General features: G+C 35.7%; 2 protein-coding genes and 1 non-coding gene across 3 annotated transcripts; 2 read left to right on the forward strand and 1 right to left on the reverse strand.

Annotated features, from left to right (window-relative positions):
• Window positions 1-4,287: 4,287 nt before the first annotated feature.
• Window positions 4,288-6,593, forward strand: LOC145047245 (ras-related protein Rab7). Its single transcript, XM_078995487.1, has 7 exons — window positions 4,288-4,550; window positions 5,058-5,084; window positions 5,450-5,549; window positions 5,653-5,799; window positions 5,897-5,977; window positions 6,042-6,187; window positions 6,307-6,593. The coding sequence occupies exons 1-7, from the start codon at window positions 4,498-4,500 to the stop codon at window positions 6,371-6,373; spliced, it is 621 nt and encodes a 206-aa protein (XP_078851613.1). The 5' UTR covers window positions 4,288-4,497; the 3' UTR covers window positions 6,374-6,593.
• Window positions 6,594-26,850: 20,257 nt separating this feature from the next.
• On the reverse strand, window positions 26,851-27,047 carry LOC144999378 (U2 spliceosomal RNA). The gene has a single exon (XR_013660852.1). It is a non-coding gene; the product is annotated as a U2 spliceosomal RNA (small nuclear RNA).
• A 31,180-nt stretch (window positions 27,048-58,227) lies between these two features.
• CLPP6 (CLP protease proteolytic subunit 6) lies at window positions 58,228-60,499 on the forward strand. Its single transcript, XM_078995488.1, has 9 exons — window positions 58,228-58,403; window positions 58,524-58,588; window positions 58,940-59,012; window positions 59,119-59,320; window positions 59,418-59,483; window positions 59,589-59,729; window positions 59,842-59,895; window positions 59,999-60,091; window positions 60,177-60,499. Exons 1-9 carry the CDS (start codon window positions 58,333-58,335, stop codon window positions 60,222-60,224), a joined length of 813 nt encoding a protein of 270 aa, XP_078851614.1. The 5' UTR covers window positions 58,228-58,332; the 3' UTR covers window positions 60,225-60,499.
• The last annotated feature ends 449 nt before the right edge of the window (window positions 60,500-60,948 follow it).

Consider the following 60,948-nt stretch of genomic DNA (forward strand, 5'->3'; position numbering starts at 1 on the left):
TAAATTTTAAAGCTTTTATATTCATAATTATAGACCTATTCGATGAGTTAGATGCCCCAACTCGTCGTGCAGAAACTGATAAAGCCGCGTTGATTTTAGAACCTACTCGACAAGTTGGAGGACCCAACTCAACGAGTTGAAGCTGGTCATGAAAACCCTAATTTTTAGGGTTTGCACCCTATTTAAAGGACCTTAAGTCCTCCCTCCATCCTCATTACCACCTTTCACGTACAGAAACAAACCCTAATCGAGCTAACCTCCTATTTTGAGTGTGAGTGAGGCTAAAAGTGTGTATTTAGTGCATTCCTTGAAGAAACTTAAAGATTGAGAAGTTTGGAACGAGAAGGAGAGTGTAGATCCAACATCGACTTCGTTTTGACATTCATTAAAAAGTCATTACCTTGATCGTGCACCTCCTCACATTTTATGTTTTTGATTTATGGGATACTCTGATATGAAACTATTTTGAAAACATTTTGTAATAAATAATGGTTTTTGGATGTGTGAAAAAGTTTTAAATTTTCATGATTTTTATGGATGCTACACCTTTAGTGCTTATTTGAGTTAAGCACTTAAAGGATTAAGAAGTACTTTATACAAGAAGAAACTAGCATTCCAAGTGCCTTACTCTTGATGGAGGATACATATAGAGAAATTCTATTCTTGAACTTTTGTCATCTTCATCAACACCCTAAAACCAAGTGGGTTTAAAGGCTTCAAAGGTTTTCATTCTAAAAACTATTTGGTTATTTTTATTTCATTGTAACCTCTATGAATGGAACCTTGATGGTTTGATTTTGTTAGAAACTAAAAGTAAACTTGTTATTATAAAGACTTACATTGCCGGTTATATGAAAAACTAATTATATTTTGTATTAAAACCCATTAAAGGGGGCGTGAAAGAGCGTTGTTGCGAGTATAAGCATGTCCAAGTGATCTGAATCATCTTCCAAAATTTATCCTTTGAAGCTTTTAACCCATAGCCTTTAACCATTTTCTTGAAATTTTCAAATATTTTGAATTAATTACAAAATATTCCATTTTGAAATTAAAAGAAAAAAGAAAATAAATGATTAACCATAGCCATCCAATTTTGCAAATTAAATGGCAAGATTAGTCCTCGTGGTTCATACCAATTTTGAAGTTCTTACACGATCCTACTTATATATATATATATATATATATATATATATATATATATATATATATATATATATATATATATATATATATATATATATATAATGCTAGGTTCAAATATAGATAAACATCTATTGTGCGGTTGTGTGGACAATGCTATTATAGTGCTATTTTGTGAGAATGACTAAAAAAATATGTTGTTTGGTAATCTGAATATGTTCAACCTCACATAACTATTGTCATTATCACAAATTCTCACTAATTAAATAGTCTATAAGGGTATTATAGATTTTTTTTTATTATTTTAATTTTTTTTTTTTATGATTCTGTTATGTTAGAATGTGTTATTGATAATCATATTTTGTAAGAATGAAAATGTGTGAAAAACAATGCATATGAACAAAAATGAATAAGAATTACTGAGAATGCATGATAACGACGATAGTTGTGTGAGGTTGATGTATTTACATTACCAAACAACATATTCTCTTAGTCATTCTCACGAATAAACATTGTCAACACAGGTTCGCACAATAGATGTTCATTCACATTATAACGTAGCCCTATATATATATATATATATATATATATATATATATATATATATATATATATGGTTTTAGATGTACAAATATATCTTTTAGAAATATTAATATGTATTTTAGAAGTGCACGTATTTATTTTTATGTTTTCATAAGTATATACATATATTTTTAGAAGTGTAAATCTTTATTTTTATATTTTATTTAAATATATTTTTAGAAGTATATATACATATTAATACTTCTAAAAATGTAAAAATATTTATTTATACTTCTGAAAACTATATCTATCAAATACGTATTCATAATTCTAAAAATGTATTTTTTACATTTTAAATTGTATAACCATGCAAAAAAACATTATATATATATATATATATATATATATATATATATATATATATATATATATATATATATATATATAAGATCGTAAATATAATATTTAATTAAACATTTTTTTCGTATATAAATATGATTTTTCTACATGAATACATATAATATGAAAAAAAATACTTAGGTTAAAAGCGTAAAAAGTTTATAAACTTAAGAGTAAATTTTTTTTTTTTTTGTGAAGTTAACATAATGGTAACTTGGAAAAATCTGTTATTACGTGTAAAAAGGTAAAAACAAATATAAAATTTAACTTTAGACAAAACCAATAAAAATCTTAAAACTTAAAGGTTTTTATAGCATTTGCCCAAAAGCAAATAACATATTACGCAATTAAAATATTGAAACTAAGGTTGCACAAATCTTTTTCTCTCTAAATATCAAAATATTAGCAAGATATTTTGAAAATGTATATCCCAATGAGTTTTTGACATAAAAGCCCCCAATTTTCACACAATGTTCGATCATAAGTGTATTTTTTTTGGTTCGTTAATATCCAAACATACCGGAAAATTGGTTTATTTTTGCCCTTTAGCTAACTTTTATCGGGCAAATCACCATTGTCATAGAAACCCTCATATTTACATATCATCTCCACCACCATAATTTGCCACTACCATCTACCATACACAAACCACCAACACCACCGCCATCATCTACCACCACCTAACGCCACCCTTATCCCTCCATTACATAAATCCTTCATCACCTCCATAATCAGCCATCGTCTTCTTTACCCTCACACCCACCATTACAGCCTAACCTTTACCATTCGTAAATCACTATTAACATCCCTACATCCGATACCTTCCAACACCCTCTTAAAAACCACAACCCAATACCAGAAGCCACCACACAAACACCTTGACACCACCCTTAACATCCATTACAACCACCGTTTACCCATTTCCATAATCTTCAATAATCGACATTCCAACTACCACCATCTTCTTCCTGCCCTGTTCATGCACACAAACATTTATCGCTATCACCACAAACCCTTTAATATGAATCGAAGAGAGTGTGGTACAATTCGAATAATAAAGAAAAGATGAAGGGTGTGAAACGAAAAAGGCAAGAAGTGGGTGCACTCCACTAGTTTGTTACATACCTGAGAAAGAAACACAAACAAATACCAAAATTCTTCTTTCAATGGATTTATTCTTCCAATAGAGGCGGCTAGGGGTTCATTCGAGGGGATGGTAGTGAAAGCAGAGAGGGTGATGAAGATGGTGACCGTCGGAGACGGCTGCTAATGGTGGTGGTGACCGGCTACACACATGTGATGGTGATTGCTTTATATTAAGAAGAAGATCAGGTGGGCTACCAATCATAAAAGGTAAAATTATGGTAAATGGCAAAATCGAACAAAGTATTCGGTATTTGAGGCATCTGTAGCAAAAAAAAAAAAAAAAAAAAAAAAACGACTTTGGGCCTAACTTCTTTTTTTTTTTTTTGTAAAATTGGGAGTTTTATGTCAAAAATCCTATCCCAATTGCTGAAAACTTCAAAACCGAGTTTTGAACTGTGGCAGACCTTAGTGGTGCCCGGGGAGTCCCGGGCCACTGTTCCGATTCCGACATGTAGTGTTTTTAAAAATATTTTTTCTATTAGGTGTATTGGTTTAAAAATACGAGTGCCACTATTAATTTAAATTTTTTTCGGAAATTTTTTTTTAGTACCACTCCTACTAAAACCTTTTGTGTCCGCCACTGGTTTTGAAGTTTTTTTTGTTAGTAAAATTGTCCACAACTATTTATGTATTTTGCAGTTACCTAAGGTTATTTTATGATAAAATGGTTATTTGGGTAAGAACATTTATAGACATAAAAAATAAGAAATAAGAATCATTTTAAAGTTATCGTTTGTCTTTTTATTATATTCATAAAGAATTAAATGCCTTTATCAACAAAATACATCATTAACTCGACACAAATATCGCCGATAAATATCGTCTAAACTTTAGTCTTTAGCTTTTGAACAAACTTATTTATAAGGAATGAATTTTCATTAAATAAAATTAATAAAAATATAATATTACAAGACCAAAAAATTAAATGACTTGAATATGTGAACGTATATTTAATTTGTAATAATTGATTTAAAAGTTACACTTAAAAAGGTTTTTTTTTTTTTTTTTTTGAACCGGAAAAAAGGTAATTTTCTAGCCCAAAGACTAGAAAGGTCCGTCCACTAATTCATAAATTAAAGAAAGCAAGGACTTGGGTTGATCGATCGATCCGTACACCAGAGTCCAGACGGCCAAAAAGATCAAGAACCTTCACGTTGCCAACTGGGTTCTTGACTACCAGAATTAGCTCAAGATTCTTCTTACAATTTGCTTCTGATTTTATTTCAATCACAAGTTTCACTTCAATTCGATTTATACATCCTTTCCCCCATCCGGGTCGATCCTATTACGATGCCTTCAAGAAGAAGAACGCTTCTCAAAGTCATCATCCTCGGGGACAGCGGGTCAGTTGTTGTTTTTGTTAAATCTGGGTTTATTTTGGGGTTTTGTACTTGTTTCGAGCTGGAAATCTTTCTCACTTGAAGCTGATCTCGATTATTATGTTGTCAAATGGAAAAGTTCGATTTGATCCTTGTGTTGTTCGAATTGGTTATTGACTGTTTGATGAACAATTTTTGTATGGTTTAGTTCTAAATCACGAAGTTCGAATTTCGAATTGAAATAATCGATTTAGGTTTAGGGAGTATTCGGATCCAATTTCATATGAGTGGATGTATTATCGATTACTATAGGAGAAACAACTTGATATAAATCGCGATCTCCAAGTGTAAACTATCATAAAATCTGTGTTTTTGACAATTCGTTTCTGATCTAACTTCTCAGCTTCCTAAATATTGGTATTCAGATTGCGTATGCTGATGCACTCATCTCTTTTCATGTATATCCGTGTAAAATTTGCATAGATTTAATCCCCTGACTTGCTTCCCAATTTGTTGTTTTATGTGATGCAGGGTAGGCAAGACATCGTTGATGAATCAGTATCCTGTATAACTTAAATTTGTTAGGGTTTATTCTTTTTCACCATTCACCCACATTTATCCTAGTCTTCGGGTGTAACAATCAAATAGGATCCACAATCACATCTTTCATGTCTCTAAAACTCCAACAAGTTGAAATTTTAGAATACATGAAGCTCATGTGATATGTGGCATGCAAGAAAATGTATTTTAAATTTGATTATTGCAACTCGAAGTATTGTAATCTAACAATTATATAATCAATTAAAATGTTTTATAGAGATAATTGGGTAACTTTACATTTACATCAACCTTATATGATCATTGAAGATCACCCAAGCCATTATTAGGGATTATTATTGTGTGCCCTTAATGTTTAACTTTAGATATGTGAACAAGAAGTTTAGCAATCAATACAAGGCAACAATAGGAGCCGATTTCTTGACAAAAGAAGTTGAATTTGAGGATAGGCTCTTCACTCTACAGGTTGGTTGTTACTGATGCTCATTTACCAAAGGGTGCTAAGAATGTCCATAAACCACAAGTCGGAGGACCAAATCTGTAATTTGATATGTAGTGATTGTTGCAGATCTGGGATACAGCTGGACAGGAAAGATTTCAGAGCCTTGGAGTTGCTTTTTATCGTGGTGCAGATTGCTGTGTTCTTGTGTATGATGTGAATGTTCAGAAGTCATTTGATGATCTCAACAACTGGAGGGAGGAATTCCTTATTCAGGTATTCTAACATGAATATTATTTAGTTATGATTATTATAGTAATAATAATAATAATAATAATAATAATAATAGTTGATTGGATAAAATGGGTTGCAGGCTAGCCCTTCGGATCCTGAAAATTTCCCGTTTGTAGTTCTTGGAAACAAAGTTGATGTGGATGGTGGCAACAGCAGAGTGGTATGTTTTTTCAGTGGGAAAAAAAAATTAAAAAAATCTGAAATTTAAAATAATGGTTATGCAGGTTTCAGAGAAAAAGGCACGGGCTTGGTGTGCCTCAAAAGGAAACATTCCATATTTTGAGACATCGGCCAAGGAAGGGATCAATGTTGAAGAGGCCTTTCAAGTCATTGCTAAGAATGCATTGAAGAGTGGAGAAGAGGAAGAAATGTAAGTTTTCACTTTTAAAATCATCCATCTCTTTTACTTTACCCATTTAAACGTAAATGGGTTAAATATTATATTATGTATTCTGTTCTAAGTTTGGGTGGGTGTTTTTGTGAATGAAGATACTTGCCGGATACGATTGATGTAGGAAGCAGCAATCAACAGAGGGCATCAGGATGCGACTGCTAGAAATCAATTTCAATTCTTTAAGGACTTTGTGTTGCTATCATCTTGTACTACTACTACTACAAAACGTGTTTTACTTTTTACTGTATTTTGCTCACTTTGTTTGCTGCTGTGTGGATGGTTGGACTGTAAATGTGGTTTGAAGTTGTTTCATGGAGCCTGTGTGTTTGTGTGTGTTTAAGTTTAATCTTCATATTAATGGCATTGCACTCTGTTTCTTTGAGTTGTGGTATTAGTTGCTTAGTTTTATTGATGAATCATTTTGTTTTGTGGGTTCGGTCGAATTGATTAAAATGTCCTTTTACTGTTTTGCCAAGGTTATTTGCAAGAAAACACACAACACTTTGACCACTTTTTTGAAATACACTTCATCGGTTTTTTACCATTTAAATCTGAAGTCTAGTGCTTTGTGTTTTGGCATGATTGGTGGGTTGGGATGTTATCGCACAAACATTACAGACTTATTTTATACTTTTTATACGACTATTTGATAGTTGTTTCTTGAGGCACAACTTGATTGAGTTTAATATCAATAAGAGGGTATTAGACTAAGGGTATGTTTGGCACGGAGCTTTTTAACTTTTAGCTTCTGATAAAAACGCTCTAGTTTAAAGAAAAAACATCGTTTGGTAGTACGAGCGTTTAACTTTTAGTTTAAACAAAACACTTCAAATCTAAAAGCTATTTCATGTAGCGTTTAACAAAAAGCTACTGAGCTTTTGAAATCAATTTCAATAATTATCCTTAAAAATATATTTATATATTTATTTATTTTTAATTGACTGTCATTTTATGTAATTTTATATATTTCAAATCAAAGTTATAGTTTTTCGCTACCCGCTTCCAGATAACAGCTACTTTTACCAAACACATCCTAAATCAAAGGCATCTAATTATGATATCAAATTGTCGAGATCTACCAGATTCATTATTTTACAAACTTAATTTTTATAGAAGTTTATAGAACGTTTATATAACAGAATTTTGGGAAAAAAATGTTAAAACTATAAAATACTTTTTTTCCTCATTAAACTTAAACTTTACTATATATTAAAGGCTTGTATTTTTTTTTCCGAAAAAACAATCTAACTTCTCATTTTTTTGGGAAGAAAACCTAGACCTTTCTTTCCAAAATAACTCTTTTTTCCCCAAAAAGAACCTTCACATTTTTTTATTCTTATTTTTTTTAAAAAAAATTCCTTCAGAAAAAGTGCCAAAAATTGCCAAAGTAAAAAAATATAAGGTAATTTAAAAAAAGGTTTAAGTTATTTTGGTCACTTAACTTTTGGTTTTGTACTCATTTGGTCACTTAACTATTTTTAAGTTTTAAAAGGTCATCAAACTTTTGACTTTGTGCTCATTTAATCACTTAAATTTTGGTTTGATCACACGTAGTCACCTAACTTTTAAAACTTTGCTCATTTAGTCACTAAACTTTTAAATTTTTTCAAAAAGTTTAGTGACTAAATGAGTACAATTTTAAAAGTTAGATGACTAAATGAGTACAAATCTAAAAGTTAAGTGACCAAACTAAAACTTAAGTGACTAAATGAGCACCAAGCCAAAAGTTTGACGACCTTTTAAAACTTAAAAAGAGTTAAGTGACCAAATGAGTACAAAACCAAAAGTTAAGTGACCAAAAATGACCTAAACCCTAAAAAAAGTTAAGATTTAATCTGAAAAAGAAAAAAACACAATATGTAATGTCTTTTATTATATTAACCCTTAAAAAACATGTTAAATATGTCTTGTGGAGAGAAGAGGTCAGGGGGTTTAAATCCTTCCCCATAATATCCTTTCATTTATCTTAAGTTGTTATATCGATGTCATGGAAAAATAATTGTAAAACGTACTATCTAAAAGTCACATCGATATGAAGCAACCTATGTGAAAGGTTAAATGCATAACACTAGCTGTATTTTAAATGTATCTCAGCCAAAAAAGTATATCTGACACATAAAATGTAAAACTATAAGACATTGTTTGGTATGTGTAATCGAAGAAATAAAATAAATCATTATTGTAGAATAATAATAATACTAAAATGTTTGGTTGCCACGAAGGAATGAAATTTAGCATTCCTCACGAAATATAATTCCTATTCCCGGGATGATTTTCATTCTATTAGGGAGGGGTATTCTCTTTTCCATTCAATCAGGAATGAAATGATATATATGTTATAACTAGTTTATAACCCGTGAGAACCACGGTTATATAATTAATTAAACTTTTAAAATAAAAACCAAAAATTATTAATCAATTACTTTAAATAAATTATTAATTAAGAGATTTTTTTTAGTTTAAATAAATATGTAAAATTATATCACTTTATAATTTATATTAAGTTTATTTTTATTTTTATTCTAATGTTATTAATTTAATGCAATTAGAGTGGGAAATTTAAAATTTAAAATTTGAAATGAAAAATCAATAGGTTTACAAATGTTACGTATTAATTAGGAGATATAATATGATGACACATGGCAAAATGAGAACAAAATATGCATTAATTAAGAGGCTTAATAAGATGGCACATGTCAAGAGGAGAATAAAACTATTCTTTTATTAGATAGGGAGATTATAAATTGCTTATATTCATATAATTTTCAATAAATATTAATCTTTTTTAATTTTTCAAAGCATCATATAAATTATTGTTTTTATTTTGAAAAAATAAACAAGAGTTTTCCTTGTTATATCTTAAAATTGTATGGTATCTAGTTTTTTATTTTGTAACATTTTTTTATATCATTGACAATTATTTTTTTAAACTATTTTTAATATATATAATATGTATTTTTAACAAAATTTAATATTTTTATGTAAATTATTTAACAATTTTATTTATATAATTAAATTTATTTTTATAAAATAACATTCTTATCTTTTATTTATCAAATTTTATTTAATTTAGTTTCTTTTATTAATAATAAACAATATATTTGAATGATTTGATCAAAAAGAATTTGTCAATGGAATGTAATGATTCATTCCATTAGGCTTATTGACATAAAAATCCTTAATTTTTTTTAATTTTATGCGGGTAACATCCTGTTTTGGATCGTCTGTGATTTAGGGTTCGTGGGTTGCAACTCGAGCATGAGAAAGCCTTGAGGCTGCGACGAGTTACTAGAAGCGTAGGGCTTCTCGCCATCTCTCCGTGGATGTGAGGATTCGTTGGAAACGGACTTATAACGAAGAAGCTATGATAGTTTGAAGTTTTGGCAAGTTTGGTCCCTTATTTGAGGAAAGGTGGCAGCTGAGTACGCGGGGCGTATGCGTGTGTACGCTCAGCGTACTCATGTGTGTGATTTGGACGCGGAGGCTACCTAGTACATTGGGCGTACTAGGCTCAGGGTGAAAACCCTATTTAAGGGGTGTGTCCCTATTTAAGGAGCATGATGGCCTCATTTCTGGCCACCATTTCCAGTCTTCAACCCTCTCAAAACCCTAATTTCCGTTCCTTTAGCTTGAGTGTCCATTTGTGAGCTTCTAAGTGTTCTTGTGGGATACTTTGAGTGAAGAAGGAGCATTGAAGAGAATAGAGTTGGAGTCCAGGCTTTGGATCTGAGCTTTTCTATGGTTGGAGCATCATTTGAAGGTATAAAACTTAGAGCTTTCTCATCCTTTTTGATTTGTGCATAATATGGTCCATTTTAGGGTTTTTGGTCCCAAAGCTTGAAGCTTTATGAGTTGTTGAACTCCAGAGCCTTATATCTGTCCCTTTAAGCGTTTCTAGTGGAGTGGACTCATAAAAAAAGGATATTGGACGTCAAAACCACCCCATGCATGGGATATGAGCATTTCTGGGAGTAAAGAGTGAGAGTATTTGGGTTTGGGACTTTCTCAGCCATGTAAAGGCTTAAATTCACGAACTTTATGGAGTATGAGACTTAAAGGAGTCTAGAACTGAGAGTATAACTATGGTCTTAACGAGTTAAGACCAAGAGAGTGGAAAAAACAAGCATGAGACGTACGCCCAGCGTAATCCTAGTACGCCCTGCGTACTGATCTAGTGTCCCCGATCAGGAGTCGTGTGTACGCTGAGCGTACCAAGGGAGGTACGCCCCGCGTAATCTCGCTGTGGGCTTTTTGGGCTAAATCTCATATTGGGCTTGGATGTTAGGCTTGTTGTACTAGAGATTTTGGATAAGAGGAATATATATATATATATATATATATATATATATATATATATATATATATATATATATATATATATATATATATATATCTTGGGCCCTTGTGTTGGGCTTGCTATTTGGACTTAAGTTTAAGGATTGGGCCTTGGTAGGGGTGAGCATATTAACCGAAAAACCGAACCATAACCAAATTAACCAATATAATTGAACCATTTTAACCAAACCATTACTAAAATCTATGGTGCGGTTTTTAATTTTGATTAATCGAATACATATGGTTCGGTTATGGTTTTCATCTAAAACCGAACCACTATTAACCGAACCGAACCGAATCAACCAGCAATATTAATAAATATTTTTATTATAATATAATATTAAATACCCCCTCTCTCCATCTCATTTTTATGGTCCACTTTTTACTTTTGAAGTTTTTATATTTCAACTTTAATCTTAGTTATTTTTGTTTTTTATATATAATACTTGATGCAAAATATATGCATGAATTGTGTTTTAAATGTCTTTTCATTTTTATAAGTTTTATCAAGTAATTTATAACATGAATATAAATATTTAAGGTTAAAGTTGAACAATAAATAATTTAAAAGTCAAAAGTGAATAATAAATATCATGCGTAAGGAGTATATTATATGTAATTATATTAAGAATTAAAAATTCAAAGGGTAATTATCTAGAATTAGATATGATAAGTAATCTTCTACAATACAATTATATATACATAATCATTCACTTTTTATAACAATGGACTTTATATTTTTTAATTTTTATAGAAAAGTATTTTTAATTTTATGTCATCTTTGACCATTATGGTTAACCAATATTAACCATTAACTATAACCATTAATCGACTAAAACCGTTATCCAAAACCAATATTAACCGCTACCCAATGGTTATTGAAAGACATTAACCAATTGTAATGGTTATGTGTAACGTCCCAATTTTCACGTTCGAAAATTTTGTTGTAAACATTACTTTAGAAAACATTAACAATTAAAAACATTGTTTGATCACATAATAACAAAAAGCCAAGCCATACAATCCATCAGAATATCAGAGTACAAATCCCAGTGAATCTCGTAAATGCGGAAACCAGAGTGTGTGCATGATGTGCCGCTACCGCGCCAGCTCCTTCCCCTTCGAAGAAGAGGTGCCTGAAACCAAAACTGTAAAATGTAAGCACAAAGCTTAGTGAGTTCCCCCATCGTACCACATACCATACAAACACATAACATATATACTGCCAGGCTATTCTGGGGTGCCTGACTACCTGGTACGGCCATTCTGGGGTGCCGACCTACCCATACGGCCATTCTGGGGTGCCGTCCTACCCATGTCAAGCCATTATGGGGTGCTGACTACCCATCGGTCCTAACAACCGATCCTCGGGGACTGGTCCCCTCCTACTACCTCTATCGCATAACATAACAGGCCAACATACAAACATATCATCACATACTGTCAGAAATTTCTGGGGTGTCTGACTACCCTTCGGTCCTAACAACCAAACTCTACTACTATCACATATAACGTATCATGCTAGCATATAACATATCAGGTAGTAGCAACCTAGATGATATCACAAAGACAATCATCTATCATGCGTCTCCTACTGGTGGGCCGGCATTATGGCCTTAGACCCACCACTACTGGAAGGTAACTCACCTGATACTGCTGAACTGTTGCTGCTAATCCCTTTGACCGCTACCTGACCTCTGTCTTGGAATTGCTACTCCACTAGCTCCTCGAGCTACCAATATCAATAAAACACTTAGTCTAACTGACCTCCAATGGTCAACTAAGTCAACTATTACCAATGCCAAAGTCCTGGTCACAGTCAACCTTCCAGGCCAACCCTACTGCCGAGTCACCATACTGACTCGCCGAGTTCATATACTTAGAGTTATTCCTGTTTGCGACTCGACTCGCCGAGTCAACCACTGACTCGCCGAGTCTACTGATTCCGAGTCTTGTCCTGTCCAACTCACTGAGTCCTGGCTCGACTCGCTGACTCGAGTCTTAACTCGAAGGGTTTGGGACCACGCGACCTGACTCGTCGAGTCCAAGAACAGACTCGTCGAGCACAAGGCAATCTCCAACCAACTCGTCGAGTTGTTCATCCAACTCGCCGAGTTCCTGCCCATCTTCATCCGACTCGTCGAGCTGTTCATCCCACTCGTCGAGTTCCTCCTCATCTTCAAGCTACTCACCGAGTCCACTCCAAGGACTCGCCGAGTCCATTCGGTTCTACATACATGCAGAGGACTTTTGAGTCATGCATGGACTCCATACTGTAGATCCACTCTTCTAAGGTCTATTCCTTACGTAAAGTGACAAACTTTACGTGTGGCTGAGGAGATCTAGGCTCAAAACACTATAAACTAGGGTTTAAGACAAAGGGGCTCAACAATCAACCCAACAACTGATGCTTTATGAGTCTCTAGGCCAAGATACACTTAGATCTGAAGTAACAACTTCAGATATGAGCTTCCAACTCGAACTGGGTCTTAATCAACCATAAAACCCCCAAAACTCATAACAAAATAGATCTAGATGCAAGGAAGGGAAAATGGCAGCTTAATACCTCCAAGAAGAACACCAACTGAAGTAGATCTCGGATCTACACCTCTCCTTTGAAGCCACCTTCCTGATCTTCAAGTCCCTTCCAAGATTTCCTTCCCCCAAAGCTATTTCTCTCAAATGATGGAGGCTCCCACGAATCTTAGGGTTTACAGTTTCTCTAGGATGATATGGAGGCTGAGGGAGGGACATAACTCCCTTTTATATAGGATACAACTCCCAGAATTAGGGTTTTCCTTGCACTGACCAGACTCACCGAGTCTCCTTGGTCGACTCGCCGAGTCGGTCACTTACTCCCCGACCCGGATCCCGCTTGGACTCGCCGAGTCGACCCCTAAACTTAGGGTTTTCTTTCCTTTCTTGGTCTTTGAAACTTTGGGTGTTACAACTCTCCCCAACTTAAACTAAACTTCGTCCTCGAAGTTTGCTATGGCCCACTGCCTGCGAGCTGCCTCTAAAACCCAACCAACTATTCCAACACCAGTTGCCTACCCTTGCTGGCTTTTCGCTTGATCCTTCCGACTAACCTTAATCCTTGCTGATAACATCTCGGGTCAACCCTGACCCTAAACATCCTGGAGACACAACTTACTCAACCGACAATCCTTCTAGTACTCACCGAGTACTGAACTGAACCTATAGGGGTTCACCCCTTCCTGTCCTTGCGCAAATCCCTTGCCTTCCCAAGGCAAGGTTCTATAACCTACTATTTCTTTGTAACTGTGAAGGTCCTATACTTCACCAACTCCATCACCTCTGCCAATTCCAGTACGGGTCAATACCGCCAGCAACCACCGATGCCCCTATCTGACATAACTTGGTGCCGAGCACCCCTCAATTTCGACTAACTGAAAACCACCATAGACTGCTTACCTGCACTACTACTGACCGAAAGTTTCTGCTATTCCTCATCCGCCTTCCGGATGAACCGAGCCACCCTAGTCCTTACTGACGTCTCCATGTTTGGGTTACCGAACCCTACCGGTTACTACACTCCCTCGCAATCTCCCAGTTGCTTCCAGCGACTTCTATAGATACCTCGACTATCTATAATTGTTCTATCCACTCTGCCACTCATACTGAAACTATCCGAGACACTGAACTGGCTGAAACGCTGAACTGACTGAAACATTGAACTGACTGAATCACTGAACTGGCTGAATGGTTGCTTCCCATAACTTCTGAATGAAATCTTCCTCTGGAACTAGTTTCCACCAGTCATCCTGGCACTACAACTCTAACAATCACATCCTGACATCGTCAATTCCACGTCACATCACATCCTGGCACTGCAACTCTAACTGACTGATCCAACCGACCGGGTCCATACGTCACATCCTGACATCGTCAATTCCACGACTAACAATCATGATGGCTCCCAAACTGACGGTAGCCCTTAACATACACGAACCCAAACGGTCCACTGCTACTCTGATCTCATAACTGAGGTGACGATCTACTGACAAATCGCCGACTTAACTAAAACTGAACCATTTGGGAAATCCGAAATCTAACCCGTGGATTCCCATATCCTCACTACTGCACCCGAACTGGTGGGTACTACTGCTTCCCCCGCGCCCAACAATGCGCTCATGCTGCCTACCAACATGATAAAGGCCATGGCTGCTCCCGCGGACTTACAACACTCTACTACTATCCGGAGGACATCCTGACTATCCCTAGTCCTGCTAGTGATTCCTCACACTGGTTTCCTGAAACCAGCCCTTATATATCGAATGCTACATCAACCTCGGCATCTTATATCCTTGACACACTTAGTGATCCGCCGAGGAATTCTTTTACTTGGTTCCCAACCCAACCGTCTACTAATCCGGATACATGAAACTATCGTTGGGAAGTTTCCAAATTCCTAACTCCTTAATCCACACAACACAGCATGTTGTCTCTGCCACTAACTACTAACACGGAGGCATCTCTTGCTAACCATTCTCAGATCCTCATTCTGACTCAAAAGAGTCCTACCGGCGGTCCTCCATCCTGGATTCCCAACCCAGCTACTAACCATCTTGATTACATGCACTAACTGTTGGGAGGTTCCTCAGTCTCCCTATCCTAAACTTCTCAATCCATATATTGCTGCTCTACTTCTTTTCCTTCTCAGAATCACGTACTCGTCCTAGATTTGCGTGCTCTTTCCCTTGTACACTCAGAGAATTCTTCCCCACTTCGATCCTGCTTACACCTCAATGCTCAGTAAAGATAAATCCCAATCCTTACCACCATTCCAAAATCAATCCGCTGATGAATCCCAAGCTTACCATAGCTAGAAATCTAACCTGTCCATTCTAAAACTTATACGGCTCCGAACTAGCGAGACATACCGAGTCCCTCCAAGGCATGCTACACTTACTGCACCCTAAGTAACCTTTCTCGATAAAACCCATCCCTTGACTACTAACCAAAAATCCAAGGTATGCAGATGGCATAAAACTCGATCACAAGCAGGTAATATGATACCCCAAAACATACGCTTATAAATGTCGTTGCAGCGACATAACAATAATATCCTGAATAATAGTTGACAAGAAGGCAAAAGATACATACCTCCAACACCCGGCGCTGCCCGGACCCTGGCTGCAATCAACCGGTACAATCTGCTTCGAGCCGTAGGCGCCCTAGCCCAGCCCCGACAACCGCTGGTGGTACTCGAAGAGATAGACGCATGAGCTATCACCTGCTCTGCTGCAAACACACCTGGACAGTGGACCTTCTTGTGACCTCCTTGACCGCAATGGAAACATATCGGGTCAATCCCCAGGGCGATGATAGTAGTACAATCCCTGTTGAAATGACCCATTCGGCCGCATCTGAAGCAGCCCAAAACACCACCACTACCACTCCTGCACGCACCCAAGTGCGACCTACCACACTTCCCGCATCGACTGCGGCTCTGATAGTACCTCGATCTCCAATCCGACCCTTTGGGCCTCTTGCCCGAACCTGTGGCTACCTGTGACCCATATGTTTTCCTCTTCCTTTCCGACTTCCTGCTCGGCTCTCACTCCTGAGCTACCCTATCAACCCCATCCATCATCCGAACAACTGATGTCTGATCATGGAGCTTCGTAGTCAACCTATCAATAATCCTCGCGACCATGCCGGGCAACCCCTCGCGAATGGCTCGCAAAACCTCCTAAACTATCCAATCATGCAGAGATCTCTCTTGAAGACAGGGTACCTGACTCACTCTTGTCCCTTGATGGCGAAAGATGGAAATGGGATCTCCCTGAACCTCATACGAATCGGGCTCTAGACGAGCCCCAGTCTGCCCTAAAACCACCTCGGCCCTAAAGGCCTCAAGATGACTGTCCATAAGTTCCATAATGGCCTCCTTAACTGAACCGAAAATCACTGGAGTCTGATCGATAATGTTGCACATAATCTCTGCAGAAATGAAATTCTTCATCTGATCGTCAAGCTGCCCGGCTCCAGAGCCCGAGCCATATCCCTCCCTGGTACCTGAACTGCTAGCTGGTATCTCGCGCAAAGTCACCATGCTGAAAATATAACACACTATTGATCAATATACACACCGCTGCTGAGGGATCTCTCACACACTCTACTAGTTCCCTGGTTTTGTCTCGACCCCTCTTGAATCGAGTACGGATCCTCTGCTTTCAGTAGTACGGGCCCATACTACCTTCCACATCTATCCGTACTTTCCTCAATAGTTACCTCAACTCCACCAAGTCACTCTACTGCTACTGATCTCTGCTATTCTCATCCTAGGCTTGCCCTAGGGAACCTCTAACTCCGATCAAGCCAGTCCTCACCTGTTGAAGGCCTCCTTGTAATACTAATTAGTCATCACCTGAATACCATCACATGTGATGAGGCTCAGATAATCCTTCGAGTAAAAGAGTCATCCCTACAACGGTTAGACTCAAACAAGAGTTGTGCAATAAGTCCAAATCCAACATTCTGAGATTATTCAATCCTGATCACATATGATGTGACGTATTCACCTAATGGCTAACTCCCATCACTCGGAGCCCCATAAAGCACAAAGCAAGCAACATTCGGATACAGGAAACTACTCAAGCAAATCTATTCTCATAATAAGAAACTGTACTAGCATACAATGCTAAGCTCATACTATCAGGCATAACCTACACATGTTATCCTACTACTGTCTACTCAATACTAGCATGAAATTCTTATCAAGCTGAACACATAAGGTAGGCACATAAGGCATCCTCCTAGATCCTTAGTCCTATTCTACCATTTTTTTCTACTAAAACTGAAACTGATATTCATAACATAAACTTGTATGGGTACTTTGGGGAATACTTACTTGAGCTCGGTCGGTCGCGCACATCATACACTTTTGTTCTTTCTTAAACTCTTTTCTCCATTTTAGAAAACATTCTCTTTTTTTAAAAAAAAAAATCTTTTAATCCCTCGATTTGAGTTCAGACACCCCCGAGGGTGAGTCCGAATCCCTCAAACCAGGGCTCTGATACCAATTTGTAACGTCCCAATTTTCACGTCCGAAAATTTCGTTGTAAACATTACTTTAGAAAACATTAACAATTAAAAACATTGTTTGATCACACAATAACAAAAAGCCAAGCCATACAATCCATCAGAATATCAGAGTACAAATCCCAGTGAATCTCGTAAATGCGGAAACCAGAGTGTGTGCATGATGTGTCGCTACCGCGCAAGCTCCTTCCCCTTCGAAGAAGAGGTACCTGAAACCAAAATTGTAAAACGTAAGCATAAAGCTTAGTGAGTTCCCCCATCGTACCACATACCATACAAACACATAACATATATACTGCTAGGCTATTCTGGGGTGCCTGACTACCCGGTACGGCCATTCTGGGGTGCCGACCTACCCATACGACCATTCTGGGGTGCCATCCTACCCATGTCAAGCCATTCTGGGGTGCTGACTACCCATGTCAAGCCATTCTGGGGTGCTGACTACCCATCGGTCCTAACAACCGATCCTCGGGGACTGGTCCCCTCCTACTACCTCTATCGCATAACATAACAGGCCAACATACAAACATATCATCACATACTGTCAGACATTTCTGGGGTGTCTGACTACCCTTCGGTCCTAACAACCGAACTCTACTACTATCACATATAACGTATCATGCTAGTATATAACATATCAGGTAGTAGCAACCTAGATGATATCACAAAGACAATCATCTATCATACGTCTCCTACTGGTGGGCCAACATTGTGGCCTTAGACCCACCACTACTGGAAGGTAACTCACCTGATACTGCTGAACTGCTGCTGCTAATCCTTTTGACCGCTACCTGACCTCTGTCTTGGAACTGCTGCTCCACTAGCTTCTCGAGCTACCAATATCAATATAACACTTAGTCTAACTGACCTCCAATGGTCAACTAAGTCAACTATTACCAATGCCAAAGTCTTGGTCACAGTCAACCTTCCAGGCCAACCCTACTCGGCGAGTCACGATACTGACTCGCCGAGTTCATATACTTAGAGTTATTCCTGTTCGCGACTCGACTCGCCGAGTCAGCCACTGACTCGCCGAGTCTACTGATTCCGAGTCTTGTCCTGTCCAACTCACTAAGTCCTGGATCTACTCGCTGACTCGAGTCTTAACTCGATGGGTTTGGGACCACGCGACCTGACTCGTCGAGTCCAAGAACAGACTCGTCGAGCACAAGGCAATCTCCAACCAACTCGTCGAGTTGTTCATCCAACTCGCCGAGTTCCTGCCCATCTTCATCCGACTCGTCGAGCTGTTCATCCCACTCGTCGAGTTCCTCCTCATCTTCAAGTTACTCGCCGATTCCATTCCAAGGACTCGCCGAGTCCATTCGGTTCTACATACATGCAGAGGACTTTTGAGTCATGCATGGACTCCAAACTATAGATCCACTCTTCTAAGGTATATTCCTTACGTAAAGTGACAACTTTACGTGTGGCTGAGGAGATCTAGGCTCAAAACACTATAAACTAGGGTTTAAGACAAAGGGGCTCAACAATCAACCCAACAACTGATGCTTTATGAGTCTCTAGGCCAAGATACACTTAGATCTGAAGTAGCAACTTCAGATATGAGCTTCCAACTCGAAATGGGTCTTAATCAACCATAAAACCCCCAAAACTCATAACAAAATAGATCTAGATGTAAGGAAGGGAAAATGGCAGCTTAATACCTCCAAGAAGAACACCAACTGAAGTAGATCTCGGATCTACACCTCTCCTTTGAAGCCACCTTCCTGATCTTCAAGTCCCTTCCAAGATTTCCTTCCCCCAAAGCTATTTCTCTCAAATGATGGAGGCTCCCACGAATCTTAGGGTTTACAGTTTTTCTAGGATAATATGGAGGCTGAGGGAGGGACATAACTCCCTTTTATATAGGATACAACTCCCAGAATTAGGGTTTTCCTCGCACAGACCAGACTCGCCGAGTCTCCTTGGTCGACTCGCCGAGTCGGTCACTTACTCCCCGACCTAGATCCCGCTCGGACTCGCCGATTCGACCCCTAAACTTAGGGTATTCTTTCCTTTCTTGGTCTTCGAAACTTTGGGTGTTACATTATGGTTCAGTTTTGGCCAATAACCGAACCAAACCGCCCCATACACACCCCTAGGCCTTGGGAGAGCCCATTTAGTATTGGGCCTTGGTGGGCCCAATGGGCTTGGGTTATTTATGGGCCATGTAGTGAACTATCTTTAGACTTAATGAGTGAGGGTTTGGTCTTAGATCCTAATTGGGTTAATTGTGGGTTTTGGCTCAGTGTTAAAGGCCGATGTGCAGCAGTAGCATCTATAGGAGCTGTTCATCATCCGAGGTGAGTCTTCTCATTATACTTACCATGAGTGGTAACCTTGTGTGACCGAAGGGTCTTGTATATTTATATTGAGTATTGTGATATCCTTCATTATGCTTTGTGATTTATATTGTGCATTATTCTAAGCTTTACTGAGTTATGACAGGAGGGTCCACCTGAGTTGTGGGACAGGAGGGTTCCACTATGACACATTGACCAGAGGGTCTTATTCGAGATATAGCCATGAGAGGCTAATGAGATATGTGTGGTATTTTGGAGAACTCACTAAGCTTTGTGCTTACCGTGTTATGTGATATGTGTTTCAGATACTTCTCAGGATCACGGGAAGACGTCGACTTGATTGTACACATGAAATGGAGTCATGTTTTTGAACCATGTTATCTCCTCTTAACCTTCTACGAATTAGGGTACTCGAACCATGTTCCATCTTCTCATTCCATCTCACATCATGGCATTCGAACCATGACATCACCTCTTAACCCGCTACTCATCATGGTACTCAAACCATGTTCCATCTTCTCATTCCATCTCACATCATGGCATTCGAACCATGACATCCCCTCTTAACCCGCTACTCATCATGGTACTCAAACCATGTTCCATCTTCTCAATCCTGCTACTTAAATCCTCCAGATTAGCCTTCCGGATCCTCGCAATCATCTCGTCACAAATCATACGGCGAATCTCATCATCGCTAACACCGCTGCTCTCTGGTGTGTGGTGTACCAACCACAATGCCTCTGAAACACAACACAAAGATACCAGAGACTCGATTGAGTATACTCGCACTCGATCACCCAACCCTACTTGTTCCTTGGTACCCTAAGGATTCTTACTTGGATTGCCCATTGATCCGGTGTGTCCAGTAGTACGGGCCCTATACTACCTTTCACACTGCATCAATATTCATCCCAAGTTCTCCTCCTAGGATCCCAGCTCACAAGTGCTCTACACCCTGCTAAACATAGGTTACCCTTCGGTAGACCTCTCATAAGCTCCTCACAACTACTTACTCACTCTTGAAGCATCGCATAGCAACAGAAATCTCCTAGGCTAAGGCATCACAAATCAGGCTACTCTAGTCCTAATATGAATACCTAGCCTACTATCATGCATATCATATTATATCATATCATATCTCATAATACATAATGTAAGGGTATTTTGGGAAATCACCGCTCAGGCGCTTGCTGATCGTACACACTGCTCCTTTCTGCTTTTCTCAAAGTCTTTACTCTTTTAGAAAAATTGTTCCTTTTTATGAAAAACTTTCTCAAATCAGTTTGAGTTCAGATACGCCCGAAGGTACATCTGAATCCCTCAAACCAAGGCTCTGATACCAACTTGTAACGACATGAAATTTCAAAAAAAAAAAATTTCATTTTTATAACATACTTTTAATCAATAAGTAATTCAAATCATGAGGTGTCCACTGTTATTACATCAAAACATTTCCCAAGATCTCATAACATAAACTTCATAAGTGTGTATGAATCATGTCGGCGCCTTCCGACGATCATCACTGGTACTTGAAACACATACACAAACACTGTAAGCATAAATGCTTAGTGAGTTCCCCAAAATACCACATACAGCACATACGCCTTTCCAGGCCATAACTCTATAGGATCTTCCGATCCAAGTGTCTCAGGGGATTTCCATCCCATAACTCTGTTGACCTTCCGGTCCATATCATCCTGACCTTCCGGCCCACATCATCATAATCATATCATAACATATCACATATACAACATGCATCACATATTCATCATACACATAAGACCTTCCGGTCACACATAATTACCCCATCGGGTAAGGCATAGTGAGGAGACTCACCTCAAAGATATCGGATAAACACTCGTGCTCAGTATTTCAACCTAGCTTCCTCCTATAACATAAATACATCTCTAATTATTACTTCCCTGACTTAGTTTGACTAATACCCTTAAATCAACACAAGTCAACTCTGGTCAACGGTCAACTCTTGACCCAACTCGTCAAGTCATGCACCGACTCGGCAAGTTCAGACATGAACTCCAATTCCTTAAATCCCATCTGACTCACCGAGTCACTCACCCAACTCAGCTGGTCACCAACTGACATGAGTCACGGATCAACCCAGTCCGACTCATCGAGTCTACTCATGGACTCGGCGAGTCCATTCCATACTCAAACAAAAATGACCTTATGAGGTCAGATTTGTTCCTCTAATCCATAGATCTGTCCTTCCTAAGCTCAATAACCAAGTAAAGTCCGAACCTTGACACTTATGCAACGTCCATATGACTCTATTTGATGAAATATGTTATGAAATGGCATTCTAGGTTCATTTCCTCCATGGAATAACATAAAGCATGATAAATAATGCTCTCTGGACCTCTAAAGGTCCAAATCTAGAGTCTAACACCCAAAGGGAAAACTTATATATCATTACAAGCAAATAAAGGGGTTTGGGAGAACCCTAGATTCAAGGTAATTAACAATTACACAAGATTAAGCACAGATTGATACCCCTATCAGCTCCATCTGACCAAAAGATAGAAGATCTAAGCTCCTCAATCCTCCTAGCATGCCCTCCTTCCTTCTCTATTGCTAAAACACTCAAGAATGATGAATTAGCCTTCCTCTTGCTCCACAAACAATTTCTTTACCCTCTAGGGTTTCTTAGGGGTGAAGTGGCCGCAAATGACGACCATAAGGGCCCTTAAATAGGGCCCAGACCCTAAGATTTAGGGTTTCACATAACAGCGCGGACTCGTCGAGTCCCTTCATTAATCCAGTCAACCAATCGCGATCCTAATCGACGAGTCTAGGCATCGACTCGGTTAGTCCCTCCACATGACTTCAAAAGAAATACTCAAATTAACATGCCTGGAAATCTGGATGTTACATAAAAATAGGGTGTTTATTAAGAATAAACACTCTCACATGTTTCTCGAATTGATTTCCTCAGGATCATAATGGCCTTAGTATTTCATTTGGATTTAGAGCTACATCCAATAAATTTTAAACAATTTTCTTAAACTAAGAGTTGCACAATGATGTTTAAACCACCCATTCAAATTTTTTTGTCTATATGGGTTAAGAACATCTGATGTGTAAACTCAAGGAATAAATATACATGTTGAATCAAGCTTCATGTCAGTGGTATCTAATGTTCGACAAAGTGATGAATAATTGATAGCTTCAGTAAGAACCAAGAAGATCAGTGTATATGCCTCAACATCAGTGGGGGAACTTTATCATACTTGTACTATGTGGAGATGACATTCTCTTGGTGACTAATAAAATTGATATGTTGCACAAATCGAAACACTTATTTCCATAACACCTTGACATGAAGGATTTTGGTGAAGTCTAATATGAAATAGGCAATTCAATATGTCGAGAAATCCAAAGGGTTTTAGACTTATCCCAAAAGACATATATTTACTGTGTAGTAAGTCGATATAAAATTGCAACAATACTTCTCTTCAGTTCCTTCCATAGTTAAGGTATGCATTTTCTGTGGCATGCTTAGTTGTTATCAATTAAAACATGGTCTTGATCACTAGGAAAGCCAATAAAGTTTTCTAATATTTTCAGGGGACTAATAATAACAAATGTTTTAGTGAGAAATAACGTATAAGTGATAGGTTTTTTTTTTACTATGACTTTGCAAAATGTTAGGATACATATTTATGCTATCAATCGGCCAATATCATGGTGGAGTCATAAATAAACGTTGAGGACTATGTCGAATATAATGGTGAATTTGTTTTCATAGATAATGAAACTTTCCATTGAATGTTGTTGAGAAATAAATCACATGACTCATGATCATAAAATCCATTTCCAGACCATTAGAATAAAACTTATTGCTATAATGTTGCCTCTATAAGTTTTCAATTAGCAATAATTATAGTGGAATGGGGTTTACCTTGATACAAAATACTTGTTCGTTTAAGAGCAATTGGGGGAAATAATATTTGTATCGAACACATGAACACTTATAATATGCTAGCGGATCCGATAAGAAAGGTCTACCACCAAATTATTTGAACATGTCATCAATATGGGTTTAAGGCTACAACTATTATTATGTAATTCTAGCATAGTGCTTTAATGGAACTTTTAATTTTATTTTTATTTATTCAAGTATTTGATTATTATTCCTCCATAAAATGCAATTTGTCTATATTCATAACTTGTTCACAATTAATTTTTATATCGACAAATATAATGCATGACCACTTAAATCTAAATTCATATGGCTTACAATAATCGTAAGCTTCATATGAAGTACCATAGTATGATCGGTGGGGGTCCCGTATCGAAAATGATGCTTCCGGCTGTACTTTTCTACTTTTGGTATTAATATGAAACATGATGAACTTATCTTGGCCAAATAATGAAACATGTATACAAATAGTCACTCGGCCAAGTGGGAGAATGTTGGAAAATAACACATTAATGTGGCCTTAGGACTATTTTGTAATTCTTATTACACGTAAGGTACATCTATATTGTGTACCATAACGTTTGCCATATTGATGTATCAGGTCCCTAGACTTTAATATTTGTAGTATGATGGATATGACAATTATCTACAACTTGAGGGACTAAATTTGTGTGGTTGCAATCTCTTTCCCATAAGGTGCAACTAATGAATTTAATGCCTAAGTATATGGAAGATCTGGAGGAATTTGAAGAGATCTCATACTATGATATGACTCCTTATAAACACCAAGATAAGGTATGTTAGGGTATTCCATCTCTCCATCAGAAAATTAGCAAGGCACCATTACGGGAAGAAAAGGAATCAAGAACATGGCATCATCTTCCTCAAAGCTAATGCATCCAAGTATGTACCACTGATTTCTTATGAAGTTTATGTTGATTGATCTTGATTCATACCTGTTAAATATAATATAACATGCAAAAATATTGTATTTATGCCCCAAAGGTTATTGCAGTACTTATGTAGCGAAATATATTTTTTGGACCCCATAATATTTAATTGTTGGTATAGCAAAAGCGAAACTAACAGTTGAATAAGGAGTCTTTAGACCTATTATTTTGGTGTTAATAATAGGTTATACTGATATGCTTTAATCATTTTAATCCCATTAGATCAGATTATTCTCTTCTTTACATATATTTAATTACGATACATGAATAACTTAAAAAAAAAGGAATGAAAATATTCATTCATTGAGAAATAAAATTGAGTAAAGGTCCTAAATTCAAATGTATGTACCATCAAGCCTAACAATACATTATTTTGAATTATGTCATAAGAAACAACATATTCAACAGAAACCGTCTTATATTTCATGAAATTGCTTGCGAAGAAATGTGACATGAATATTTTATGATTTATAAGCCCTTTAATTTTAATGCCCCTATAAATACATGATGGATTGATTGTGACTCCATGGTACATGTGTCTTTTCATTACACATTTTACATAAAATCCCAAACCTTGATTGAAACAAGAACGTACAAGGAAGCCCTCCTCGTAACCCTCAACATGAGCTTCTATCCTCCTAGAATCCCTAACACTACAAGGTACTATGAAATTATAATGGCAACCAACAGCTGGGACCAAAAGAAAGAAAGTTCCTGCTCAGATAACGAACACGACACATATATCTGAATATCGAGCGCGCGCACGCGAACTTCATAAACCTAAATATTAGGTTTACTTCAATTAGCTTGTTTTGGGTAAACAAATAAGCGAATGAAAAAAAATACTAGAGTTTTTTAATGTTTTCAAGTATCAACTTAGATGAAATTAACTCGATATCATTTCATGATTGAATTGCATAATTAAACTTGTCGAACATGATAGTAGAACTTTATCTTTTATGAATTTATTTTCAATATATTTGCATTTCATGTCTTTTTACATTTCATTTTATATATAAAAAACAAAAAATCCCATTTGACTCCATTGTACCTTGTGCAAAGAGGCATTATCATTGATGTTTCTATAATGATCCACCCTAATTGTCTTGTATTACATCTAAGTGCATTGTAGCATTGATTTTGTATTTATTTAAGTGACCTCGTTATTTGTTGGATTGGCATCGTGACATGCGGTTTACTGTTTCAAAGTGTATCCCTTTTTCATTTACACCTTACACTTGAAAATATATATCCACCATTTCCTTCAATATGTTTAGCGTCACCGATTTGACTTGCCCGTTCCAAGTCGAGAGTTGGTTCAAGTGGCTTGAGCGAAGGCTTTGGGTCTCTTGGAACCTAGAGAAGGGGGCACTGTGTTAGGCTGGCTTCACAGAGCTGCGACAACCCCTCGCTTCTGATGGTGGAAGGATTACAAGTCTTGGCTATTCGGGCCTGTATTGCCGACTAGTCCGACTCAGATGGACACCCGCTTTTTAAAAATTTTCACACAAACATTTATTGTCCTTGTTTTGTTTCATCTCATGACGAACATATATATCATTAAAAGCAACCGGTTTTTGAGTCTCTTGTTACTTACCATATTTGTAACATGAAAGAAATCCAACAAAAGCCAGGTCCATGGTGGAAATTATGGGAGTGGGTTCACATGAAAACACCAACAGCAAAGACTTTGAACTCTGTAAGCTTTTTAAAGTCTAAAAGTTAAGTCAAATCTATGAACATTGAACTGGGCATTGGAGGAAATCCAGCTTGTGGGGTAGCAGGATGTAGTTATACAAATTCATAATAAGTACATGAGCAGAAGTTCAATTACAGTAAGTTGGTTTAATTGTTAGTTAAAAATAAAATTTTAGTTAGTTTCTGTATATATTATATTAGTGTGTTCCCATATTGGTGTGTGAAGAATTCCCAAGACGATGTTATCAAACTTATCTAGTATTGTTTCCATAGTTGACTAATAACTGGTTTCTGGCCTGGTTCGACACTTACAGGTCAAAAAAGTTGAACTGAATATTGGAGGGGTGCGCCGGGCCCTGGCAGTAGTGTAAGACCAAAGCGACGCGTGAAGAACCCCAGCAGCAAGCTACTGTAACGGGCCTTCCCCCATAAAAAATAAGATTAATATCGAGTGGGCCGATGGCCCACATATCAGATATTAAACTGATAAGAACAGATACTACACTTGATCTTAGCCAAAAGGCCGAGAAAGGTATGCTTCTTACAGCCCTGGGCTTCCCCTTTTCTACTCGCCTCCCTCTTGCCTGTTTCCTTCATTCACCCGATGTGGGAATTGGGATGCTGAATCTTTCACTTTCACTGCCAGCTCCCTTCCTCGTTCCTTCCTTCAATACTTAAATATTACTATTCTTTTGCTTCTTTACTTTCTTTATATATTCAAATCAAACTTACACTACTACTGCATTTGCATATATGTGTTTATGATTGCATTGCTTTTTCTGTCCTTTAAATTCACTCAATGCCAACAAACAAAACAACTTCATTTCATGTTGTGATGTTGATAACTACTGAATTATAAATGACTCCTTCCACTCATGTACCTACTGTCCATTCAGTTTTATATCACATATCATCTATTAAGTAGATTAATAGCTAAACACAATAACTAATGGACACACTCAAACTAATCAGATAAGTCCAACTTGTTAAAATCCCTTCTACATATATACAAAAATATGTGCTTTTAATCAACATAATCCTTTTAACTTGTTTTGCTGATAAAAACCATATTATATCTTCAAACCATCTAATTGTATAATCATATGATATCTAACACATTTCTTACTCGTTTAAAAAGCTGGCAGAAATTATTTTCCGGGCAACCGTTTCTTCTATGTTACGTCATCCCGTTCCCAGGTAACCTTAAACCTTACATTATGCTTCCCGTAAGTCTTCACTGTTCCTTTCCAAGATGCTATCCGCTTTTTCAACCTTACAATCACTTCCGATTCCATTCTAGCATTTATGGGGATGACTTTTACTGAACAAATATATTTAGAAAAAATAAAAATGCTCAATAATAACATTATATTCCAATTTTGTTAATGGATGAAAAGGAAAAATACATATTCAACAATCGAAACTTAATGCTCGCTCTTGTTTTACCATCTGTGATCTTTATTTTTCGACTGAATGTACATAAGGTGCTATAATCCATGTTCTAACATCATCACAGCATCGTTTAAGCCATTGATTTCAAGTAGTGGATATCAAGAGGTGAGTCTCAATTAATGCTACTCAAAACTCAATACAAGCTTCTGAAAATAAAGGAATTTTAACTCAAGTGATTGCTTGGATGTACTTGACTACTATCAACCCTGTTTGCTTCAAACTCCAAATTACATCCATCAGTTCAATCTTCTCCTCTCATTCTCTTTAGGTATATCTTGCTCTTTACTAAACAATAGGGATAATCTTAAGTGCTTACGTTATCATAAGAATTGATCCTCTTACTCATAACTAAAATATTCTCACCAATTTTCGGATCCTCCTGCTAATCACAAACTGTTTTTTTCTTCTAATTTCTTTTGTTGAAGCCTTGGTAATCAACTGATGGAGGGAAATGCAGAGACACGCAGAAGGAAATGGCAAACTCCCTCCCCGCACACCATCACGGTTCTTCAATTTTAAAGAGTCGCATTTGTCATTCCTGCTTTCGCTAAATCATTCTCATCATGGTTGGGGGTATTTTACTTTTAATGGAGATGTACTCCTTAAATATCTCAACTTTTCTTAACGACAAGGTGAGAGTAAATGAGAGGATGAAAAAGAAACACACACATACAATGTGTGTGTTGGGTTTCATCGATTTTGAGTTTGTGTAGGAATGGAGAAGTGAATTCTTAAATTATTGTAACTTAATTTCTTGAATTGATTAAATGAGAGGATGAAAAACGGAAACATACACATACACTCTCTGAGTGTGTTTTCATCACCTTTACAACACAAATCATTTTAACCACCGAATCAATTTGAGAGAACATTCCATCGCAAATCATCCAAACACATAATCAAATGAAATCGGAAACTTGAATGCTTTATTAATGGCGATGGAAGTGGGAAGAGGTGGACGGTGGTGATTTTCGATTGATGCAAACCTTGGAAGATTGTGAGGGGAAATTAGGGCTCCTTTACTGCAAAAAAAAAGTGAGAAAAGGGAAAAAAGAAGGGATCGAATGGGTGGACGTCTGGACGATGGTGATTTTCGATTGATGCAAACCTTGGAAGATTGCGTGAGGAAATTAGAGCTCCTTTACGCCTCGTTTCCCAGTTTAACAAAAGAAAAGAAGAGAAGATAAAAGGAAGCCACGAGAGAAAATAAGAGAAAGAAAAGGAAAACAAAATTTTCTTTTGTGTTCCCGAGTTGGAGAAAAGTAGAAGGAAAATGAATCATTTTATTTTTTCTTTCCAAAACCTCCTAAATCGGAAGGAAAGTTAGGAGAGAAAGTGATCCACCCATTTCCCTCCACTTCCTTTCACTTTCCTCCTTTAATGAAACTCGGGAACACCAATTTCTTTTATTTTCTTCTTAATTCCATCCATTTACTTTCCTTTCTCTTGTTAAGTTGAACTCGGGAACGGGGTGTTACCACAGAAAAGAGAAAAAGGTGGAAATATAAGGGATCAAATGGGTGGACACTGGACACAATAGTGGTGGGGAGGCTTTAGCTATTAGAAGTCAACGTACATTTAACAACTATGATCGAGAAACTAGTAATTTTAAGCAAAATAGTGTTTTGGACGGGTAAATTTTCGAGTTTGATGATCTAAGGGGTAAAAAAAGAGGGTAAAGGATCATTTAAAACCAAAAGTGAAACTTTAATGTGTTTTTATTTCAATAAACCTTCATTTTGTCAAACAACATTTGTTTGTTTGTGTTAACCGAATCTAAGGGATGATTCTAAGTCTTTATAATAGCATCGTCAAAATCATCCCATTTCATCTAATAATTATACAACTTGAAAGGAATGGTAATCTCCACCACATGTTCGAAAAGAATGGACCCACTACCTGATCTCTCCAAGGCCATTGACATAAAACCCGAAACATTTACAAGATTCTCGAACACTAAAAAACATTCCAATTAGCTCACTTTTCGTAATTATCACTAATTTGGGTAAATTTATAGCTACTCATAGGAACATCAAGTGACTTGTATTATGAATAAAATCATCAAATGAATTATCATGGCCTAATAAAAAATCAAACCTGCCCTCTCGAATAGGTCTCCGACTCCATTAAAGTCTCCAATAATAATAAAATATTCTCGGTCTCGATTCATGAAAGACCATATGAGCTCCCAAAGTGCCTTCTTTGACTTTTCATCCCGAGGATTCTACACACTGATCATCAAGAATCATAACTTATGAAACACTCACTCCACCTCGATAATGATAATTTGTTCCTTACAAGTAACTATATTCTTTATAACCACCAAAGGATCCCAAATCCATAGTAATACCCGTTTCCCTAAATACTCTTTAATTTTACAACATCTAACGAACCATACATGTTTATGAATCCCCTAATACATAACATAACAGTATGCTTTCTACACAACTTCATGTATTTATTCCATTTTAATATGCTCTTAATCCCACAAACATTTAAGAGAAAGAATATTCTTGTATCCACCATGTTCTCCCTCGATAATTTACGAATGTATGATTTACACCATTTCGAGTACATCCGGTCGTCGCTGAGTAGAAGGAGGAATTAACTGGCTTATCAAACGAATCCTCAACACAAAATCATGTTCCTCGATTGTGGGTTGCTTCCGGAACCCCTCGACAAAAACACAATGAAATAGACCAGATCAAATCCTTGTGGTTTCGACATGAATTTAGACGACCTTCCATCTTCATTGATATTATTTGACTTTGTTTATCCTTTCTTACCGTTAGTTATGTCTTTCACAATGACCATGTCTTTCTAAGATATTTGCTAGTCCGCATTAGTACTATCACCCTCAAAACACATGGCATCCCTCTCATGTATACCTTTTATTCTCTACTTGTTTTGATCGACCTCCATGAATTTTATCCACATTGTTAGTGTGTGCTTAAATGTAGGTTGAAAAAACTCGACAAAAACATCCTCATCCTTATTCTCACTCGCATCCTCATCATCAACTGGGTTGACTTCGTTTTCTCTTTCCTTATAAAATTGCGTACGAAGGAAATAAAAAAAATATCGCATTCGATACAATGCAAAATCAGACATTACTTGCTAGGTGAATATCTGTGTGTTGTACAAAATAAACTTACATAGTTAAAATTTGGAAAATCCATTTTAAAAATAATTATGTTATTGATATTAACAATGAAACAATATTTTTTTCACCGAGTTGTTATAAAAAAATTTATAACAATTTTAAGTCATATTATAACATTTAATAAATCATATTATTTAATTGCCCCTACTCGCGGTTTACTTGTAAACAAAAGTAAATATGAAGCTAGATTTAGTGTTGCTTTTGAACGTTATCATAATTTAATTTAGATATTAGTTTTTGACCTTTTTGTAAGGTAATGTAATGTAATTAATAACTTTATGTTATAACTATTATTATTGTAAAGTAATACAAAAAATACTTATTAGGGAAAAATACTATTTTAAATAATAATTTTAAATATTTTTAGGTAATTTGACATGTCAATTTAGGTTTTACATTTAGAAAATTTAATCTAATTTTAAAAAAAAAATAGTCTTTGAATATTTTTAAGTTATTTTCAAATTTTTGATTTATATTTTGGATTTGATATGATATTTAAATGATATTTTGTTTATATTTTGGATTTAACATTTTAAGTATATTATATTGATAATTCAAAAAAATCTACCATTACTATGATCATATTTCACATTTATTAATATATTTAAGCTAATATATTAGATATATTAGGTTGAAATTAGTAGAGTTTTGGATGGTTCAAATACATGTGGTGCTTGGAAATATGCATATATATTATTATAAAAATTGTAGCAAAATTAATGAAAGGCAAATTGCCCAACTTCTTTAAATTAGGATTCTTGTTTGATTCTGTTTTCTTTCTAAACAACCATTGGCAATCTACACGTCTACCTAATGGGGTATGGGCGTAAGCCCAAGTAATACCAGGTCAACTCTAGCAATATCAGGTCAGCCGAAAAATCCGACCTCGTAAAAAACCACGAAAACGATATTCAACCTATCAACGAATACCGACCACGTACACTAAGAACTCATATATGCGCTCCTTTCCTTTAGATTATGTAAGCCTTTTTCCCAAGTTGCAAGAACAATTCCCGCATGTGCACGTAGGTGAAGGCGAGACAGATTCGATTTCATCCCATACGCCTCTCATCATTGTGAAGTAGGACGAGACTAAATGTGCTTCTTGTCGCATGTTGGTTAGGGGTCATTTAAGCTTGTATGCCCTCGGAGCACTTTCTTTTCCGAATCTTTCTTGAAGATCTTCCCAAATCTGTAACGCCCACGAATTTAGGGTATACATTTTAATGATTATAAAATTATAAATATTTGTTTTAACGAATAGTTGAATCCTCAAATAGGACAATCGTAAATAAATAAGAATCATTCATACGCAATATGAGTTATATAAATGATATTTATATATTTAATACATGTGTCTACGGGAAAATATTATGTGCTTATAATATTTGTATAAAACATTATTATAAATTTAACGAATTGCGATAAAAACATTAAAAATAAAAGACTATTTTGGATAAATAGTCTTGATGAAAGTTGTAGTGGTCGTGATGACAATTATATGGGTATGAAGAACGCTTAAATCTGATTTCGTATGAAGAAGTTATGATTTTTCGAAGTGTCATTTTTAACCCTATACGACAGAGTGGGTCATAAAAGATGAATTGGAGATATTTTTCTTATTAGTCTAAGTAACCTAAATGATAGCCATAGTAGTCTAAATAACGAAAGTGTGTATATAAATAATGCCTAAATGTTAAGTACGAGGAAGTTATGAATTTTCAAATGTTTTGATGCGACACAGTATAATAGTGTGTCACATAGAAATCAAAATTAAAATTGGTTGATTGTTATCCAAAACAATGTAAACAAGAGTTGAAGATCTCGCAAATACGAATTTATCGATATATAGACAGTCGAGAACGGAGTTCATATGAAGGAGTTATGATTTTCACATAAAATTTAACTGTTTAATCTCTATAAAAAATATGAATTTAAATAGATAAGAATTATATGTTGATATCTAAAGGAAAGGATGGTACTCAGAAATACATACACGTCTGGCGATGAAGGGATGGCAGGGTACTACCATAGATTCATACATGATTTCTCCAAGATTGTGGTACCCCTCGCTCGTCTGACGAGGAAGGGGTGGATTTCCAGTGGGGCCTTGAACAGCAGACTGTATTTGACACTCTGCGACAGCGACTCTGCAAGGCGCTGATTTTGACACTCCATGAGGTGTTGGATTAAGGGTCTAAGCTCATAACTATAATTGGTATGTATTTGACCCGATAGTAGCATGGTCCATTTTGGGTTGCCTTCACCATAACAATTTGATAAATTGATATTTGAGTAAGATGTTATTAGTGATTTACTAATATATTATAAGTATAATATATTAATTGAGAAATCATATTATTTAATTAGTATTGATCAAGAATTAATTTTTAATCAATTTAGTGATCAAAATAGACTAATTGAATTAATAGGGACTAATTATGTAAATCAAGTAATACATATGGATTGGGCTAGTGATCCATGGTTGATTTGTGATGGGCTATGCTTATTGGTTAATCCATGAAGTGATAATCCAAATCAAATGCATGGATCATAAGCTTAAGTGTAAGATTAGGGTTACATATGACTATTGGAATTCTACACTATAAATATGTAATCATATGCACTAAAATCGGTGACCACCATGCATTTCAACAAGAGAATCTGATTTTTAGTCTCATAAATATCTCTCATATTCATCTAGTTCTTTATTGGTGTTTGTGACTTGTTTGAGGCACAACACTTCGGATGTTAAGCTCACTTAAGGTCAAAGTCCTATTAGCTACATCAAGAGGTAATCTTCTAACTTGTTTTATGATCCATATGTCAAATTTTGTATGCCAGTTTAGGCTTCATTCTTTGGAAACGAATGTTGCATGTAGAATTAGAGAAAACTTAGATCCAAAGAATTAGGGTTGTATGTGCACCATAGGGATGTTAGGGTACATAAAACCCAACAGTGGTATCAGAGCCATGATTGTTTTCTATTATATGGATGCAAATGTGCGATTTTCAAAATCTGAAAAATGACAATTCCAAATTCTGCCATGGCCTATTCAATCAGTCCATCTATGAACTCGATGAGTAGGTGCCTTATTGTAACGCCCGCAGATACGGGCTAGTCAATTTAGAGACAATAAGCATCAAAAATGAGTTTTTGATGGAAGATTATTTAGAAGGGTTAATCTTAACCAAGTTGTAGTATATGTTACAAGGGTTCGGTACATATAAAGAACGCCGAAATCCGAGTTATAACGAAGAAGTTATGACCCGTCGAAGTTTTTCAGCAAAACTGGCACGGCACTGGGAGATGTAAATAGTGAATTTACAATAGATGACTTTTTAGCCTTAGTAATCTAAACAAAATTCGTAGAATATGTTAATTTGAGAGCATCCATAAAAAGAACGCCCAAATCTAACTTCGTATGAGGAAGTTATGAATTTTCTAACATTTGACATAGTAGTGCACGACCCGAAACTCGAACTTTAGTTCGAGCAGTTAGGAACTCAATGGTAAAAAGACATACGAAAACGGAGTCCGTATGTAGAAGTTATGAGTTTTACGCGAACATTTAACGGTATAATCTCCTCCTACTGTTAAAATTAAGATCGGTTGAGAATTAGCCGACGGAGTCTAAATGAAAGTTTTAGATCTTGTTTTTACCTACGTGCGGATATAAATAATGTCGAGAGTAGAGTTCGTATGTTAAAGATATGGATGAAACTTGGTCCCTACTCTTCGAGCGCGATAAATTCGATACAGTTTTGTAAATTTGAGATAGAATGAGAATTAACTGACAACGTCTAAATGAAAGTTGTAGTACTCGTAAATACAAACGCGTGGATATAAAGAACATCAAAAATGGAGTTCGTATGAACGAGTTACAAATTATAATAGCATATTTATGTATTAAAATAAAGTATAAATCATATATACGTACACATATATATACAAATGTCTATATCATTAGAAAGGTATCAATGATGCGGTTATATAAGATTAGTGTTAAGTACTTTTGACATTAGTTTAGTATAAATATCGTTAAATCTATTTAAAATAGTATTATGAAGGGGTGTTTAGTCGTTTATATAACTATAAGGTCATTAAGTAATTATGGAGGGTAGTTTTTGTAAATTCAATTACTATAAATAAGAGGTTTGGTCTCTCATATTTATTGCACTATTCTCTTGATTCAAGAGTCTTTCTCTTCTTATCCCCCGAGCATTTCGGTCCCTCGTGATTCAACTTCTCTTTCTATAGTTTTAGTATAGTAAGGTGAGCGTTGAAGCGCTGCACGAATCTTTCTTAGAAATATTCAGAGACGAAGTTCTGCCCCTGCAGAGCCCGACTCCTAGCTAAAACCCCCTTGTAAGTAAGTTATGCTTACCCTATTTTAATATAGCTTATATTTAAAATTAGTATTGTTATTATGAACTTATAATAAATATTTGAGCTATTATTATATAAGTGTCGTTATAATATATTTTTAACTACTCGCGGTACGGGGAATCTAGTTTAAAGGGCCGCATAGGGTTGTTGGATTTCATAAGTGCTATATGCCAAAATGGTCCTGTCCTCCAATGTTTTATGTTTGTCCCTTGTCTGAACATAGTGGTTGGAAAGTATTGTTTAAACGCTTATATGATAATAATAAGACTAATAATTAGTCATGGTAAATATAGACTAAAATATAGTGGTAATAATATTTAGTTTCATCGAAGGAAATTATTTTAAAGTAAATGAAGCGTTGTCCGAGTACCGAGTCACTACCTTATCAAGTGAGTGCATAGTCCCTTTCATCTTACACATAGATATGAAGTATTTAATATAAATTATGTGTTGTGAGTGCATAGTTACTTTCATCTTACATATAGATATGAAATATTTTATATAAATTACGTGCTATGTGTGCATATTATTTGAATACTTGTTGTCTATGTTGGATGAACGATTTTATACATGTTTTAAAAGATTTAAACGATATATTTATTTTATATCTACAAATATGTTGTGGATGAAACATGGGTAGATGAAATAGTTGGCGTGTGATGAAATAAAATGATGAGAGATAGGTGATGATAGAAAGGTGATGATAATTAGGTAAATAGATGATGATGAATAGGTGATGTAGGATGAAAGGAGATATCATAACCTTAACCAACAATGTGGCAATATAGTCATCTACCAGAGTATAGATGGAGATCACAGACTATTCTATACAACCCCGTGGAAACACCAACAAGCCCATAACCTGTAGGTAATGAATTACGAGTTCAGGCGATGTTGTAACTACATATTCATACGATGATACTCTAACCCTTAATATGAATTACGATTTCAGGCGATGTTGTAACTACATATTCATGCGATGATACCCTAACCCTTGTTAGGCACGTATTTAGGGAGTAATCCCTGAATCAATATTATTTATGTGATGTAGGCGATGATCCTTAGGGAGAGACCTTAGGAATAAACATATAAGGAAATGTGATGTAAGGAGTTGAGATGTAAATATGATGTAGGAGACGACCCTTAGGATAAATCTTTATGGAAAGTACTTAGGAATAAAGAAGATAATGGGGATGGATAATTAGGTTAATTGTTTGATGATTAAACATAATAATTATATTATTGTGGGTTGAAAACCCTATGTACTCACAAAGTTTCCCAACCTGACCCACTCAGTTTACGTGTATCACAGGTGACGATGTGAAGTTACATTACACTGAGAGATTAAGGAGATATAGATCACTAGTGTAAATAAATGTAAGTTCTGTTTATGCTTATGTTTCTGTATTGACGATGACACCCCAAATGTTTTAAAAGGAATAAAAATACATTTATTCGGAAATGTTTGATAATGAAATTATCATTTATTTATGGGAACAAATTCCGCAACATTTTTATTAAAAGATGTACTCTGATTTTTATAAAGCATAAACAAAATCGGTATTTTTCTGGCAGTGAAAATGGGGATGTCACACTTATGAAGATGAACTCGTCGGGTTCATTAGTGCACTCGACGAGTTGGTTCATCGGAAGACAGAATTTTCGAGTTTTTGACCTGTTTTGGATTAAGTAGACATACTCATATCTATATGTTTCTTGAAAAAATTCCATAAATTATCTTCAAGTTATGGAATATTAAAAGTCATTATTCATGAAACTATTAACTCTTGTAAGTTATAGAATTCAAGAGATCTTGAAAGGTTTCATAACTTGTCCTTAGGTTTGGATTTTGAAAGGTCTCATTTATGGAACTTTAAAATCCATAAGTTATAGAAATCAAAAGTTTTGACAAGTTACAAAACTTGCCCTCAAGTTTTGGAACTTGAAGAGTCTCATTTATGAAACTTTAATTCCAAACCCTAGAATTTTAAAAGTTTAAAATTCAACCTTTATACTATTATAATATTAAGAGTTATATATATATATATATATATATATATATATGTGTGTGTGTGTGTATATATATATATATATATATATATATATATATAAAAGACAAGTTAGTCTTACTGTTAGTAGACATCATTCACGAAACCGGTCTATAAGGGTGTATAAGGTTACTCCCTATAAAATGGTGTTTTAATGGGTGTCCACTCTCACCCACCGTTTCCTTGACTAGTGGAGGGTTGTGAGCCGAACGGGTAGGATATGACATTAATTCTCATTAATAAGTATAATGAAAATTATTAAAGTAACTAAAATTTTATAAATTCCCAAACTTAGTTACTTTAGGAAAAATATGAAATGGTGCTATCCCATGGAAATTTCACTTTGCACCTTGCTAAGTTGTTAGTGGAGCGTGTGGGGTTAACCGACATAGCAACGAGCGAAGCGTCGAAGGAGGCAATATGGTTGAATAACTTCATTGGAAACCTTTGAGTTGTACCAACCATAAAAGAGCCTATGGAGATTTTCTATGATAACGAAGAAGCAGTTGCATTAACCAAGTAACCAAGGGATCATGGTAGATTCAAACGTATCGACAAAAAATATCACTTCATCAGACATCGGGTAGAAGAGGGACTCATTGTAGTCAAGAGGGTATCGTCAGAGGAGAACCCAGCAGACCCCCTCACAAAAGGTCTGAGCATGGTTAAGTACTTGCAGCATGCGAGGAACATTGGTCTGAAGGACGATATTAGTTTTAATAATTAGATAGATGTTTAGAAACTTGTAATATTTAAATGCATTTGACATTTTACGATTAATTAATGGAGAATTATTTATGATTAAAGTTTACTATATTGTGTCAAATATTTACTATTGTTTCACTTTTGCATGTTTTTCTTCCAGAATAATTAGATTGTTCAATTTATCCATAGTCGATAATACTTTAGGAGTAAGTTGTGAGGTTAGATCGTCATGAATTGGTTTGTAGATTGTCTAAGTGTTTAGACATAACAAAGGTTTGCCGCGACGTTCATGAGTACTCTTGAAATAAGATATGAGTACTGGATTAAACCCACGCTGATGTGAAGCACTTCATGGAATTAATTGTTGGATTGAGTGTCTAAGCCCATAACTATTTTGATATGTACATGACCCGATTATAAGCATGGTCCTTTTGGGTTACCTTCACCATAGCAACTGATATGATAAATTATGGAGAAAGAGGATTAATTACGATTTATTAATATGTTATAAGAATGATATATTAAAAGAGAAATCATATTGTTTAATTAATATTGATCAAGAATTAATTTAGAAATAATTTTGTGGTTAAAAGAGATTAATTAAATAAAGGGTATTGATACTGTAATTATAAGATAGTTACAAAGCTTGGCTTAGGATCCATAAAGAAGCAATGGATGAATTCTATATGAAAGTCCATATAGATATCGTCCAAGGGGCCTTCTGGAAGGATCTTTGGGCTGCTTAAGGACTAAGCAACTGGATTAGGGTTTCCAAGTTGATAATCCTAGAAGCGTTAACTATATAAGGAACCCCAAGACTCCCAAAAACATGTCTAAGCATTCTTTAGAAGATCTTGGATGTTTTTATGCCTCTTTTTTTCTTTCTTTCTTTCTTTCTTTCTTTCTCTCTCTCTCTCTCTCTCTCTCTTGTTCATCCTTGTTGCTAGTGGTGTTTGTGACTTCATTAGAGGTGCAACACTTGGGGCACTAGGCTTTCAGAAGTCAATATCAAGAAGGATTGTGATTTTTATTGCTACATAACAATCAAGGCAAGATCTAAACTCTAATCATATGTAAATTTCGATTATATTATGCTAGATTTATGGTTTATGAACTTTAGATGATTATTGCATGTACAATTAGACAGACTAGATCTAAAGCTTTAAGGTTTGCATGTGCACCATAGGATTGATGTAATGCTCAAAACTCATCAGTGGTATCAGAGTCTAGGTTGTTTATCTATTGTATTTGATGCTATGTTTAATTGTTCAAGACTGAAAATCACGAAAACCCATTATGGTGCATGGACTCACCGAGTCCATATGTGAACTCGCCGAGTTCACTAGCAACTCGACAAGTCCATTGTTAGCTCGACGAGTCGGAGGGTCAGATGAAAGATTTTTCGGGATTTTGACCTATTTTAGCTTAGGATAATTACCAAAACCGTTTTTGATTCATAAAATCTGAATTTTATTAATATGATGTGATTATCCTTGTCAAAATAGAAGATAATTGTCATTTAATTAGATAATCATTGTCTTATATGATAAAACTTTAATTATTTGAATTATTTGATTGAATTATCTTACCATGAAATTGAATTAGGCCAAATTTAGATAATCACTAATTAATTTTTTAATTAAATTATTTGTAATTTGATCTAGTATGTTTTGAAAAGTTTAAAAACTTGCCCTCAAGTTTTGGAATTTAAAATTTTGATTATAAGTTTAATTTTGAAACATTAAATTCTAAAACCCTAGTATTTTGAAAAGTTCAAATTACACCCTTATGGTTTTATTAAACTAATTAAGTGTATAATTAAAAGAGAGTTAATAAATCCATAATAATATGGTGTATATTTAATTAAATTAAAAGTATAATTTATTAAGTTAGACCATCTAGTATTTTAATAGTAAAATACACCCTTATACTATATAAAATTAAAAGTCTAATATATTATATATGTATAAGTAAATGTCAGTCTTACCGTTAGTAGGTCTCATTCATGAAGCTGGTCTATAAGGGATGTTTAAGGAAGCGGCCTGGAAAATGACCACCATTGGGTATCCACTATTACCCACCGCATTATTGACTAGTGGATGGTCGTTAGCCGAACGGGTAGGATAGGACACAACCTTCCATTACATGTATAATGAAATACGAAGTAACTAAACACTTTTACAAATTCCCATATCTTAGTTACTTTAGGAGAAATGTGGAATTGGTGTTAATCCATTAAATTACACATTGCACCTTGTTGGTCATAGTGGAGCGTGTGTGGTTAATCGACATACTAATATGGGACCAATGAAGGATGGCAATGGGTTTCTCGTAAGATTATAATTAATCGATGGAGTATGCGTGGTTAATCAACATATTGACTGGGTGGTGATCGACATCGAGAGTACCAAACTAATTTGCATGGTTATCCACACCCTGTTTGTGATCCTCGACATCCTAGTCACAAACTTGAAGGTCATAATCGAGATTATACATGTCATTGAAAAGTTCAATGAATCTCAAAAGATCTATGAGTTTCAAAACATTTAAAACCTAATTTTCTTTTTCGTTTTTCTTAGTGTAAATTGGTAATTTGTCATTTACTTACCTTCAAATATTTTGCAATTGGATTACGACACCCCCCCCCCCTTCCTAATTGTAGAATATTGTGTTGGATCCTAGCCTTGATATGTCATTTGGGTGTTATATCAAGGATTCTTATCAACTAACCTGATTTTTCTCCCGGTTTTAAGATGCCAAAATCTAACAACTATGGTCTTCTCGGATCCTTTGGAAAAAGCTTTCCACATGAAGATGATGTTCTGCGAGTGAATCATGGAAAAAGAAGTCATCCTTCATTTCCTCCACCTCCTCCAATAATTCTCCCTGACCCATGTGTTTGAAGACTTGAAAAGTTCAATGTCACTCAAACCTTATTGGTAAGTAAACATGAAAATGGAAAGTTTGTGTGTGCACGCGTCTTGGAGATGAAGTCACACATTGACAAGTTGGAAATGTTGGGTGTAACATCCCATTTTAAAGAGATTAATTAAATAATAAATCAGAAACCCTAAGAAGTAATTATTATTATTTTATATTGTTAAAGCTCTGAAATTAAATAATAATTAGTGGGGTGTTGGTTTTGGGAAGTCAAATGACAAGATTTGAACTCCAGGGGTTAAAGTGTAGTTATGGGACTCAATTTGTAAAGATTTTTATAAGTAAAGGATGTGTTTGGTAAATATTGTACCTATATTGTAATGAATTATGAAAGATGGGGGTTAATTGGTAAATATTGGATCAAAGTTGAAAGGATTTTGAAAATGGAGGGTTGTTAGGTAAATTTCGGACTTGATCTAAAAGGAAATTCAGAAAGTAGGGTATAAAACATAAATATTGGACTTTTTTTTTGAAGAGATTGGGAATGGAAGGGACCGGTTCTGCCATTTTCGTTATAAGTTGCATGGAGCGGGTATACAAGCCTAATACCGTTAGTTAACCCTAACCCTACTGCTCTCCCTTCAACCACCATCTTTCTCTCTCCATTGCCCATCCGACCTACTTGCGGTTCCGATCAGCCAGCCACCACGGTGACCACCGAAGCCAACCACCTCATGCCAGAAGACGACCTTGCGGGTGCTACCACTTTGTTGCCGATGAAATCGGGAGCCATCGAGCACCACCACTGTCGAGAACGTAACCAAAACCCGTGAGATCCATTGACAATCAAAGTCGGAGCAAGGAACGACAAAGTGAGGGTTGTGGAGCCTCTTTAGTAGCTGCGCAGCCGATATCGTCCTTCGCTGCCACATTTTTCTTTTGTATAGATGTTGTTGCTGCCTCCTTTTGTGGCATGAACGCCGCCACTGACGACGGAGAACCGCTAGTTGGCACCATCACGTTACGGAGGCCGGGGAGCAACATCGTGGCTGTCATGGTGGTTGTTCACGGTTGAAGAATCATATACCTCTTGCCTCTCCTCTTTGTTCTGTTCATTGCTACGTCGCCGCCACCGCTCCCTAGTGGCCGAAGGGTTGCTGTCATCGTTGTTAGGTGTATGTGTATGTTTCAGCTAATGTATTGCAAGCAGAAGACGTGTGGGTGTGTTCTTATGTTAGTGTGTTGTGTTGTGTGCGGCTAGTAGACCAGATTTCACAAAAGGGCCACCACCACCTATCGATGCGGTGTGGTTGTGTGTGTAATTAGTATGTGTTATTAGTATTTGTGTGTGTTAAGAGGATAATATTGTAATTTGTAACCAAAGTGTAATAATGAAAGAAAATTCTAAACCACCACCGTAGGGTGGTGGCTGCCGCCTCCTGCCATCACCGGCCGCTGTGTCGGGTGGCAGTGTGCTTTGATTGTGTTTGGACCTCGTTTGGGGGATGTTTGGACAATGTGGGATCAATGAAACCCAAATGGGCCCAAAGAAAACCTAGTGGACCCAATGAACCCTAATGGGCCCAATAAGGCCCAATGTGACCTAAAAGCCCAACCAATAGACTAACGGGCTAATATTGGGTTGGAAAACGTTAATTAGGGTTTGGAAAACCCTAATGGCATAAGATCCTAATTTTGAGAATTAATCGGGACACACACGAGATTATTTAAGAACTTGAAATATTAAATAATAATCATTGGCAAACTAACTTAAGGCAATAATGGACTTAATGAATAAGTCCTTAATGAATTAAGTCCTTAATGGGTTAAGTAAGAAACACTTAATCCTAATCATCATTTCGTGTGAAAGCCCTATGTGACATCCCCATTTTCACGGCCAGAAAAGACCGATTTGTTTATGCTTTGTTTTATAAAATCAGAGTAATCTTTTAAAGAAAACAGTTGCGGAATTTGTTCCCAAAACAAAATATGATATAAATTATCAAAGCATTTCTCGAAGAGAATGTATTTTCATTTAATAATAAAACATCGGGATGTCATGTTCTGATACAGACATATAAGCATAAACAGAACTTACATTTAATTACACAATTGATTTATATCTCCTTTAAATCTCTCTGTGAAATATGTCTTCGTATTAATACCTATGATACAAAGAAAACTGAGTGGGTCAGGCTTGGGAGCCTGGTGAGCATATAGGGTTTTCAACCCACAATAATATAATTATTATATTCAACCATCAAACAATCAACTCAATTACCCATCCCTATTATCTTCTTTATTTCTTAGGATTTTACCCTAGGAATTCAACTACCCGTCATTCATTCATTCCTGAGTATTGACCTAAGGAATTAGCACAAACTTCCATTGCTACATAAGGCGCATCTGCCAACATTATCCTTTAAGCGCCTCTGTCAGGATTACATCATACACTATGAGGCGCGACTGCCAGGTTTATGACATTCTCTTTTAGGCGCATCTGCTGACATTATCCTATAAGCGCATCTGCCAGGATCATCCTATAAGCGCATCTGCCAGGATTATGACATTCACTACTTGGTGCATCTACCGATATTATTCTTAAACGTATCTGCTAGTATTATGATATTCTCTAATTGGCGCATCTGCCAATATCATTCTTAATCATCTTTCATACCTCATCGTTTTATCACATACCAACTATCTCATCAACCCATGTTCTACCCAACATATTTGTAGATATAAATTACATACACAGTTTAACTCATTTAAAAACTATATAAAACATCCATTCCACACTCATCTCAAATAAACAACAATATATAAACACATAGCACGTATTTTATAACAAATACTTCATATTTATGTGTTAAAAGAAAGTAACTACACACTCACCCAAACATATACTTAATACAGTCAAACAATACTTGTATTTTACCCGTGTTTATGAAAGGGACTATACACCCAAACATATAAACAACTTTATATTATACACATAACACGTATTTTATAGCAAATACTTAATATTTATGTGTTAGAAGAAAGTAACTACACACTCACTTGATTAGAAGATGATCGGACAGCACTACGACTTGTAGAAGTAGTATTCTTCGGTAGATTTGGAAGATCTTCACAAAAACCGGACTCCTCGCGGGCAGAGCTTCGGCTCGGGAATTTCACTTCTTGGGATCTTCGGGGCTTCAGGACTTGCTTCGGGGCTCGGGAATGATACTGGGGCTTCGGGATAATTCTTGCACGAAAAAACGATGCAAAAACGCGAGAAAACGGGAAGAAATGAGCAAAGAAGTCGGTTGCCCTCGACACCCTTTTATAGGGGGCTGGAACACGAATTACGCTGGGCGTAATTCTAAATTACGCTGGACGTAAAGGTGATAAGATCGCTGACTCCCCCCCCCCCCCCCCCCTCTTCGGATAATATCGCAATTTATATATAAATAAAATATCAAAAATATTTAATAAACTTCAAAAATTCATATCTTCCTCATACGAACTCCATTTTCAACGTTCTTTATATCCCCGCGTAGGTGAGACTACGATCTACAACTTTCGTTTAGACTCCATCGGCTAATTTTGACTTTATTTTTATTATTTATTTTTAGTAGGCCGGGACAGAAAAACTCTGTTATAAAATCATAACTTCTTTATCCAACGTCCGTTTTCGCCTATCTTTTTATCGTTTTAATCCTATTAATGATACCTTCGATTCTCATTTAGATTGTTTCGGCTACAAACCGCTCGGTCTCAAATCGAGCATTCGGGCTGCATACCGCTAAGTCGAAACTTCGAAAAATCATAACTTCCTCATACAAAATCAGATTTGGGCGTTCTTTTTATGCACGCTCATGGTTTAATGTATTCTACAACTTTCAATTAGATTGATAAGGCTAAATATCGCTCTAACGTAAATTCACTTTTTACATCATTCAACGTCGTGTCGGTTCTGCCGCGAAACTTCAACAGATCATAACTTCTTCTTTATAACTCGGATTTCGGCGTTCTTTATATGCACGGAAACCTTGTAACATATACTATATCTTAAATAGGATTATTCATTCTAAATAATCTTTAATCAAAAATTCATTTTTGACGCCTATCGTCTCTAAATTGAGTAGCCCAGATTTAGGGGCGCTACAATTATCTCCCCCTTAGGATGATTACGTCCCGGAATCATCAACGAAATAGGACTTGCATAATGATTCCACACATTATTTATTCATCCTAGGTAATAACCGTAACTTCTATGTTTCCTCGAAAGAGTATTTAACTTTATGGCTTTCTTGACCGCAGAAGATGCCCAATCTTGCATCTGCTTATCGTACTATGTTGTACTTTCAATCGTAACCTTCAAGTTACCAAATAAGTCCTTATTGTGGACTCCTTCTTCTTCTCAGGATAATTACTTTCATTTATCTATTGTAACAAATCGATGGGTCGTGCTCTATTGACCTCTCATCGCACGATGTGACGCTTAGACTCAGTCTTTAATGAAGTTAAATTCCAAGATGGAATATACCTTTCTTCATATTCTAACGTGATATAATCACATTTCAGCATGTAGCATTTCTACCTACAAACTTCTTTTAACAACGAGCGCAACACTATCAATCGCATTAACTTCAACCTTCTGACTTAAGTCAGATGTTACATCTAACTTGGTCCTCTAGACCACGTAACATACTCCTCGTAGTCGAAATAAAATTTAAATATGACCACTAGGGTCGGAAAAAGAACCATATTACTAGTCCTTACCGAAACAATGGTAATGACATACTAGAATAAAGTGGAATCAATTACTAGCTTCTTGGTAACCTTGTGACTTTCCCTGATCCAAGTGCGAGTCCTGTGCTTCCGGTAGTATATGCATCTACTATCTTTCACACCTACTCATACTCGTTCCAAGTATTGTCCCGCAGTCGACCAAGTCACCATACAAGAAAATCAGACAATCATTCTACACATCAATTAGCAAAACTAGGGTTTATATTAATTCCTTGAAACGATTACACAAAAGTTCAAGTTCACCCTATACTATGCCTCTAATAGGCTACATACATGATACGTTTCATATCGCTACTTTATAACTTGATCTTTAGATATAATATCCTTATTCCTGATTCCTTACATTGACATCTGCTTCATCAAGGATCATTTGAAATGCTCTTGCCTTTAGCTTTGGCGACGCCTCTAGCCTTGCTGCTTGATTTTTCCTTGGGCAGTCTTGCTTGAAGTGCCCCTCTTCGTTACATTCGTAACACACCTTTTTGTTAAAAATGCATTCATCGGCGTAGTGCCCATGCTTTCCACACTTGAAACATGTCACCTCCGCACCACATTAACCTGAGTGCTTCTTTTTGCACTTATCACACCACCTTGCCTCATCATTTCCTCCTCCTCCTCCTCCAGACTTCGAGAATTTTCTTTTCTCATTAGAACCTAAAGTTCCTTCTAACTTTCTCTTCTCGCCAACTTCAACCTTATTGTCAGTCCTCCCCTTGATCATATTCTCAATAGACTTGGCAGCCCAAATAGCTGCCTCTAGAGTAGGTGCCTGACGCACTGGCACTGCATACTCCCAAGGGAGTCCCTTTGCGTATCGGTCGACTTTTGTCAGTTCGTCTGGGACGATGCGCAAAGCAAACTCCATCTTGTCTGTGAAGGCATTAGTATATTCATCCACTGGCATACTCCTTTCTTCAATATCAGAAATTTGTTCTCCAACTCTAGCAGGTTTTGGGCCGAGCAGAACTTGCGCTTGAATTGCACCAAGAACTCTGCCCAAGAGTTTTGCAGTGGCTCGTTAGGGCTTAGGATCTTCCCTAGAGTGTTCCACCATCGAACGACTCCACCGCGGAACTGACGCACTGCATATATAGTCTGCAACCTGCCTTTGCAGCCACAAGTCATGAAGGCTAACTCCATTTCTGAGATCCAATCCATAACTCCAATCGGATCCTCCTTTCCGTTAAATGTCGATGGTTTGTAAGTTAGAAAGTCCTTGTACTTGCATCCCATTCCATCATTCCTTCCATCATGGTTGTGTTGCCTAACTATCGGTGGGTTGGCTTGACCAACAGACCCACTGAAGTTTCCACCTTCTGAGTGCCCTTCATTTAATTCAGGCTCTTCCACACGAATTGACAGTTCTTCACGATTATGTTGAAGCAACCGCCTAGTCTCCTCCATTTGACGATCCAACAACGTCTGAATCATCAATTGTACACCGACCATTGTTATCGGCTCAGGTGCTGCTGCTATGACATGTATTTGCTCAATCACTGGTGGTTGATTCCTGTTTTCATCAGCATTTCCAACTCCACTTCTTGTTCTCACCATTTTTGATCTATACACCGAATAAGGTGAAATTAGATCCTTATTCACGATAGATATTCAAATCATCCTTATCACTCCGAAACATTTACATGCTAGTTCTAATATCGTAGACATACACTTAGAATCCTAAACACATAAGGTTTCCAGATCCGGTCGGCAACAGACCATAGATCCGAACAAATAATAGCACCAATATAGCTATCACACAAAACATTTAGCACATAAAAGCATTTTAGGCATCATTCCTAAAATAAACTAGTGCTTGTGTCAATTTAGGTGTACTACCTAACATATTTTAGACACACTGCTCACAATCATTACTTAGCATTCTAAGTTTAAGTCTAGAAATTTCCTACAATTTCCTAGTTCGCTTAAACTAATGCTCTGATACCAACTGTGACATCCCCATTTTCACGGCCAGAAAAGACCGATTTGTTTATGCTTTGTTTTATAAAATCAGAGTTATCTTTTAAAGAAAACAGTTGCGGAATTTGTTCCCAAAACAAAATATGATATAAATTATCAAAGCATTTCTCGAAGAGAATATATTTTCATTTAATAATAAGACATCAGGATGTCATGTTCCGATACAGACATATAAGCATAAACAGAACTTACATTTAATTACACAATTGATTTATATCTCCTTTAAATCTCTCTGTGAAATATGTCTTCGTATTAATACCTGTGATACAAAGAAAACTAAGTGGGTTAGACTTGGGAGCCTGGTGAGCATATAGGGTTTTCAACACACAATAATATAATTATTATATTCAACCATCAAACAATCAACTCAATTACCCATCCATATTATCTTCTTTATTTCTTAGGATTTTACCCTAGCAATTCAACTACCCGTCATTCATTCATTCCTAAGGATTGACCTAAGGAATTAGCACAAACTTCCATTGCTACATAAGGCGCATCTGCCAACATTATCCTTTAAGCGCCTCTGCCAGGATTACGTCATACACTATGAGGCGCGACTGCCAGGTTTATGACATTCTCTTTTAGGCGCATCTGCTGACATTATCCTATAAGCGCATCTGCCAGGATTATCCTATAAGCGCATCTGCCAGGATTACGACATTCACTACTTGGTGCATCTACCGATATTATTCTTAAACGTATCTGTTAGTATTATGATATTCTCTAATTGGTGCATCTGCCAATATCATTCTTAATTATCTTTCATACCTCATCGTTTTATCACATACCAACTATCTCATCAACCCATGTTCTACCCAACATATTTGTAGATATAAAATACATATACAGTTTAACTCATTTAAAAACTATATAAAACATCCATTCCACACTTATCTCAAATAAACAACAATATATAAACACATAGCACGTATTTTATAACAAATACTTCATATTTATGTGTTAAAAGAAAGTAACTACATACTCACCCAAACATATACTTAATACATTCAAACAATACTTGTATTATACCCGTGTTTATGAAAGCGACTATACACCCACACATATAAACAACTTTATATTATACACATAGCACATATTTTATAGCAAATACTTAATATTTATGTGTTAGAAGAAAGTAACTACACACTCACTTGATTAGAAGATGATCGGACAACACTACGACTTGTAGAAGTAGTATTCTTCGGTAGATCTGGAAGATCTTTACAAAAACCGGAATCCTCGCAGGCAGAGCTTCGGCTCGGGAATTTCACTTCTCGGGATCTTCGGGGCCTCGGGACTTGCTTCGGGGCTCGGGAATGATACCGGGGCTTCGGGATAATTCTTGCATGAAAAACGATGCAAAAACGCGAGAAAACGGGAAGAAATGAGCAAAGAAGTCGGTTGCCCTCGACACCCTTTTATAGGGGGCTGGAACACGAATTACGCTGGGCGTAATTCTAAATTACGTTGGGCGTAACGGCGATAAGATCGCTGATTCCTCTCCCTTCGGATAATATCGCAATTTATATATAAATAAAATATCGAAAATATTTAATAAACTTCAAAAATTCATATCTTCCTCATACGAACTCTGTTTTCAACGTTCTTTATATCCCCGCGTAGATGAGACTACGATCTACAACTTTTGTTTAGACTCCGTCGGCTAATTTTGAATTTATTTTTATTATTTATTTTTAGTAGGCCGGGACAGAAAAACTCCGTTATAAAATCATAACTTCTTTATCCGACGTCCGTTTTCACCTATCGTTTTATCGTTTTACTCCTATTAATGATACCTTCGATTCTCATTTAGATTGTTTCGGCTAAAAACCGCTCGGTCTCAAATCGAGCATTCGGGTTGCATACCGCTAAGTCGAAACTTCGAAAAATCATAACTTCCTCATACGAAGTCAGATTTGGGCGTTCTTTTTATGCACGCTCATGGTTTAATGTATTCTACAACTTTCATTTAGATTTCTAAGGCTAAATATCGCTCTAATGTAAATTCACTTTTTACGTCATTCAACGTCGTGTCGGTTCTGCCGCGAAACTTCGACAGGTCATAACTTCTTCGTTATAACTTGGATTTTGGCGTTCTTTATATGCACGGAAACCTTGTAACATATACTATAACTTAGTTAAGATTATTCATTCTAAATAATCTTTAATCAAAAGTTCATTTTTGACGCCTATCGTCTCTAAATTGACTAGCCCGGATCTACGGGCGTTACACCCTAATCTCTCTTGGGCCTTAAATTGGGCTTTCCTATTGGGCTTTTACGATTTGACTATTGGTGGGCCATCCAAGAACAAGTTAACGGGCCAAAGTAATTAGATGGGCTTTAGGATTAGGCCCATGTGAGGACTTGGGCCCAATTTAGAAAGTTGGGCCATATGTTTGGCTTTGGCTATTATTTGAATTTTGGGATTTTGTAGTGTGAGTTGGGCCTTGGGCTTGGAACCGGTTATTAACTGGGTATTGTTTGATGTTGACAGTTCGGGAATTTGTCAACCAGCAGCTGGAGTTGTATCCGTGGGACTTCAGCAGTGTCAGGTAAGTTATCCTCACTATACTAAGGGGTCTAAGGCACCAAGGCCGGCTCACTAGATTTGATATCCTAGTAGTTATTGATATGCTGAGTTAAGTTAGTGATGTATGCCAGTTGATATCCTAGTCTGGTAGATCTGTAGGACTACCTGTGATACTGTATGATGACCTGTATGTGCATTAGTTATGATACACATTGATATGTTATGTAGTAGGATGGGTTGAGGTGAGACTGCTTCATGCGGTAATCCAACAAACCCGGGAGCATTCCAATTATGGGCTAAGGGAGACTCGTACTGTGGGCTCGATGGCAAGCCATATGTGAGCTGTGGGCTGGAAGCAATCCAGACTCACACTGTGGGCCCATGGGGTAATCCAGTCTGTAAAGCTGTGGACCCATTTTATGTTGTTTCAGTTTTTATGTTATTGGTTCTTGCTCGCTTAATTGGCTATTTAAAGACACAATTTCAGATGGCTTTTGGTGATACTACTATAATAATTTGGAAGCAAGTACTTATTATTGGTTATCAGTCACACATGAGCTATCACATGTCTTAATAACTGCATATAAGTTGTTAACAAATGGCGGCAAACATTTTGGAATTTTGATACACATTGGGTGTTCAAATCACACACTCTTTTTTTTGTTAGAAAACATAACTTTAATACAAAATGTTGATACATTTCCATATTTACAATAAGACTTAAAGATGAGGGGTTATAGTGGCATTTGGAAGGTAAATGTTGTTGGTTCTTCTAACATAATGCAAATTCTTATATTATTAGTCTTTGTTTCATAACTACAAGATATATTTTCCATCTTAAACTTAAAAATACGAGTATGAGGTTATCCAGGTAAAAGGATGAGTGTATGTAACGCCTCGTTTCTGGTATGTGATTTAAATAAAGTATTTTCATTTCTTAAGGGGTACTCGACGAGTCTGTAGCCTGACTCGTCAAGTAGAGACGAGATGATCACGCAAATTGAGTTGGCTACTCGACGAGTCCAAACGCTGTGACTCGGCGAGTCCGCCTGTCTGGTTGAAGCCCTAATTTTAAAGGTTTGCACCCTATTTAAACGCATTAATGCGCCCCAACCTCGCCTCCATCACCCTCAGAGCATCCTTTACCGAACCCTAGCCCCCTTAAAGAGTGTGTAAGTGATTGTTACTTTGTGAAGGAACTTTTGGAGCAATTAGAAGAAGGAGAAGGTTGTAGAGTTCAAGGAAGAGGAAGTAGATCCTGAACACACTCATTTGTGGTCATCTTTTCTGGTAATAAAGTCTCCATATTGCTTATTGATCTAGTAGATATTGTTTGTCCCCAAATTGTTGCTTTTAGCCCATAAACCCCAAATCCTTTGTGATCAAGCCTTATGATCGGGTTATACTTCAGATCTTGGACCCGCATTGTATTCTAGAAGTGTAAAGTTTCAGTTATGGTCGTGATTGAGGTCCCTCTTGAGCTTAGAACCCTATTAAGGGCCTTGATTTGGCATTTGAAGCCTTTAAAGCCATGCATGCACGTAAAGTTTGCAACTTTACGTGATAAGCATGCCCTAGAAGCTTGGATCTGTGATTTGGAGCCACTGCATGGCTCAAATCAAGTCTGTATGGAAAAAGGACTGAATGGACTCGGCGAGTCGCAAGGTTGACTCAGCGAGTCATATGAAGATATCCGTGGACTTGGCGAGTTGGATGAGCAACTCGGCGAGTCCAATGAAGATTGCCTTAGACTCGACGAGTTGTTCATACAACTCGGCGAGTCGGATGCGTTTTCCTGATTAAAGTAGAGTTTGAGTGAAATAGCTTCATTCCTTCCTAGTCACACGTAAAGTTAGCAACTTTACGTGTTCAGATGGTCTCAGGAGCTTAGATCTATGAGTTAGATGCTCTAGAATGGATTAAAATCGATTGAATGAAATCTGCATGTTAGGACTCGGCGAGTTGTTCTTTGGACTCGGCGAGTCGAGTCGCGAGTCCCCCGTCTTTCTTCGAGTTGTGAGTTCAGGGTGAATCAGTGAGTGGGGAAAGGACTCAGTGAGTTAAAGTCAGAGTTAGTGATGGAGGGACTCGGCGAGTCTGCGCCCTGAGTCGGCGAGTCCGGTCAACTGGAAGTCGACTTTGACCAGGGAGTTGACTTTGACCAGGGGTAAAACAGTCATTTTACCACGAGGGCATTTATGAGTGCCTGATCTAGTGTTTTTGGGATTTATAGCCGGACAGTTCCGAAGCAACAGTTAGCCACTTTTAGAGTTAGCATCTCAATAGCCAACATTACGAGGTGAGTTTTCCTTCTAGTAGGAACGGGTCTACGACCACAATGTTGGCCCGTCTAGTTAGCAGTAGTTCCAGACTTTGGTCCGATGCAGTAGTTCAGTGTGCTTGATGTCTTTGTGATTCAAGCATGTCTTTGTGTTATGTGTTCCGGACTTCGATCTGATACAGTATGCATTATATGTGTTTATGCTAGTTGATATGTTTATGCTATGCTATGTTATGCTCAGTCAGTTTCCAGACTTTGATCCGATGCAGGGGACAAGGTCCCAGTCAGTTCTGGATTTCGGTTCGATGCAGTTAGTTCCGGACTTCGGTCCGATGTAGGGGACAAGGTCCCAGTCAGTTCCGAACTTCGGTCCGATGCAGAGGGCAAGACACTGGTTAGTTCTGGACTTCGGTCCGATGCAGTGGGCAAGGCCCAATATGTGTTTATATGTTATTGTATGATATGTGGTAGTTTGGGGGAGCTCACTAAGCTTCGTGCTTACAGTTTTCAGTTTTGGTTTTAGGTACTTCTGCTAATAAAGGGAAGAGCTCGGGTTGATGGCATCGCACACACCACAACTTCAGTTTCTTTTATCCTAGGAGTTTTTTTTTTTTTTTTTTTTTTTTCAGATACTGTGATATGTTGATACAGTTCTCTTGTCATGACACATCTATTATAACTTTTTGGGATTTGTAACGTACGTTTTCATTATATATTATGGATGATTGTTAGCTTTTAGCACTATTTAAACAAAATTTTTTGGGTCGTTACAGTGTAGCAATTATATGGTGCAGTGGATATTCATGTTATCTTTAACTCTTCTTTATTTTAGTTTTTTTATACCCATTACTTTAGGGGTTTAGGGTTTACGAGGGTCATAAAGGTGGTAATTGGAGCTATTATATAGTCTCTGGTTAAAAAAGAACCATTACTACTATAACTATTACTATAAGTATTTACTATTATAACTATTGTTCTCAAATTTTGGATAATTACCCATAAACCAAACAAAAAATCACAAACAAGTTAAATTAAGGATATTATGGATGATTGTGATTATTTCCATTCTAATACCGAAGATATGTTTGTAACCATACATTAAATTCAAGGATTACTAATCACATGCATGAATTGAGTGGCCATGTTACCAGTCGAGAATTTTATTTATCTTTTAGGCCTTTGGCTTCAAATTTGACTTTAAAAAAAAGTTTAGGTTCGAAGACTGTATAAAAACGTTCATGGGCTTTGTGTTTTTGAGTGAATGCTATGATATGTGCTCTCTTGTTGGATCATGAAGTTATAACCCTTTTATTACCAACTATCTTGGGCCAGAGTATAGAACATTTATCCCCTTTAATGGAGGCAAATTACATCAATATATTATGTAAGAAAACTCGGTAAAATTAGTTAATTCAACTTTTTTTTTTCTTCTTCGTATTTTTAATTTCCTTTTTGTGTTTTATATGGTATAGAGTGAAAAATAATAAATATATATCAGTCGCATGACAATACAATTGGTTTCTATTTGTGTCTCCATATCGGAAATTAACATTGCTTCAAAGGTATTTTGCATTCCTCTTCGACATGTTTCTGCTTCTTTTGTGGCAGAAGTTTCTGTCAAGTACTCTGGTAAACACCTTTTTATTGATTTAACGTGAATTTTACCTAATTATGTTGATTTTTTTAACCTTTGTGACATAGGGAAAGAAGACAAATCTGACCCAAATGAAAATGAGAATGGAAAAAAGTTCTGATTGTATGAAGAAATAACAACGTACTTTCATCAATTTGTGTAATAGCATCCTACTTAATATCTTTTCATTAAGGCATTGTACTATGAAATTACATCCATCCATAACATTGTACTTTCAATTTCTCCCGGTCTTTCTTAAATTCTGCTTTTACTATACTCATGGGTCATCTTATTACAACATTGTACTTTAGTTTTTTTTTATCAAGATAATATTGTACTTCAGAAATCCACCCAGGTATAATTAAAATGTTAAAAATACCCAAATTACCCTTCATTGGGTTTATTTGCATTCTCTTTTTCAGGAATTTTGTCTCTTTTACATTCACTTTCCTTATAACATGTCAATTCCTTTTATGGTGCCCAATATTTATATGAAGTCACGAGAGATAGCAGTTAAATTGCCTTCAATCATTTTACCGCCATGGCAATAACAAGTGGTCGATGTCCTTTCAATTGATAGATTGACACTAATCTTTGAGTAAGTCAACCTTAACCTATTTCTTTTCTATCTAATGAAAAGATAAAAATAATTGTTGTTCTGATCCTTAAGAGCATGTTCTAGGGATGTGTTAAAACCAATCAATGCAAATTGTTTATCTTATATGCTTTCTTTCTTGGAAAATATCACATGAAAATCAATGAATTTTGTTCTGTTTTTGGCTTTAAGTAAAACAAGAAAAAATAATAATAAATCAAAGTAGATGTATCGTGTATGGATTACTGAATAGCATCCTTAAACTTTAATTAGTAAAAGTTGTTGCAATTTTGCTGTGTGATCATCAAAATATTGTGATTGTGCTAATTTCATAATTATTTCATTGGAATCATTTGATCTCACACCCATACATTCTGATTTTTAAATATAACATCTAAAACCCTGAATTGAAATTCATTCCATTTTTTTTTGTAGTTTTCTCACTTATTATGCATCAAAATGAAATGACTGGTGACCAACCATTCAATATAGGTTTCCCCCACTAATTTCATTATTTTATTGAATTATATAAGACCCTGTAGAAATGGAAGCCAAATGGTTTGGATTGGTGTATTGGTGCTCAATAGCCTTCTTCACTATTCCACTCTTCTTCATTGTAAAAAAAATAACTTTTTAAAAGCAATTTAAAAAAAAATAAAGATATAAAAGATATATATATATGGTTAGGTTCATGTGAGACGGCTTAATTTTGTGAGACCGTGAGACGCATTTTTTATTTTATTATTTTATTATTTTTTTAAATTTTTTTTAGTTAATTCAAGTTCCAAAAATAATATTTAAAAAAATAATTTTTGGGTTTTTTCATTTATTTTGCATTTTAAAATTATTTTTTAGAATATGTCAGTGTAATATTTTATTAGAATATTTCACATATTTTTCAAAAAAAAATGGAATTTATTTTTATTTATTTATTATTTTTTTTAGTTAATTCAAGTTTCGAAAATAATATTTAAAAACAGAATTTTTAGATTTTTCCATTTATTATGCATTTTAAAACTATTTTTTAGAATATGTCAATGTAATATTGTATTAGAATATTTCACTTATTTTTCAAAAAAAAAAAGGAATTTTTATTTATTTATTTTTATTTATTTTTATTTTTTTTTAGTTAATTCAAGTTCCGAAAATAATATTTAAAAAAAGAATTTTTAGATTTTTCCATTTATTTTGCATTTTAAAATTATTTTTAGATGTGGTCTTACAAAATTAGAATGGTCTAAAATGAACTTGAACCTATATATATATATATATATACATATATATATATACATATATATATATATATATATATATATATATATATATATATATATATATATATATATATATATGGGTAAAGTGAATATACCTAACAACCTTATATAAGCTTAGGTACCTAACCACATTATACTACATTGTTTTGCATTATATTTCCATTACAATCGTCTAAGGTTCTTAAACTTCAACGTTTAACTTGATTTACTTCTAAGATTTTTAGATATTCACCATTATATTCCTCCTACACCATTTGATTTGTAATGGTAGTATACGAAGCCCACCAGGGGGTCTCCGATAGAAAGACGTCATTTGAAGGAAGATAATGGTGAAAGTCCAAAGATTTTGGAAGCAATCAAGTTATGAGGTTGAATTTTAAGAATTTTGGGTGATTACAATACAAATATGATACCAAATTACATAGTATAATGTGGTTAGATACCTAAGCTTATATAAGATTGTTAGGTACATTCACTTTACCCATATATCTTTACTATCTTATAAAAGAAATCTCACTATTTCTAAAAATAGATTGAATATAATAATATTATTTTTTTAAGACGTTCAAATCATTAAGCTAATAGTACAAGTAGTCATCAATAAAATAATATTAAATTTTAACCTGTGTTTTGAATCCTTATATTTCTCAACAAATTCTATCTCCTTCCCTGAATTTCGGATAATTCAAAATTTGAAACCATCAGAAAATACATGTTGATTCAAATATCCCCCTGCAGATGGCTCTTTCTTAACAGGTTTTTATTTTAATCCTTACTTGTAATTGATTTCATCATTGTTAACTTTTTGTATTTTTATCTTATAAATATATTGGGTGAATGCTTTATTATATCAGGTTTGTTCCTAAAAATGTCTTTACTATGTTTCTTTAATGTGTTGGCTTTGCAGGTTCAAAAAACTCAACCAAGAGGGTCAGTTAGAGCATTGTATTGTCATTAGTTTGTATATTTTGGCATCTTACTTTTGCAATAAAGAACGCTTAAACACAAGATTTGACATGATTAAGGTAGTTTGTATATTTTTCATCTTGTTTAGTCTAAAAACGAACCTTTTTCATCATTGGTTCTTATAATATCAAGTTTCATCACATGAACTTCCTGATTACAGTGATTATTGTCCTTATTATAAGGTTCTATATAGATTTTGTTCAATATTTTAAGGTTTCGAGAACCTAAATCAATATGAATCCTTGAATTACATACCATCGTTGAAAATGTTTTGATTTGTGATCAAACTTGATTTAAAATCATAATGAACAAGTTGACACATCAGTATTTTGGCCTTCTCAAAGGCCTATTTATCGACTTTTGAATCACAACACCTGATATTCTAAAGGTTTATTTTTATAAACTATTATTTATATATTTTAGCATTTTACTTAATAGGACATTAAATTAATAAAAGAATTAAGGAAAACGGGAAAAAAAAGGACGATAAACAGTACAAGTGGTTTGGGCATGTATAAATGGAAGTAATAACCATTTAAGGGGATGTTTGGCAAAAAAACTTATTGCTTATTAGTTTATTAGCTTATAAGTTAATAAGTAAGTGTAGGGTAACTTATGAAAAAATGACGTATTAGAGGTTCCCCACCGGAATAAGTTATTTTAATCCAAACACTTTTTTAACTTATAGTGATGTGAAACCTAATAAGTTGTTTTAAAAAAGCTTAGCCAAACACCCCTTTAATATGGTATGATAATGCTCTTGAAAAATAGATGTCATTTAATATTCATTTCTCTAAATGAACGAAAAATGGTTTTAACTCTAAAGAGATCAAATTATTCGCCGCCCGCCGCTTTGCGCGGGTAGACGGCTAGTGTATATATATATATATATATATATATTATGTACGGAAAAAATGATATATGAAATTATGAATCGCCCCCATACATAAATTAAATTATAAAAAAATTGTAGTATTTGCAATTTATACAAGGGTTTACTGATCGGGTCGGATCATCGGGTCAATAAGCTCAAAGCTTGAAGACCATCCCCAGGCATCCGGGTTCCCTATCCTCGCCTTCTCTCCCTCCTCTGCAAGCGCAAGCAAACACGCAGTAGGAACGATGGCAGCCTCCGCCATATCAACGTCCTTTACTTTCTCTAAAGTTTCACGTGACGAACTGTTTTCTAAACGGTATGATACTTGGTAGTTCAATTTCATTATTCTTTTTGTATCATTATCGTCTGATTGTTTCGCTTCTTATTTCAATTCGAATTCGGATTTCGATTTTGACTTTTGTTTATTTTCTCCCAGAAATTCGAAGAGCAAATCAATTGTTTGTACGTTGCCGAGTCCATACAGTGATACATCTAAAATCGGTAGGAGTTATTTGTTGCCTCGTTCTCAGGTTTTCAAATAAAGTGCATCATCAGTTTGGGTTAAATTTTGACAACTGATTGCTATTTATAGAAAATTAAAGCTAATTGTGAAGCAATGAACATTTCCTTTTTGCGTTTGAATCATGTAACTGATAATACATTGGAGGTCAATGTGTAGCCCTATTTATTTTGGAAAGGAGGGAACAGTTCACATATGATATGAACTATTCCTCCCTTCTTTTCCTTGCCTTTTTATGTGTCTCTAACTTCCATGATATGTCCTATTGACATAGTTATCAAGTAAACTTCCATATATTTGCTTTCAACTTCTTTTATTTGTTTTGCTAACAGGTTTATCAAGTAAAGCACAAAAATTGCATTTGACACCTGAGGAAATGCACCCACATACTCTTCATAATTCAAGGTTTAGTGTCTATGTCTATACTCCCTTGATGCTTAGCTATTTCACATCTTATCGACAATAATAATGCTAACATACATGTTCTCATTTTGGTTTTCAAATTGAGCAGTTACAATCCAATTGTAGCAAGAAGAGGGGCTCCACCTATAATGCCAGCTGTCATGACTCCAGGTGGACCTTTGGATCTTTCTACAGTATTATTCAGGAACCGTATTATTTTTGTTGGCCAACCAATCAACTCACAGGTAGCTCAACGAGTTATATCACAGCTTGTTACTTTAGCCACAATAGATGACAAGGCAGATATTCTGGTATGAGCGTATGACTTCCTTTATTTTTAGTCATATACATAATAAAAATTACAGATAAAGAGGCTTACATTCTGACTTTTTATTTTTTCTTTACTAGGTGTATGTGAATTGCCCTGGTGGGAGCACCTACTCTGTGTTGGCAATCTATGATTGCATGTCTTGGGTAAGATTGAATATTGTGTTTCACATTTCCTGTTAGTGAAACTAATTGAAAAAATAGGCATTTGAAAAAAAAAGTTAAAATTTTGAATATTTAATATCTTGTCAGATAAAACCTAAAGTTGGGACAGTGGCTTTTGGAGTTGCTGCAAGTGAAGGAGCACTTCTTCTTGCTGGTGGAGAAAAGGGCATGAGATATGCAATGCCAAATGCACGTATTATGATACATCAACCACAAAGTGGATGTGGGGTATGCCTAATCACTTTTTTTTTTTTTTTTTTGGTTATTTGGTAGAATAAATATTTTTCTTTATAAAGTTAAATAAATATATCCATCTGTTAATTTAACTTATTTATTTTAGGGTCATGTTGAGGATGTAAGGCGCCAAGTCAATGAAGCTGTTCAGTCTCGCCATGTCTGTATATCTATCTATATTTTCCCAGTTGAATTTTCATTTTCTGTTTGTCTAATAATCGATATAAATATTATTTATACCGATTTTCTTTTTTATTTTGCAGAAAATTGACATGATGTATGCTGCCTTTACTGGGCAACCACTGGAGAAAGTGCAACAATACACAGAGAGGGACCGTTTCTTATCTGTATCTGAGGTACCATTTGAAAACAAATTCAACTTTTATTTTATTTTATTTTGTTGAATTCTATTCTATGTTAATATTTTGGTTATTTCCACAGGCATTGGAATTTGGACTCATTGATGGGATATTGGAAACAGAATACTAGATTAATGGTGATGATTGTAGATGATGTGGCAAATGTGACTTTGCTGATGTGGCATGCGTCATGCCTGCAGATTGGAAGTTCTAAACCCCAAACATTTATCCCCTCAAAGGGTTGTTTGTTTAGTTGGATTTTGTGTCTTATTTTAGATTGTAATGTTAGAATGTTATTTGAGATATAACTTTAGAATCTAAAGTTATGGTTATACATGCAAAGAAAAATAATGGAGTAATGTAATGTGGTTGTGTAATTCAAGATTAGGCTCTTATTTATTCTCACTATTCTTTGCTTACACTAAATGCAAGAAATAGCAATGTACTTTCACTTTCACTTATTTGTTTATTATAACATTCTACTTTTTTTTAATCTATTTACATTTACAACATTGTATTTCTTATTAAAGAAAATTTTACCCACAAGTTTTGCAATTGGACAAATGATTTCTCCCTTTGGAATTTTAACAATATAGGTGAGGAATTTTCCTTTTCTTTTACAGTTCACTTACATGTGAGCTTGTTGTTCTGGTTTACCATTGAACTGAGTTGAGTTTACTCTCTAATTATTGCTTACTGCTACCTGTTTCATGTTGGTATAACTCAATGCTAAGAAAGATTTAACTCGGTTTGAGACTAGTAGTACAAGCATTTATGAGTTTCTATAATCTTCTTGCCAAAGTTGCACTATCAAATGATAAGAAATTGAATACCAAACAAAAAACAAAATACTA

Source organism: Lactuca saligna, chromosome 5 (genome assembly GCF_052625555.1).
Source record: "Lactuca saligna cultivar CGN05327 chromosome 5, ASM5262555v1, whole genome shotgun sequence".
NCBI lineage: Eukaryota > Viridiplantae > Streptophyta > Magnoliopsida > Asterales > Asteraceae > Lactuca > Lactuca saligna.

What these genes read in the sequence shown, in the direction of transcription:
- LOC145047245 (XM_078995487.1), top strand. Translation starts at nt 4,498, where the DNA reads ATGCCTTCAAGAAGAAGAACGCTTCTCAAAGTCATCATCCTCGGGGAC. An exon ending in AAGACATCGTTGATGAATCA is followed by an intron (nt 5,085 to 5,449) that starts GTATCCTGTATA and finishes GTTTAACTTTAG; the next exon opens with ATATGTGAACAAGAAGTTTA. An exon ending in ATAGGCTCTTCACTCTACAG is followed by an intron (nt 5,550 to 5,652) that starts GTTGGTTGTTAC and finishes TGATTGTTGCAG; the next exon opens with ATCTGGGATACAGCTGGACA.
- CLPP6 (XM_078995488.1), top strand. Translation starts at nt 58,333, where the DNA reads ATGGCAGCCTCCGCCATATCAACGTCCTTTACTTTCTCTAAAGTTTCA. An exon ending in AACCACAAAGTGGATGTGGG is followed by an intron (nt 59,730 to 59,841) that starts GTATGCCTAATC and finishes TATTTATTTTAG; the next exon opens with GGTCATGTTGAGGATGTAAG. An exon ending in AAGCTGTTCAGTCTCGCCAT is followed by an intron (nt 59,896 to 59,998) that starts GTCTGTATATCT and finishes TTTATTTTGCAG; the next exon opens with AAAATTGACATGATGTATGC.